General features: G+C 41.4%; 1 protein-coding gene and 1 long non-coding RNA gene across 2 annotated transcripts; both read right to left on the minus strand.

Moving 5' to 3' along the window:
- Positions 1-7074: 7074 nt before the first annotated feature.
- On the minus strand, positions 7075-17925 carry LOC126212963 (uncharacterized). The gene is made up of 2 exons (XR_007541015.1): positions 14355-17925; positions 7075-9234 (listed from the first exon to the last, which is right to left on the minus strand). It is a non-coding gene; the product is annotated as an uncharacterized LOC126212963 (long non-coding RNA).
- Positions 17926-21750: 3825 nt separating this feature from the next.
- LOC126212962 (ankyrin repeat domain-containing protein 17-like) lies at positions 21751-60544 on the minus strand. Its single transcript, XM_049940488.1, has 6 exons — positions 60467-60544; positions 52746-52915; positions 52584-52631; positions 45069-45645; positions 37477-37626; positions 21751-23308 (listed from the first exon to the last, which is right to left on the minus strand). Exons 2-6 carry the CDS (start codon positions 52831-52833, stop codon positions 22642-22644), a joined length of 1530 nt encoding a protein of 509 aa, XP_049796445.1. The 5' UTR covers positions 52834-52915; positions 60467-60544; the 3' UTR covers positions 21751-22641.
- Positions 60545-72089: the final 11545 nt, after the last annotated feature.

Here is a 72089-nt window from a genome sequence, read left to right on the forward strand (position 1 = left end):
GTGGTTCTGTCAGTGTGATCATGTGATGTATCTGACCCCAGGAATGTGTCAATAAAGTTTCCCCTTCCTGGGACAATGAATTCACGGTGTTCTTATTTCAATTTCCAGGAGTGTAGACACATGATAATTGTTGTTGTTGTGGTCTTCAGTCCTGAGACTGGTTTGATGCAGCTCTCCATGCTACTCTATCCTGTGCAAGCTTCTTCATCTCCCAGTACCTACTGCAACCTACATCCTTCTGAATCTGCTTAGTGTATGCATCTCTTGGTCTCCCCCTACGATTTTTACCCTCCACGCTGCCCTCCAATACTAAATTGGTGATCCCTTGATGCCTCAAAACATGTCCTACCAACCGATCCCTTCTTCTGGTCAAGTTGTGCCACAAACTCCTCTTCTCCCCAATCCGATTCAGTACCTCCTCATTAGTTATGTGATCTACCCATCTAATCTTCAGCATTCTTCTGTAGCACCACATTTCGAAAGCTTCTATTCTCTTCTTGTCCAAACTATTTATCGTCCATGTTTCACTTCCATGCATGGCTACACTCCATACAAATACTTTCAGAAAAGACTTCCTGACACTTAAATCTATACTCGATGTTAACAAATTTCTCTTCTTCAGAAACGCTTTCCTTGCCATTGCCAGTCTACATTTTATATCCTCTCTACTTCGACCATCATCGGTTATTTTGCTCCCCAAATAGCAAAACTCCTTTACTACTTGAAGTGTCTCATTTCCTAATCTAATACCCTCAACATCACCCGACTTACTTCGACTACATTCCATTATCCTCGTTTTGCTTTCGTTGATGTTCATCTTATATACTCCCTTCAAGACACCATCCATTCCGTTCAACTGCTCTTCCAAGTCCTTTGCTGTCTCTGACAGAATTACAATGTCATCGGCGAACCTCAAAGTTTTTATTTCTTCTCCATGGATTTTAATACCTACTCCGAATTTTTCTTTTGTTTCCTTCACTGCTTGCTCAATATACAGATTAAATAACATCGGGGAGAGGCTACAACCCTGTCTTACTCCCTTCCCTTTCGTGTCCCTCGACTTTTATAACTGCCATCTGGTTTCTGTACAAATTGTAAATAGCCTTTCGCTCCCTGTATTTTACCCCTGCCACCTTTAGAATTTGAAAGAGAGTATTCCAGTCAACATTGTCAAATGCTTTCTCTAAGTCTACAAATGCTAGAAACGTAGGTTTGCCTTTCCTTAATCTTTCTTCTAAGATAAGTCGTAAGGTCAGTATTGCCTCACATGTTCCAGTATTTCTACGGAATCCAAACTGATCTTCCCCGAGGTCGGCTTCTACCAGTTTTTCCATTCGTCAGTAAAGAATTCGTGTTAGTATTTTGCAGCTGTGGCTTATTAAACTGATTGTTCGGTAATTCTCACATCTGTCAACACCTGCTTTCTTTGGGATTGGAATTATTATATTCTTCTTGAAGTCTGAGGGTATTTCGCCTGTTTCATACATCTTGCTCACCAGATGGTAGAGTTTTGTCAGGACTGGCTCTCCCAAGGCCGTCAGTAGTTCCAATGGAATGTTGTCTACTCCGGGGGCCTTGTTTCGACTCAGGTCTTTCAGTGCTCTGTCAAACTCTTCATGCAGTATAGTATCTCCCATTTGATCTTCATCTACATCCTCTTCCCTTTCCATAATATTGTCCTCAAGTACATCGCCCTTGTATAGACCCTCTATATACTCCTTCCACCTTTCTGCTTTCCCTTCTTTGCTTAGAACTGGGTTTCCATCTGAGCTCTTGATGTTCATAGAAGTGGTTCTCTTATCTCCAAAGGTCTCTTTAATTTTCCTGTAGGCAGTATCTATCTTACCCCTAGTGAGATAAGCCTCTACATCCTTACATTTGTCCTCTAGCCATCCCTGCTTAGCCATTTTGCACTTCCTGTCAATCTCATTTTTGAGACGTTTGTATTCCTTTTTGCCTGCTTCATTTACTGCATTTTTATATTTTCTCCTTTCATCAATTAAACTCAATATTTCTTCTGTTACCCAAGGATTTCTACTAGCCCTCGTCTTTTTACCTACTTTATCCTCTGCTGCCTTCACTACTTCATCCCTCAAAGCTACCCATTCTTCTTCTACTGTATTTCTTTCCCCCATTCCTGTCAATTGTTCCCCTATGCTCTCCCTGAAACTCTGTACAACCTCTGGTTCTTTCAGTTTATCCAGGTCCCATCTCCTTAAATTCCCACCTTTTTGCAGTTTCTTCAGTTTTAATCTACAGGTCATAACCAATAGATTGTGGTCAGAGTCCACATCTGCCCCTGGAAATGTCTTACAATTTAAAACCTGGTTCCTAAATCTCTGTCTTACCATTATATAATCTATCTGATACCTTTTAGTATCTCCAGGGTTCTTCCATGTATACAGCCTTCTTTCATGATTCTTAAACCAAGTGTTAGCTATGATTAAGTTGTGCTCTGTGCAAAATTCTACCAGGCGGCTTCCTCTTTCATTTCTTAGCCCCAATCCATATTCACCTACTACGTTTCCTTCTCTCCCTTTTCCTACACTCGAATTCCAGTCACCCATGACTATTAAATTTTCGTCTCCCTTCACTATCTGAATAATTTCTTTTATTTCATCATACATATCTTCAATTTCTTCGTCATCTGCAGAGCTAGTTGGCATATAAACTTGTACTACTGTTGTAGGTGTGGGCTTCGTATCTATCTTGGCCACAATAACGCGTTCACTAAGCTGTTTGTAGTAGCTTACCCGCGTTGCTATTTTCCTATTCATTATTAAACCTACTCCTGCATTACCCCTATTTGACTTTGTGTTTATAACCCTGTAGTCACCTGACCAGAAGTCTTGTTCCTCCCGCCACCGAACTTCACTAATTCCCACTATATCTAACTTTAACCCATCCATTTCCCTTTTCAAATTTTCTAACCTACCTGCCCGATTAAGGGACCTGACATTCCACGCTCCGATCCGTAGAACGCCAGTTTTCTTGCTCCTGATAACGACATCCTCTTGAGTAGTCCCCGCCCGGAGATCCGAATGGGGGACTATTTTACCTCCGGAATATTTTACCCAAGAGGACGCCATCATCATTTAATCATACAGTAAAGCTGCATGCCCTCGGGAAAAATTACGGCCGTAGTTTCCCCTTGCTTTCAGCCGTTCGCAGTACCAGCACAGCAAGGCCGTTTTGGTTATTGTTACAAGGCCAGATCAGTCAATCATCCAGACTGTTGCCCTTGCAACTACTGAAAAGGCTGCTGCCCCTCTTCAGGAACCACACGTTTGTCTGGCCTCTCAACAGATACCCCTCCGTTGTGGTTGTACCTACGGTACGGCTATCTGTATCGCTGAGGCACGCAAGCCTCCCCACCAACGGCAAGGTCCATGGTTCATGGGGGGGACATGATAATAGTAGTTACAAATTTCACAGGGGCTATTGAAAAAATCATCTTTGTAAGTTTTATCAATGTATTTGTATTTCAGACTACTATTATTTAAGTACTCCTTATCTCACATCACTACACATACAGATAAACTTATTTTAATTGTAGTCATGACAATTTTTTTTGCTTTTACCACAGCTCCAGGTGTACCCATCCTCTGTGAAAGTTAAAGGAGAATTGCTGGAAAGTGCACATGGAGAGGCAATTCTTTGTAGAATTTATAACTATATAGAATTAATGGCTACTTGTCATTTGATCATTAGAAGAGAGTATTTTTTATGTTGAGCAGTAGTAGTGCTGGGTGCTTTGCTCCTACTTACTTACATCATTCTCTTCTAAAATACCTTGGGTGCTGCATACATATGTAGAGTGTCATGGATGCTAAATGTAAAAGAATTAATTTACAAACTGCAATATTATCCATAAACAATATAATAACATGTACTTCAGAGGCGCTTTCTGTGTAGTAAACCTTGATGTTCTAGTAATGCATATATTTAATGAAGATTTGGAATTGCAGCTCTATATTCCTGAACCAGCCTTTTGACTGTATAATGTTTGGCAATCCCCAATAACAGTCAGTTGAAAAAGCACAGAATATTCATCTGCAGTTTCAAAACATAATCAGATACTCAATATACAATGTTTTAAAGATCCACTTGTGAAATATTGATCATTTCAAAATGTGATAGTCAGATTCATCTTTGTTACATGTTTCATTCTTTATTCCTGGCTCATTCAACACGTAACCTCTCCTCTACTTGTAATTTAAGACTGATCAACATTCAGGAGGACAACAGTTCAAATCTGAATTTGGCCACCCAGATTTAGATTTTCTATGATTCTCCTGCATCACTCCAGGCAAGTGCTGGGATGCTGCCTTTAAAAGGATATGCCAATTTCCTTTCCCATCCTCAAAGCAATCCGAGCTTGTGTTCCTTCTCTAATGACCTCATTGTTTATGGGATGTTAAACCCTAATCTTTGTTGCTTCAAACTGATCAACCTCGGACTATTTACTGAGCTGTTAAAGTGACCATATATTTCAATCAATTTCTTTTAGAAATGTTTCAAGGGATGTAGGCCTTTGTATTTGTCATACTCTATGAAAAAAATTGTGATGCTGAAATAATGTGAGTTCTAGGAACAAAACAACTATTTGCTTTGGAATCACGACACAAGTAACTGTATCTGTGTTGCTTTTTCATTTCACGGACTACTGGTTTCCCACTGATCAACAGTACACACACAGTAAAAGGAGTAGCTATCCTCTTTAGAGTGGAGAGTATTGCTTAGTCATGTGGTCTGCAGCAGGATTGACTCACTCTAGTTCATCACTCTAGTTCAATCATCTTAGCTTTAATGTATGGCAAAGTAGCCATATGAGTGACTTGCAGAGAAAACAAAAAAAAATAAAGTTAGAGGAAATTCCTGCATAGCAGAAACTTTAAACTGATATTACATTTATGAAATCTTTGACACAGAGCTGACTCATAACACACAAAATGTAAGGTTTTTTCTTAATTGAAATATTGATCCATTTCTGGTCATTGATATTTTTGATGATGATTCCCAAACCAAAAATTCGAATACATAGCAAATAAGGATTTTTTTAGAGACAAGAGAAATACGATTGAAAAAATGAGTGCAGTGGTGTGCTAAATACTTATTTCAATTTATTTTCTCTCCACAAGCAAAAGTTGCTAAAATTTGCATTTTGTATTAGAAACACTGAACAGAAACTTGCTCACAACTATGGCAACATAGATGATACAAATGTACTGAGATGTACACTCTGCCAAACATTCATTCTTACTTTTGAAAGTTGAAGTGTTGGCTAAACCATTCTCAGTGCAAAAGCACTAATTGAAAAGTAGTTCTTTTGCATAATTAATATTTGACCCTACGTTTTAACTTCCAAATATAATATGCCCATGACCACTCATCCATCATTGATCTAATGTAAATTTATTCGTATGTTTTCTTTTTTGAAACACTTCAGTGTCTGTCACATAAATGATTCCATGAGTCTGCCTTTCAATAAAATATATGCTTCCCATTCGTACTACCATCTTAATCATCAAGATGTTATACAATACCCAGATGTATGATATTCTAATAATTTCCATGCAGGTATTATCTACCAGTAAAATTACAGGCCTTTGTTCTTTGCTTCCCATTCCATATTTTCATCCTTGCCTTATAACATCACATACTTCAGAGTATTTCATGAATCATGTTATAAAGATATCTGATTCCACTGCAAATTGGTTTTGTCTGCCTTCATTAAATGTGCACGCACCCTTTTGTCTTTTACCTATGATCTTTTTCATTACCTTTATTGGACACGCAAATCTGGGAAATCATGGATAGAATAGAAACTGGAATGAGTAAAGATGTCACTAAATGTGTAATTGAGAGGGGGGAGGGGGGGGTAAGTTGAGTGGTACACACAAATGTTAGTAAGAATTGGGAAGTGCTAACTCAGCTTAAAAACTTGCATTGTTCTTCAGAGCAGACACACATGCTGGCAGCTGTTTTCTCTTGACAGTAAGATGAAAGGGGGCACTATTAAGTGAGGTGAGTGAGATGAACAAGGGAGGTGCTTAAGGGAATGGTTAGATGGAGTGGAGTGAGGGTTAGGAGAGTGACAAACATCTGAAGAAAGAAATGTCAGCATTATGATCTGTATTGCTGCTCTCTCACTCCATTGGTTTAGTTTGTTTTGTGACCCTTTGAGTCTGTGAATTTTAATCCACAGTGTACACTTTGCAGCCTCTCTGTTCTGCTGTGCTACTTGATCGTTTGTCACTATCATCACTTTGTGTCAGTAATTTCTAACTGTACCTGCTTCCTCTGGTGCCATGTTCTTACCTCTGACTTATACTGAACTTTCCTCATCCACTCCTTGGTGATTCCTTTGACCTTCTTTTGTTTATCTTTCCTGCTCCATCCAAGTCAGCTAATCATCAGGGTTGTGCCACATTGCCAGTACAATGTAGCTATGTGTATATCTGTGTACTCTGAAAAAGTTCTTATTCTGAGGTACCATTTTGCGTTTTTCTTTATCAGTCATGCAATGTCTCAACTATGCTATGAGTGGTTCTGTTTATTCATGCCATTATTTCCAAGTGTAGATCTAATGGAGAGAGAACTTGTATTTTAATTTTTTGGTTTGTTATTTGGGGCTCCTCTTGACAATTTTTCATATTTGGGCCGTATGTTTCTTTCAAATTGTTATGTCAAAGGAAGAAAAGACACCCACTCACCAATAGTTGACTGATATGTGGTGCATAGAGACGCACAGCAGAATGAGTCTTATCATGGCCACTGACGTGTACATTTAGATGTCTGCATGGTTGTGTGTGGCAGTGTGTGCTAGAGAAAGAGCAAGAGCTCAAAAGCTACTGTAAATACTTTTTTCGGTGGAGTGTCTCTATGCACCACACACCAGTCAGCTTCAGATCTGTGTGTGTTTGCCTGTCCTTCATTTTACATATTATTCTATCTAGGAATTTCCATTCTCCCAAACTTTTTAATACTAAGTGAGAGTATTCTCCTCATGTGATTTCTAAGTGCACAAGTGTTTGTGTACATACAATGGCTGTAAATAAAGTATTGGCAACATTGATAGAATACAATATTTAATGAACTAACATGTACAATTGCATTACGTTTCGTCAGTGTAGTCACCCACAAAGTCTATTACCTTTTGCCACTGTCGGGAAGCTGTTGGGGACCACTGGCAACGAGTTCTCTGTGGATGATAGCAACAGAGGACTCTACTCTCTAGAGTACAGGTGCCACACCAGGAAATTGGTGGTCTTGAAGGGGTTCCTTCAACTTTGGAAACAGGTTGAAATAGCAATGACACATATCTGATGAGTACAAAAGGTGCTCCAAGACATCCCAATGCCACTGTTGCAATAAGACCTCGCTATTGTTTGCGATGCGGAAACATTGGTTATCATGGCACACAACAGTGTAATGATCTGATAATAAAAGTGGATGTTTGCACCACATAGCTGGATACAGAAAATGCTCTAGTAATTGGCAGTAATAGTCACAACACCCATAAGAATAACACCTTCGTAGTTGTATGCTAAAATCTGCATAAACTTCTCCCAACTTGGTCCCTGTCAAAATTTCTGTGGACATAGTGAATCAGGGTGATCCCTTTGCTCGATTGATGCTTTAATTCAGGCTTGTAGGCTCTTGTTCACATCACATCAGTGGTGAAAATACACTGTAGAAATGTAATATCTGTCCAGATGGTTGCCAGCCGGTTCATATCGGTGCAACTTCTGTAAGCTGGTGAGTCAATGTTGAACTCAACAGGATGCAATATTCCTCATTTTAATACATTTCTTCAGTAGGTGCCAGACTTACTGGTGACTGAAATCAACCTTATTGGAAATAATCTCTAACATTCCATCAAAACTGCATGGAAACAAGACTGTCTGTGATGTCAGTCTCATCTTGAGAAGCCAGACTGTGAGGTGAAAATCTGCAGTCTCATTCTGACCCACATGAAATTCCTTTACCCATCGTGTAGCCATCCTGTATGGTAATGCATTCTTGGCACAAAATTCATCTAATCATAGACAATATTCTGCTGCATTTCTGCCAAAAGCACATTTGATTTTAATACATGACTTTTGACCATCTTTTGAAAGTGTGCTTTAGAGTGGTGAAATGTCTGTGACAGCTGTTCTGCCTAATTAGGCAGTTTTCTTTCTGACATCTTTTATACATGTAGTATGACATATTTGATGGCAAGGTGTAAGTGTCTTTGCCTCAAGGTGAATTATTTGTTTTAAAGGCAGTTATATTTGATATAGTCTTGTATTAGATGATTGCACTTTGTTCAGCATACTTCCAGTGACATTAATCCTTCACTTGAAGTGAGATTCAGGAAGGTCTGTAAAATACTAATTTTTGGCTACCATGTACAGAACACATTTTCTGGCAACAAATGTCTTCTCATGTGGGAAAAATCGAAAATAACGGGATGCAATTCAAGTTAATTGCTGGATGTTTGTATAGTCTTTAATTCAGACCCTTCACTTTTCCTACTGCAACAGCAGCTTAATGGGTAAATGCATTGCTTGCATGGAAAATAAAGTATTTTCTTTCACAATCCATCTGCTGTGTAGTAAACTTGTTTCAGTGAATTCATGAAGAAAGCATGTGTGATGTTTTCCTGTTGTTGTTTTATCCCATGTAAGGTAATTAATAACCAGAATCCAGTTAGCTAGGAATTTACATATTGCCAAATGGAAGTCACACAGCACCAACATAATTACATTTACTGAAATTTTATAAAACTTCATGTTCAAAGTGCATAACTGGAATTGTTGTTTATCATAATGAAGCCATTAATGTATTGATAACATGTGAATATGGCAATAAGGTGCTAAAACTAATAATGTAAACACTGTAGTTTCAGGTGATCATGATGTAATAAATTATTATGTAACCCATTTTGCATCTTGGTAAACACTGTTTGATAACTTTTTTATCACTTGGTTTTGCTCAGCATTGACCAACTGTGACACCTGATAGAAAAATGCTTTCTAAAAACTAATTATTGATGTATAACATACTCATCTGTATTATGATATTCCTATCCCATCAGGCATTTAATTGCAGATCATCCAATACCACATGGCACACTGTTTGTGGTTGCTGTTACTTGACATTATTCATCTGGATTATCTTCAAGAATAGTCATATTTGAATTCTGACAATCTTTTCATAACCATAGAAAATGAAAGGAAAGGACACCTTGTAAGTAGGCTGTTTAGGTTTTTTTATTGGTAATGCCACCTCTGTATGAAAATCACTGGCTGTGCTGTGTGCAGTCTGTGGCTGCTTTGCATTGTTGTAATACTCGCCATTGTAGTGTTAGGCAGCTGGCTGTGAACAGCGCGTAGCGTTGCTCAGTTGGAGGTGAGCCGCCAGCAGTGGTGGATGTGGGGAGAGAGATGGCAGAGTTTTGTAATTTGTCATGAACTGCTATATATATAATGATATCAAGGTAAATACATTCTTTGTTCTCTATTAATATCTTTCATTTGCTAACTATCCCTATCAGTAGTTAGTGCCTTCCATAGTTTGAATCTTTTATTTAGCTGGCAGTAGTGGCGCTCGCTGTATTGCTGTAGCTTGAGCAGCGAAGATTATCGTGAGGTAAGTGATTTAGTGATTTGTGAAAGGTATAGTTTAATGTTAGTCAGGGCCATTCTTTTGTAGGGAATTTTGAAAGTCAGATTGCGTTGCGCTAAAAATACTGTGTGTCAGGTTAAGCACAGTCGTGTATAAATTGTTAAAAGGGGACGTTTCATACGGCGCATTCATTGTCACATAGGAAGAAACACTTGAGTCACAAATTCTTTCTAGTTTACAATGGACCTTACAGAATCCGACGTATACCACATGATAATTGCGTTGAAGTTGAAACTCTGCGTACTAGGAAGAGTAAAGGTTTACACCACATTTCACATGTAAAACCGTTTATTGAAAGATAATCTGCTTTTTTTTTAATGCAACATTTTGGTTTACTTGCAAATACATTATGGATTCAAGGTGCTTTCTGAGAGATACCAGGTGACACAGTGGTTAGTTTATTTGACAGCTACACGATTTTATCACGACGCTACTAATGAGTGACAATTTACAATGTTGCTTTTTCAGTGTTTCTGTTTTATATCTGCACAGTTTTTCTGAATTCTTCTGGAAAGTAAAACAGGTTTTAGTAGTAACTTTTGTTGTATAGCTACAATGAGACAGCCTTTTCCGTGGTACAACAATACGTCACAGCACAGTATTTTCTTCATCACAACAATAAGCGTAATAACTAAGATATCTATACGCAAAGCATTTTGCTTTTGTTTATCATGAGGTAAGTACATTGACTTTTGCAGAACTTAGCTTTCGGAGGACGATAACTACGAGACTTCCACAGAGACTATCTTACAACATGACGCACAGTTTAGCGCTACAGGACACGTATTTGACTGATTAATTTTGTACTTAAAACATTTATTTTTAAAGATTTTTATATTGCAAAGAAAGTTTTCCGTGATACATTTCATTCCATTGCTGTAATCTGTAACACCTGAGGGTATAATTACATTGATCCTCAGGGGGGTACACGCCTACTTTGTGTACCATGTGTTTGGCATGCACAAGGAGCCCTTGCTAATATGGTATTTGCTTATACAACTTTACACATCGGTACCATATTTCTCTAACACACAAATTACACAGCTATCTGATCATTTAACTGAGAGATAAACATTTTTTTTACTGCATTAGTGACAGATGTTTACGTAATTATACCGTTGGATAACTTCACACTTACGAAATTGTATTTTGTCTGTACTTTGTGAAATGCTCATATTTTTCTGGAACCATTGTGATACTATGAGAGCTTTGAATGATGTATTTGGTAAGGGAGCATGATTTTTAATGTACGTTTGAGGTAAATGACACTACTGACATGAGCAGAGAATTTTTTTTAGGTTTTGAAATTATTGGAGGAAGCTACGACGATTTTGCGAGTTGACTGAGGTGTTATGATGTTATTTTTACGACGACGATGTGTATTATGCTGCTGAGGTATGTTTATGGTCAAGAAGCTGATGATATATGAGGAATTTGATTATGCTACGTGTTTCATATGATGAAATATTAAAGAAGCGTCGACGAATATATACATGTGTAATAAGGTAAGGAGTAATGAGTAGCGGTTAGGAACTCTGCCTTGTGAAGACGTATGTTGGAAACCAAGAATTGTACTTTAAGAGTTATGAAATGAAATGTGTGTATATGCGTGAATGTATCACAATGCTGACGAATATTTTTTTTGGACACTTACATTTGTAGGATTTTGTTTCTACAGATTTGCAACGCTAATTCTTGACCTGTGAAATATTTTTATATGAGACTGCCACTGTAGCGCAAACTGCTGTCGTAAATATTTCCGTACGAAAGTTAAGTGACCACCTGTACGTAATGCGTCGCGGGCACCCACCAGGGCGACAGCCGCCCGAAAAAAAAGCCATTAGCCTTCCAGCGGCACAGGTAGAAAAAAAAGGGGAGGCCATTATCCTCGCTATTGACGTTCCTTTGTAGAAAGCATTGCAAAAACGACACGGTCGAACTTGAAAACGATGAGAAACATTTCACGGCTATTGTCATGCTAATTGAGAGAAATGCCATATGGCTAGTGAATGACGTTTCACGCCTTGCTTTGCCCATTTTGTTTAATATCTAGTTTCTAGCTGCACTGCAGCACTGGTTAAAATAAAATTTTATAGATGTACTAATATAAATATTTTCTGTCTCCAGATCCAGTAAATAATAGTTTTGTGATCTACTTCCAAGAAAACGAGGGCACATAAATAGACATTTCCCTTCACAGGAATTGCATAAATAATTTCTTTACGATTTGGTAACTTATCTGCTAGTGTAAGTTCTCGTGATGCATCACTCTAGTGTTAAGATGTGACGTAAGTTTTAAACATGGCCATTTTTACTGTAATATTTTTTCTGCTTGAGCTATGTCATGTTTAGGTATAAGTTGCTGCTGTTTGCCAGGCATAGTGTTATTGAATTTGACTTTGTATTATTCTGTTAAGCCAGTTTTACTAATGATTTATTTTTATTGTTTGCTGCACATTGCCTTAGATTAGTTGTAATATTACAATTGCTTTGCTAATTTCTTAATGCTGCTTGCTTCGCAAATCTGCGTTTTTTTTCATTGCTGTTTATATTAATTGTTTTATGTGATGCTGCATTGCCTCGTCCCTTGGTATATATATCTGAGCTCAGTAGATTTAAGTTAGCTTAAGTGGGGGTAGACTATATAAGAAACTAACTATGATGAATTGGAAGAAATGCATTGAGAAGATATAAGAAACAGATACGGCAAAAATGAGTATTGTACAATGAGCCATATTTATTTTTGAAGGAAATATGGTTAGAATACAGAAAAGAGGTACAGATAGGACTTTTTGGGAATAATGATGAACGAAGGGAGATCTCCAAGAACAAAAAAGGTTTTGTTCGCAAAATACTGCAGTACCAAAAGTTACACTGAAAACAAACCCTGTCCTTTCCATTGTGTTATCCCCCTATGTGTTTGTGTACCCTTGTGTATTTGTTTTCTTCCTGTCTCTGTGTAGTTTCATAGAATTTTTTTTTCTAATACTACTCACTATGATGAGGAATACTGTTATCCTCAAATATAATTGGTATTAATAATATCTTATTTAACTTGTAAATATGCTTAGATATTATTTATTCTGTTCTGTTTCAATGCTCAAGTGTGAAGTTGATGTTTCGAAAGTTATTCTGAACTTTTATGTATCTACTTATCTCATAATTCCTGTAACACTGATGTATATGTTTATTTCTATTCTTTTGTAAAGCCCCTATTACTACAAATGTTATCTGTATTGTTATGTTTTAATGATGTATTTTGTACCGTTGTTATTGTATTCTTATGCTATAAAATTGTAATTGATACCAGTTCATCAAATTAAGTAACTTGTAAGTTACATTTCATTTCACACGTTTCTGTTGGTCATAGTATATGGACAATATGTGAGAAGTAGGGACTGTTAGTGTTTGCACATGTGTTAATAATTCAGCAAGGGACTAGATAACAGCATTGCTGGTTCTAAGGACAATTCCAAAAACTTTGTGAGTGCACAAGTGGTGGTTTATGGACTTGCTATATTGTCCGCAAGACTCTTCGATGGTGATTGTGCACCTGCACAATTGCAACAGATGGCTGCTGGCCGTCTCTACAAGGACTACAGTGGGTCTGCGTCTTTGCTGACTCACCAGTACCATTATTTCTACAAGGACTACAGTGGGTCTGCACCTATGGTGGCCCACCAATACCATACTCTCTACCAGGACTACAGTGGGTCTGCTCTGTGATGACCTACCTACCAATATTCTTCAAAACGTCGAATGACTCTGCTGTGGGTTTGCTCTGTTGTGGCCCATTACCTGTCAGCATGTCAAGAGTCAGCACTGTCTTTCCGTTGGAAGGACAACACTACTTCGTCAAGACTGCATGGAAATCCACTACTTCCGTGTGCATTTTCTTTTACTGCTCAGACTTTGAGAAAAACACTGCAATGTGATGAATGATCAGGACTGTCTTTATGGACTGTGAGAAAATTTTAGCTTTTGACCAACATTGTATCAATAAGTGTGTGCATTTGATTTCTTTGTTATTGTAATTACGATTATGAAAACTTTTAACAAATATGTATTGGCCAGTGCCCAAAAAAATTTGTAAAATTTTTTGTGGGGAGCATGGGGGCTATGTAAGTAGGCTGTTTAGGTTTTTTTATTGGTAACGCCACCTCTGTATGAAAATCACTGGCTGTGCTGTGTGCAGTCTGTGGCTGCTTTGCATTGATGTAATACTCGCCATTGTAGTGTTAGGCAGCTGGCTGTGAACAGCGCGTAGCGTTGCTCAGTTGGAGGTGAGCCGCCAGCAGTGGTGGATGTGGGGAGAGAGATGGCAGAGTTTTGTAATTTGTCATGAACTGCTATATATATAATGATATCAAGGTAAATACATTCTTTGTTCTCTATTAATATCTTTCATTTGCTAACTATCCCTATCAGTAGTTAGTGCCTTCCATAGTTTGAATCTTTTATTTAGTTGGCAGTAGTGGCGCTCGCTGTATTGCAGTAGCTTGAGCAGCGAAGATTATCGTGAGGTAAGTGATTTAGTGATTTGTGAAAGGTATAGTTTAATGTTAATCAGGGCCATTCTTTTGTAGGGAATTTTGAAAGTCAGATTGCGTTGCGCTAAAAATACTGTGTGTCAGGGTAAGCACAGTCGTGTATAAATTGTGAAAAGGGGACGTTTCAACCTATAACTGTTCATGAATTTTGAGCAAATTTAGATTGATGATAAATCATGCAAGATAATGTTTTTGTTGGTACATCATTCCAGTTTGTTTGTTTCAGTGCTGCTATCCTAAGACTGTTTTGATGCAGTTCATACTAGTTTATCCTGTGATAGCCTCTTAATCTGTGTAACTACCGCAACTGACATCCACATGAACTTACGTCTCTGTCTACCTACACAGTTTTTTGCCCCCTGCCCCTTCACGCATGTAAGCATGTGTACGGGGCATGTGTGCCCACACAAATAACTCAGAGAGAGAGAGAGAGAGTGCAGCTAGGTATTTAGTTTCAGAGTAACTGCTTAGTTTTTCAAGGTCACAGATTCTTTAAAATTCTGAAATTAAATTTATTTAAGAAGGCTCTAACTGTTGCAGAGGGTCCATCTTCATCCCCTTCTCTACACTGTGTAAGGTAACGGAGGTTGCTTTTTTTTATATGTCCAGTTGGATAGCTAGTTTACACTATATGGGTGACAAAACTGAATTTATTTGCATGTTTTAAATGTAGTGAGTCAGTGTGCTCTTTTGTATCAAATCTTAAATTTTCATGCTATTTGTTCTGTGTACTAGCAGGAGAAGTTGTCACATGTTAGTTTATATATTCCAGAGCAGCAAAAAGTTGTTGTGAATCTATTGTTTTTTGAATTTTAATGTTTGACTGAAAGCTTATTTTGATATTGTATTGTTCATACAACTTTGTGAATCGTTATGTTACTGAGAAAAGGTGAGAAACACGTTTGATTTCTTCTGCTAATGGGGACTGGTGTATTGATGGTGTTTAGTTTGAATTTTTGTATCATATGTCCTGTACAAAATTTTCCTTTGCCTCTTTCACTGCTTGATGAATGTCCACATTGAACAACATGGGGGATGGTCTGCAGCCTTGTCTCAATCCCTTCTCAACAACTGCTTCCCCTTCACTTCCTTTGACTCTTATAACTACAGTCTGTTGTAAATAGCCTTTTGCTCCCTTTCTTTTATCTCTGCTACCTTCAGAATTTCTAAGAGTGTGTTCTAGTCAACATTGTCAAAAGCTTTTTCTAAATCTAAAAGTGCTATGCATGTGGTTTTGTCATTCTTCAAACTATGTTTTAAACTAAATTGTAGTCAGTATTGCTTGCTGGGTCCCTGTAGTTATCTAGATCACAAAGTAGCCTTCTCCCAGATTGGCTTTTAGTGGGTTAGTGACACTTTCTAGACAATTTGGATTAGTATTTTACAACCCTGATTTGTTAAAATAATGATTGTGTTGTATTCTCGTGTCACTACTGCCTTCTTTGGTACTTTTATTTTGTTGTTCTTGAAGGCTGGTGGTATTTCAACAGCATCACATATCTTGAGCACCTGATGGAAAAATTTTGTCCTGACCGTTTTTCGCAAAGAGCTTAATAATTCTAAAGAACGTATTTCAGCTTACATCTTTGAGTGTTCCATCAAGTTTTTCATGCAGTATTACTTCCTTTGTTTCATTTTATCCATCTCATCTACCCCTTTCTTTTCCATTATAATATTTTAAGTTTGTTTCCTTTATACGACTGTTCCATGTGTTCCTCCCACCTTTAACCTTCCTTTCTTTGCTAAGTACTAGCATAAATAAAAATTGCAGTTGGCTATGTTAGGAAGTCAGTTAAATTTAAACTACATAAAGAAAGTTGACTCTTCTCTCATATTATTGCAAAACATGTAATAAGACAACATGGGGATACACTAACCATCACCTTTGCCTGAATTGGAGGATAATCAGCAAGTTAGATGGGTTTCTACAGGAAAATGCCAGGAGGCCACTGGCCAGGAAGATTAAGTTACTATGGTTATTAGTATCAGTAATTTTGTTGCATTAGTCAATGTGGCCTTTCTATCTTGGTACTGGAAACATCACATGTAGCTCTACTGTTGTCTTAATGATAATGGCATCCTTTCAGGTAAAGTATTCCAGAGGTAAGAGAATCCCCCATTCGGATCCCTGGGTGGGAGTTAACTCGGGAGGAGGTCATCATCAGGAAAAGCAAATCTGGTGTTCTATGGTTCCAAGTGTGAAATGTTAGATCCCTTAGGTAGGTTAGGGATTGTGCAAAGGGAAACACGGACTAAAATTACATATTGAGAATTAGTGAAGTGCAATGGCAGAAAAAAAGACTTCTGGACAGGTAGGTTTATGATTGTAAATATATAATGAAATAGTGGTAGTGCAGGAGGGGTCTAATAATAAATAACAAAATTAGAATGTGTATAAGCTATTATGAACAAGATAGTGAATGCATTATTACAATGAAGAGGTTGAAGCAATCTATAATGATACAAAAGAAATTCTTAAGAGAGTTGAGCCAAATGAAAATCTGATTGTGTAGGGCAAGGGATTGCATTTCAATAGTAGGAGAAGGAAGAGAATATGGTGAATATGGACTGGGCGAAAAGAAAGAAAGAGAAACCACCTGGCAGAATTATGCATACAGCGTAATTCCATCATTTCAGGTACTTGGTTTAAGATTCATGAGAGAGAGTTGTGTGTGTGGTGGACACCAGGAGACACTGGTATGTCCCAGATTGCTTATAAAATAATCAGAGAGATATTTACAAACCAGAATTTAAACTGTAAGAAATTCCCAGTTGCTGATGTGGTCTCTGACCATTATTTATTCGTTATAAACTTCAGATTAAACTGAAGGATAAAATGCTGAAAGGTGGGAAATTAAGGAGAGGGTACCTACATCATTTGAAAGAACCAGAGGTTATTAAGAGATCATAGGCAGCCCTTCTGTACCCCCAACTACTCACTATAGATGTGAGTGCTACTCATCACAGTTTTGTGTGTGTGTGTGTGTGTGTGTGTGTGTGTGTGTGTGTGTGTGTGTGTGTGTTTGGGCACGCGCGCATGTCCTCACTCACTTTCCTTCATGACTCATGAAGGACTTTAATAGTACAATAATATCCAGTTCATACTATTGTTATTCCTTTCAGATTTTTAACTGTTTTACACTACCTGATGAATTTGACAGAGCACAGAGAGATCAAAGTTAAAATGAGTCCCCTACAGTGGACTACATTCCTTCAGAATTATTGAGAGCCTCGGTGGAGCCAGCTTTGACAAAACTAGGCCACCTGGTTTGCAAGAAATAGGAGACAAGCAAAAATACCTTCATGGTTGCAAAATATTGACTCTGTTTGTGGAAGAACGGAAAAAGTGGTACTGAGTGACCTTGGAGAAGATCTGTGTTTGCACTCTGGAGAATTGTTGGAATACACAAGGTAATACTAACCCTACTGCGTATCTTAAACACACCTTAAGAGCAAACCTATGTTTATAATCTTTGTAGATTTAGAAAAAGGTTTTGACAGTTTTGACTAGAGTACACTCTCTGAAATTCTGAAGAAAGCAGGAATGAAATGCAGAGAGCTAAAATTATTCACATATTGTACAGTATCCAGGTTGCAGTTGTAAGAGTTGAAGGATATGCAAGAAAAGCAGTAATTGAAAAGGGAGTGGAACAGATTGTAGCCTATCCCCAATGTTATTCAGTGTGTAGAGGAAACCAAAGAGAAATCTGTAACAAAAAAAAATGTTCAAATGTGTATGAAATCTTATGGGACTAAACTGCTAAGGTCATCAGTCCCTAAGCTTACACTCTACTTAACCTAAATTATCCTAAGGACAAACACACACACCCATGCCCGAGGGAGGACTCGAACCTCCGCCGGGACCAGCCGCACAGTCCATGACTGCAGCGCCTTAGACCGCTCAGCTAATCCCTCGCGGCAATCTGTAACAGGAGATGAAGTTCATGGAGAATAAATAAAAACTGTAAAGTCTGTCGAGGATGTAGTAATTCTGTCAGAGACAGCAATAGGCTTGGATGAACAGTTGAATGCCATGGATAGTGTCTTGAAAAGAGGCTAGAAGATGAACACTAGCAAAAGAAAGAAGAGGGTAATGGATCGTAGGTGGTTGGAATTAAATAAGAAGGTGCTGAGGGAATGACATTAAGAACTAAGATACTAAAATTAGTATCTGGTTTTGCTATTTGAGCAGCAAAGTAACTGTCAATGGTTGAAATGGAGAGGGTGTAAAATGTAGACTGCTAATAACAAGGATAGTGTTCTGAAAAAGAGAAATAATAAATGTAAATATAAATTTTAGGAATTTTTTTCATCTGGGATTTGTCTGTAGTGAAACCTCGCACAGAAAAGAAATATGGATGATAAGCAGTTCAGACATGAAAGGAACAGGAGTTTTTGAAGAGTTGTGCTATAAGAGAATGCCGAAGATTAAGTGCATACGTCAGATGAGAGTGAATTAAATTGAGCAGAAAAGAAATCTATAGCATGACTTGACTAAAAGAGGGGATCAGATGACAGTACATGTTCTGAGGCATCAAGGAATTGTCAATTTGGTAACTGAGGGAAGATGCAAATTGTAGAGGAAGACCAAGGTTCAAAATGGATGTAAGTTGCAGTAGTTAAGCAATGATGATGGGTCTTTCACAGTATAGACTGTTGTGGAGAGCTACTTCAAACCAGTCTTTGCACCAACAATTGTGTGTTATAAGGTATTTGAACCTATTCAAGGTAAATGTAATATAACAACACTTACAAGAATGCCACTGAATTGGAGAAGAAAAAACACTGGGTATTCAGCTACATTCACAGCTGCTCATGATCACATTTTTATCTGTCGTGCACAAACAGCTACTGATACATCGTAAGAATGTAGGCCTATTCATAGTGGATATCACCCACTGAGTGAGATGCTTCATTGGTTAGTTCACTATGCTTACATTAGGGATTATGGTGATTTTTAAGTTCCCATGCAGCAGCACAGGTTTAGGAGTTCCATGCTTTTACCAAATTTATTGCTGAAATTAAAGTGTAATAGACACAGATGCTACCTAAAGCGACATATGAAAATTTGTGCCAGATCACGACTTTAGCATGGATTTTCCACTTATTGTCTGTCTGGCACAAATTTTCATGTGTAGTTTTAGATAGTACGTTTATATCTATTACGTCTAAGTTGATTTACAAGTATAAATTTCAGCATGGGAAACTGTAGTTCACTATTTATATATCAGGCTGAGGTTGCTGTGTGTCAAAAATGACGACGATAGTCTATGACTTCACGTTGTCTGTTGTCTTGATTCTGAAACCTGACATTTCGATCTGTCTGGGGAATGTGCTCAGATAGCCTAAGTTGAAATTTAACTGCTCATGATACATGGGTAATCCGTGTTAGAGTCCCGGTTTGGCAACAAATTTTCATATGGTGTGTGAGGTAGTACAGCTATAGCTACTAAAGTTAAGTGCAATTCCTGGAGTAAATTTCAATATTTGCAACTTAAGTTCACCATAAAATATAAATGCTTTACTAATTTGCTGAAGGCAAATGACATGTTCATTCATTTGAAAACAACGTGGCTGATGTCCTTCACTGTCATTTTGCATATGTGAGGATGTGCTCCGTCTGTAATGACCTCGTCGCTCACATGTGCCCCCAGAAATATGTTAGAATTTAAATATGGTTCTGTGATCTACATTACCATTGTATAATCCCTCTGAAATCTTTCAGTGACCCCAGATCTCTTCCACATATACAATCTTCATGATTCGTAAACTAAATATTATGAGTTGTCCCATCGTGACGATCCAAATGAGGGACTATATTACCTCTGGAATATTTTACCCAAGAGGATGCATCATCATTTAACCATACAGAATAGCTCACTGGAGCCATACTGGCTAATGTTACAAAGCTCAGTCAATCACCCATACTGTTGCCCCTGCAGCTGCTGAAAATGCTGCCTCCCATTTTCATGAACAACATGTTATTTTGGTCTCTCCACAGATACCCCTCCATTGTGGGTGCAACTACCATATAGCTATCTACATCTTTAAGGCATTCAAGCCATTTCAACATGGCAAATTCCGGAGTTTCTGTGGTGATGTAGTATCCTGTGACTTCCATACAATGAGACACAATAGGAATTAGTTACTCGTATAAGTACCTGGTTATAACAGTTTTTAGAAATATGAAATGAAGTGATCACGTATGCTCTGTTGTAGATAAAATGGGGCTCAGGCTTCGGTCCATTGATAGATATTTACAGAAATGTGTGTGTTTTTATAAATCTTGTGAATGATTTTGTCTGTGAGCCGTGCTTACTTTGAAATGTACTGTGAAGTGTTCTGTTCAGCAACGCAGTGCCTCCTCTGTGCAGTGAGTAGCAGTCTATCGTCTCATATTGTTATTAAGACTATTACACCCTGTCACTCTAGATTCAACTTGAACTATTTATAATACACTGGGGCATCAGACTGACAACAATTACAGATTCCTTCATGGAATGCAAAAATAATTCACAATTAGCTTTAAATTCTGTGAAGTAAGTGAATAAAAACTGTCTACATTACCTGGAAATTGTGCCTTTGCTGTGTACAAGTTAGTGTTTCAGAGGAGGGGTTCATGTGCTGCATATCAAAAAGCTATAATCTAACTTCATTCAATATTAAGAGAAGGATAACTTATTTTGTGTACTTTTTATGTATTTTTTGTTTTTTCTTCATTATAAATGTAAACCACTAAATTCAAATTGTGAACGGCCAGGCTAGTGGCCCCACGTTCGTCTCTCTGTCAATAGATGGCAGCACTTTTGCCACTCTGATGTACCAATTTTCCTCCTCGTTCACATCCACTACTCCCTGTTCTGCGCTCACAGGTAGCACACCGTGCATAGTACATGTCCACCTCGGCACTTGGGGCCACAGCACAGCGTAAGTGTCATGATATTATTTGTATATTTGCCTACCTAGACAGTCGTCCGTAGTTCTGTCTGGTGTCACTTTCGCATTGACATAGGTTTCACAGCACCTAGCCTGACTGACAGTTTCTAAATGTTTTTTAGAAGTTTTTAGAATTTTTTTTTTCATGCGTGTTGCAGCGTGTGAAAATTGTCTCCCATCTTGTGATATTTCCAGTACAACACCAGAATATGGGCTTATAACAGTCTGAAACCAGTCGTATGAAAATAAAGAAATTTACAACTGAAGTGGTATTTTCAACATATAATTCTTAGTTGCGAATGTTCTTCCAGCAGGATTGTTTGTAGTAAAATGCCACATAGGGCAATTGGAACGTATTACTGATTTCTGAATTAATGCAAGAGACTCTGTCTGACATCAGCCACCATTAATTTTAATAAAATGTGTCTAGCATATAACGTGATCCCCAATTCTATCAGAAGACTGTTCCATAGAATTACTGGTAGCTCACTATGTTACATTCAGCAGCTCATGAAAACTGCTATAATTAAAGAAATTAGACATTTATATTTAAAAAATGTCCTAAATAGGAAAACCTATGTAATGCACCTTAAATTTTCTAATGAACTGACCCATTTTATTTTCGGCGATGCATATGCACATATTATGTATCTCATTGATTGTCTGAAGGATAATATTATTAGTTCTAATATCAGGAAGCTGGAGAGATTAGGTGTCAGGTTTGACTCTTCTTCAGAAGTAGCTCCTGAATGTAATTTTAACTTTTACCATACGGTTTACAACCAAACTAGAATCATTTTTAATCACGAGCAAATGTGTTTTCTAAATAAAGGGCTAGCCCTTAGTCTCAGATCCCCATGTAATCAAAATATGGCATCCTCTTTGGTGGCCCACACTATCGTTGCCCTGGAACAGGCTAAATCAGATAACACTGCATAGTAGATCATTAAATACTGGTACTGTAAATACTGTTTTCATGTCTAGTCAAATGTCATGACTATAATAATGAGTCTTCTTCTGTGCAGCAATCACAGCGACTGTGAATGCAGAAGATGAATACGGGGTGAGAAATGGAGGTCACAGCTGTAGTCTCGTCATATTTCCAATTGAGAACACATTTCTTGCAAATTCACAGGAGTTTCTCAATGCACCAGACATGTTCCTATCAAGTATCTTTCAGTACTCAGATATAGAGAACTGGTCTTTATCAGTAGCTGGGGCATGTTTCGATTTTTCCGAATTTTCACGAAAGGAAGCGTGCTTCCTGGTGTGTACATTAGTTAGTAGGTATCTCTCATTATTGTTTTTGTTGTGGTGCTAGTAGATTAGATGTAAGCACTATATTAATTTGTGTACAAAGAACAACTGTCAGATTATCTTTTTGTATTCTTTGTTTTAAAAAGAACCAAAATTCACTTGATGAAACTCATCTGGTTTTGGTCTAGACACATCTGACGGACTTCTAGCTTCATCTTAGCACTTATATCAACTTCTGGAGTTTTTTCAGCCTTGCGAGGTCTCTTGATGTGTTCCCATCATTATCTCTGGCCTTCCTGTTAGCCCCTGCCTCGAGCAGCAGTGTCGCTACCTCACTGTGGCCCTCCTGGGCCGCATAGTGCAGCGGCGTCTTCCCAGATTTATTCACGACATTGGGGTTGGCTTTAGACGCCAACAGCAGCCGCACCACAGCTGTGTGGCCTTTCCATGCAGAAATGTGCAGAGCTGTGCTCTGCTTCTCATTCCTGGCATCCACTTCTGCCCTTGCCTCCAGCAACGTATTCACAATTTCTGCATGGCCGTGCAGTGCCGCATAGTGCATTGCTGTACGCTCATACTGACTCTTGGCATTGACGTCGGCATTAGACGCTATGAGTAACTGCACCATAGCTGCGTGGCCTCTCTCTGCAGCCATTTGCAGCGGCGTTCTCTTCCTATCGTTCCTGGCTTCCACTTCTGCCCCGGCCTCCAACAGACGCCTCGCTACCTCCACGTGGCCCAGCTTCGCTGCCCAGTGCAAGGCGGTCTCCATGTTCCCATCCATCGCCTCCACATCTGCTCCAGCCTTAAGCAGGGCCTGCAGCTCCTCCACTGCCCCTTCCTTAGCTGCGTGTATCAGCCTCCGGCCCTTCTCCTCTCCACAAATACTCCTGCACAAAAGAAAGAAATTCTTAAACTCTTCAAGAAACACACAACTTGATGAAGAACACTATCACAGAAGCAACACTAAGGGCAGTTCTAAACACACATCTGTGTATTGACAACTGATTAGTCTATAATCCACAGTTCTCTCCAATAAAAAACAATGCGAAAGTCTCTGTATGAGAAGGTATAAATTTTCAATGGTACCATCCTCTCAATGTGTTCATCCACTGTCCAATTTGAATTGCTACATTCTATCTTTCACGATGTTCACTTGTTACACTGTCACACTGAATCCTGACAGTGAGCCGCTTTGACCTCAGGATGTTTTTGTTAAGCCTTAATTGCTCTGCAATGAAAGAGTTGCTTCATGCAGCTGATACTGATCTTTCGAATGCAGCAATCCCTTCCCACACTTATACATAGGACACACAGAACAAATCACATCTCCAGATATTTAAAGAAACTTTACTGTCATGGCATAAGAACATCAGTCAACATACTTGAAACTTTACTGACAGCCTAATCAAACAGGGAATTAGTATGTCTAACAGGAAACAATTTACTGGAAACATTTCAGAAGCAGCAATGATGGTAACTAGATTTCCTGGGCTACACACACAAATATGCTGATTACTACATGCACACTGGCAGCGATAAACATCCTTGCATGTATAACCAATACACACTCACACATATGAGAGTAAATTAATGTGTCATGCAACTGTCTCGATTGCCATAGGAAATACTGCTCCAACTAAATCTTGGTTCCCTGAATATCCTGTAGTCAACACACGACGTTATTTGCAAGTGACAGACTCCCTACAAAGAGCTTAACGGATAGTACCTCGATACTGATAGAAGAAGATTCATGTTGCAAATGCCCGGCAGCTAGAAATAACGAATTCTTTGTGGAGTAATTATAATTAAGAACAATTTCATTCTGTTTTTCTGCCAAGTGGCATATTACAGCTGATAATTCCAATATTCATCCATCGATCAGGTACTTACTATCTTCTTCTGTAAACGTTATGTGGATATGGAGGTACTAATGTGGCTGTTTCAACTGAAAATTGTACAGTGCATATACAAAAATGAATCTTAGTGTTCTGAAAACTGTGTCAAATGTGTCTTGATCTTTCCTATCTAATGGTGAGACATTAAACGTGATTACTGCACTACTGTCCAGTGGTTAACAGTCTGGAAGTGGTTTCCACCCCCACAGTTCTTTCCTGGGAGTGACCTTGGTGGAGACAGTGGGTCTTTGCCGGCGTCTAGAGAGTGTTCCCCACTTTGGAAACCTGGAGTCCTTTTAATGTATTGTTCAACTGCGTTTAATCTTACTGACAACGCACATCCATGGGGAATCATGCATGTTATCGATAATGGTGTTGTAATATAGCTGTACAACTAATTCTGGATGCCTTATCTATTGTAATGTTGTAGAGTGTGATTTAAGAATTGAGGTGAGATATGAAATATGTCTGTATATTCTGCCAATAAATCTGTCTTGCTGCTAACTATGGTGATACTGAGTTTTTATGGTATTAATTCGTTTTCAGAAGCAGTTTTAATCTCACATTTACTAGTCATGCCAGAAGTTGTAATCAGCAAATATTATCAATCTACAGTCGTAGAGTGATGATCTGGTTTAGTATTTTGTCATGAACACTGCAAGATTGTCAATAAGATCTCTAGGAAATACTAGTTTGGCCAAAAGTTAATTATGTGTGCAGGTAAACTCTGTGCTAACTGCCATCAATAGCTATTCAATAAATGCAAAGGTATACTATCAATGCTGGCCGCTGTGTCTTTGAAGATGATTTATCTCGCCAATTTCTTGTTTGGTATAAGTATTCACATATAGGGTGGTAGATCGCCTAAAGCGTGTTCACTAATTTCATCCTTGGTCTGGCGTTGCATTCTGTCCTTGCTCATTAACTGTTCTTTTGTGGGTCCTGATTTCCTTTTTATTCTCTGTGTAATATGCGTACCCTATGGTTTATATTGAGTGTAATTCTATCCAACACACTCTAACTTGTAAATATTAGATGTGCTATATTTATATAATTCTATGCCAGACACAATAACTTGTAAACATTAGAAGTGTTATATTTGTGTAATTCTATCCCACACACACTAACTTGTAAATATTAGATGTGTTAAAAATATTATTACAAACTCTTTCCAGTTAATCATCTCAAAGTTGCTTTTTGTGCTACATCACTTTTGGCACATGCCATGAAGACCCATGTAATGACATTCTGTAGTTTTCTTAATCTACCCTTTGTTTGCTGTGTCACACGTGTGTCACCATTTAACCCTCAAAACACTCGTGTAGGAGGGGTGAAACACACTCCTGCCTTGATTTCTTTTTTGTAGCAGTGGGTAGTTCGTAATTTGATTATCACATTTATGTCTATGCGCACGTTACGCAGTTCCCATAAATTACGGGATGATGGTCTAGAGGAGTGGAGATGCCACGTGGTAATGTCCTGGGAGTGTTATATTGTGCTCAGATCAGCCGAATTTCGTGGCCAAGTCATCGACACGAGTTTCCCATCATGCTCATCAAATCTGTATACCATGATTCTGGCCCTATGACTGGCAGTTACCAGAATTCAGTGGACAAGGAATCAATGTGAGTTCACTATCATGCTCAATAAATCTGTATACCTTGATTATGTCCATGTGAAACTAACAGTTATCCGAAACTGGTGGACAGAATATCACTCCCATTTTCATGAAATCACTGCAGCATGCATCAGTCGTAGTGACAGGGACAATTATCCTCCTGGAAGATGCGATCACTATCAAGAGACACACCAAGAATTCAAGCACGCAGCTGGTGTGCGGTAATGTTCACATAGTTCACAGCTGCCTTGATACCTCTGATTAGGGTTTACAGGACCCAAGCAAACCCACAAGAATGCCACTCACAGTATAATACTTCTCCCAGAGTCCTGCATCTGTGGCACAAGTGTGCAGCCACTCACCTGGATGATGGTGTATCCAGACATGGCCATGGACACGAAGCAACAAGAAACGTCGTTCATCTATGAAGGCAGTACCTTCACATTGATACACATCTGTGTTTCTATCTCGATTTTCTGTGTAAAGCATAGATAAAAAATGTAATGTATTAAGTTATTTAAGGAATAATGCAATGAAGTAGCTATGAGCTACATTCTATTTCTATTAACAAATTTACAAACATAAGTGTATTTATCATGTAAAGCTAAAATTCATGTGTTCCACGTATCAAATACCTAGACAGTATTTAATGTGTATAATACCATGTGTATGTATCTAAGGTATCACATATAATATACCGTAACTTCCAACAATGGGGCAAACAAACAGCTGCTCATTGTTATGTAGTGTCCTGACTTGGAACACTTCCAGTAATATACCCACACACACAAACACAGTAAACACACATATGCACAAACCATTTCAGATGAGAATAGCTCGAGGTTCTCCCGAGACCTTTTCACCAGAAATAGGTAGAAACAGGGAATTACCAACCAACATGCTACATAGGCTTTATTACACATCTAGATAGAGTACATCACTTCCCTCTACATATTGCAAATTATTTTCACCACACTCATTGTATAACATTTTTTACATTTGCATTGTACGAATTATATTCTCATCAACTAGGCAGAGACAAATTATATAGAACCATTTTAACAATTGTTAAGCACTCAATTCCCTGTAGCCTTAGAGAGATTTTTATATATTATGTTCTTTCTATTATTTAAAAAAGCATTAACAACTGTATACCAATAACATTGTAATAATAAGAAGTGTTTGCTGTTCCATTTATAAGCATCTGACCTACCTTACATTTCAAGGCAGTGGGTTAATCTGTACTGTTAATGAAATAAATAAATAAATATCTCGATCTTGTGCTCACTCAAGTTGTAGCTGACAACGTCATTGGGTCAATGGGGAACTCTCAGGGGTGGTGTGTTACAGAGTCCTGTGTTCGATCAAAGAGTACTCGAAAATGTGCTTCAAATCGCTGTGCCTACACCAGCACTGAGCTCCAACATGTTGCATTTCATATTAAGGTCTCATCAGAATTTATTCTTGTCGTGGACTGTTGTGTAAGTATAATGAGGTGCAGTATTGTGCATGTCCGAAGCATTTACCTCTTTCATAAAATTAAAATTTGGCTTCTGCACAACTTTATGAACACACAGTTAAAATGTTCCCCTAATGAGAGCGCAGGGGCAAAAAAATATGCACTAACAACAGGTCCTTTGGCCATGCCACTGCATCTTTTCGATTTTTAAGTAATGCTGATGTTTTACAGTTTACTCCATCACCAAATGGAATTGTTTTCCCATTCTTGTCACTTACATTATGTACTGTGTCATCACCAAGTATTTAGTCTTTGTTGGTTTCTACTTCCTGTAAAAAAATTGTGTATTATTCTATGTTCTAAAAGACAGTTTTTCAGAGTTCGTAATTTTACTGATGACCATGTACAGTTTATGTTTAAAGTACAGTGTGTTTGAAAAAGAATTTCCTAGTTTAAATGTGTCCTAGAATCTGTACAAAGACATACACTAGTTTGTGCTGTTTGATTCATCAACTCTCCAAGTTTGGCTCCCCTACAGTTGGCAGGTCTGTTTGATCTTAAGATGGCACCACTGCTATTTTCCCCTCTGTTCCCTCAGTTCAGTCCAGGCGCTCACTGTGACATGTTGACAGAGCACGTATTTCCCAAATGGATTATACTGAGGCGGAAAAGGGGCTTGTTTTTTTCCAAGAAGATGGCGCCCCACCTCATTACAGTAACCGTGTGTGTGTGTGGCTCTTGGTGCTTGCTATACAGGAATGCCTTGGGTACGACGAAGCCCGGACTTAACCCCACTGGACCGTTTCTTTTGGAGCAACATAACAAATGTTGTGTACAGTGAAAAGATCAGGGACATCAATCACTTACGGGAAAGAATCGTCAAGGCGGATGGGAGTTACACCTGAAATGTTGGTCAATACGTGGCGATAAGTGGAATATCGTCTTGACGTGGGTAGGACCACAAATGGATACCATGTTGAAGCCTGCTAACATTAAATAAAACTTGAAGGAATTCTCTTTCATGATATGTACTTATTGATGTAATTTTTCATTGATTTCTCCATTAAATTTATATTTAAAACTAGGGAGTTCTTTTTCCAACACCATTAATTCTATTTGGCTTTGTTAGGCACTGTTTTTTTTTCATGTAAGTTCTTTTATACGTCCCCACATCAGGCAACTGCATATCAAAGAAGGAAATCTTCATTTTCTTTACCTTGTACGTCGTTTTTCGTATTTACATGCCTATGTGCTATTTCTAAACAGACGTCTTGTTGTCTTTACTGACAAATTTTTAGCTTTGTATTTCACATCTTGTCCTGCTTTGTTTTATTTTCTGCTCTAACACTTTTACATCTTCCTCTGCTTGTACATTTATCACGTTTTTCAGTTGTTGATAAACTGCTGTGGTTGTCTGCGGCAACATTTTTTCACACTCTACATTGATGTACCTTAAAAAGTTCTTTCCTTTCCATGTCATATTTCTGATTCTATTCCTCTACTGGTTTTTATTTTATGTAATGTTCCTTTCTCTGTAGAGGTTCTACTACTTTATATTTTAGTATGTGATACACAATTTAAGCCATTTCCTGATCACACTCCATTGAAAATTACTCACTGCATTTATGGATATACATGTTGTTGTGTCATCTAACATTGACAGGTTGCCATCTTTTTTAGAAAGTGATCTCCACTTTGATCTGTCTGCTTATTCTTCAGTGGCACCGTCTTGTGGCTGGTTCTTAATATGCACATCTTCGTGCGTCACATGATTCACATTACTTTTATGCATCAAATGTGGCAAATACTTCTGAGGCTCCTATTTTTGACATAATTTCAGAATAAGTGTTGTGTCTTCCATGATTATCTGTCACAGTGAGTAAACTTTTTGTCAGCCTATACCATATGAGGATTTTATATGTACATTCGACCCAGGGTCATGTCTGACTGTAACTATGTTGGAACACATATTGTGGATTATGTGCTCAAGTTGTGATTATGTCCAAGGTGATAGAGAATTCCACTGAGAATGCTAAGTGTTCCTGATATCGGAGATTGGCACTGGTCGCGATGTTATAGTAAACCATTTATAATGCTTACTGTGCTTCCAAGGAACTGGCCTTGTGGATTTTTGTGGAATTGACTACCTTTCAACATTCTCCCTGCAAGTTCTTAACTCAAAACTGTTACAGGTGGCATTTTATTGCACTGTGTTGTGCTGCAAGCACAAAAGCTGATGTGTAACAGTGTTATTATTGGCGGGACAAGCAAGAACCAAGAGGAAAGTCTGAAGTCATAAGGAAGTATTTGACTCGGCAACAAAACACTGATGGAAGGGAAGAGATTGCTTTACTTCATTAATGTTGGTTGTATACTGTTTTTCTTTCTACATGCCTAATTGCAAGATTTCTTTTGTTCATACTGTTTCTCTAGAAGAACTGATTTTAATGTACCATAATTAAATGCTATTCTGTCTTTTATGTATTGCTGTTAATGGTCTGATTGAACAGACATACAAAGTGGGTGACACTAGCAAAGAGGAGTTTTTCTTCTGTCACATTTTGTATTGTTAGCAAGTTTCGTTATTCAGAAGTCGCCAAGGAGGGCTTTGAGTAAATTTTCTTATTGCCAGCTGGTGATTTTTCATGAAATTCCAGTTTATACTTAATAATTGGAATATTTTCTTAATTTACATTTGCGTATTGTTTTAGAGCCTGATGTCTGCAAGTCTGTTGTTTAGTGCAGATGAGTTTACTGGTGTTTCTTCTAAAATTATGGGTAACTTTTGTTAATTGATTTCAGAGACTATTGTGAGTTGAATTTGACTAATTTTTGGATTGTCTCTGTTTTTCTTAACTACATGTATATGAAAGGTAAAGATCCGCTAACGCTAAATGAGTCGTCCCACTCTTGACTTCCAGCCTCCTATTACATTTTTGGTAAGTAGTGCATTCTTAAAGTTAAGTAGTGGATTTTAGTTAATTTGTATTTTCCACAATGTCTGGTGTTGTCAAGGGTCCGGTTTGTCAGAGGCGAGGTGAGCTTGTTTACAAATTGGAGAGACATGGGCTGGAGTCATGGGGTATGATCCAGGAGTTGATTCAACAAGTATGTCAGCACAGCTATAGGCAGGTGGTACATAAAGTTATCACACCTAATGAGATAAATTTGCCCCTGCTGCCATTTGTGACACATTGGTAAAAATCATAGAAATGATTCAGGATAGTAGCAGAGTGTCAGTATAGGTCCACTTGGATCATTATATTGATAGCCTGAACTACTTGGTCAGTGTTGACGCACAACAGGTGAAGGAAATACAGGATTACATTGTGGCGATTAAAGAATGGTTATAAGGAAAATGATGAAGACGTGGGTGTGAATTTGGAAAGTAATTTAGCCGTCCATGATGGGGGACAAGAGCGAAAGATTTAGGTGTCTTTGTTGTTCAAATATTTTCACGAATTCCCGGTAGGAGGGCATTTAGGTGTCTACAAGAAGCAGGAAAAAATCTGACAGTCCTTGTGACCGAAAGTGGATGGGAGGGTAGCCAGCTGCCAGGTATGTGCTATGACCAAGCCAGCTCAGGATAGCAGGGTTGGCAAATTCGCATCTAAACCCACAAAGAAAGCTTCCCACCAAACGTATATCAATTTTGCTGGCCCATTACCAAGGTCTAAGAAGGGGAATAGATACACTTTCGTGTGTACTGATGCGTGTACTAGATTTATGTGATTGCTGTCAATCAGAGGTGCGACGACCTGAGCAGTTACCCAGAATTTAGTCCAGAATTTTTAGGACTTTCGGGCCGCAACAGTCAGTGGTCACCGATAATGCAAGGCTGAGGCGCTTTGATTGGATTTTGACAGGGAAGCCAAAATAACTGGTCTAACCCGTCACTACCTGCATCAAAACAGAGTTTCTTGTGTGGTATCGGTCTCTGTACACTAGTAAAGCCAACTAGTGCCCTTAAATAGTGCAAGGAGTCCCTTTACGTTTTTTGTTAGACATAATTTCTTCAGGTCTAGTTTTCCCGAAGATTTTGTATCTTTTACTCTCCAATGCCATGTATTCGAAAATTCGATGTGATGCAATTTCTTCACCCTCATCAAAAATCCTACACTTAGGATCTTCTTCCATTATACGCATTGTGTGGAGGGTTTTTTTGAAATTCACATGGGCGGTCATAAGTCCAGTCATGAGTTTGATCTCTTTCCTGTTCAATCCCAGGACTACAGAGCTTCTTTTAAAACATGGCTTGGGCGTCATTACCTTACCATATTTTCTTTTATGGATCTTGGTCCAATATTCTACGTGCTGCTTCCTAAGCCAGTTACATAGTTCTTGTTTGACCGTATCCTTAGTGATTGTCAGGACAGGTTCCAATCCAATAAATGAAGTCATTGCCCTCATCCTGGCCAGTCTATCGGTTGAGGCATTTGTGTAGTTCTCTGTAGGGATGGGGTAAAAACATATTTCCACAACTTCACATTACCCCAAACCCTTCTTTTGCTGAATGCCTCAATCATAATATTAGATCTACATTGATTGTGTGTCATCACAAGGGCCAGAGCAACTGGGATCGTTCACTGTGATAATTGGGGCTATGGCACTCAATACAGCATTCTGTGAAACACATAAGTCAACACTGGCCTAGGTGCCTGTTGGGTATGAGGTGGCAACTCCACAGTGCAATTTGTGGGCATTAGAGGACCTGTTGCCTAAAGGAAAGAATCAGTAGAGGACAACCAGGAAGAACATCCAGGCAATACACTTAAACAAGGAACGCACTTCTTAACAAGTTGGAGATGAGGTCCACGTTAAGAATTTTCAAGGGAATATTAAGTCAGCTGATAGTATTACTAAGAATTTGTTGGCCTGGTATAGGGGACCATTCTTACTCTAGGATTATCTTACCCTTATAACATTGCTGCCAACGGCCTTGCTGGTGTGGTACCACCAGTTCCAGCCAGATCACCAAAGTTATGCACTGTCAGGCTGGGCTAGCACTTGGATGGGTAACCATTTGGTCTGTCGAGCACTGTTAGCAAGCAAGGTGCACTCAGTCCTTGTGAGGCAAACTGAGGAGCTACTCGATTGAGAAGTATCGGCTCCGGTCTCATAAACTGATATACAGCCACAAGAGCAGTGTGCTGACCACATGCCCCTCCATATCCACATCCAGTGACACCTGTAGGCTGAGGATGACACGACGGCCGGTCTGTACCATTGGGCCTTCCAACGCCTGTTTGGACGAAGTTATGACTGCTGCTACAAGAACTGCACACTGGTCAGGAGCTAAGGGTCCATCTCTCTCCGATTAAGACAGATACCAAGAGTTAAGGAAGGAGAAGTTTCAGACCCAGCTGAATTTTACTGGGAGGGGAGGGGGAGTCTGTGACACGTCGGCACTCATGCCACTCATGGCTCACCACTTCATCTATGGTGGGCATTGGGTAGTGTCCCACACTGACAGAGGACATGGCATTTTGCTGGCAGGAGTCTCATTGGCGCACGTGAGGTGGCACGTGAGGTGTTCATTGAGGCAACAAGGGTTGTGAGATGGTGCGTTCGAGGTCAGTTACCATGGGGCCATGGATGAACTTAGACTGTCCACGTTTGACAGCACTGGGTTGGAACATGCACTGCAGGTTATGTACCTAAGCTGTGAATATGTCCAAGGGGATTTTCAATACCACAGAGCGTGCTAAGTGTTTCTGATGTTGGAGACTGGTATTAGTCGTTGTGTCATAGTAAACCACTCACAGTGATTCCAACGAAGTACCCTTGTGGATTACTGTGGAACTGTCTACCTTTTAACATTGTCCCTGTAAGTCATTAACGTGAGTTTGTTACAAGTGGCATTTTATTGCACTGTGTTGGTCTGCAAGCACTAAAGCAAATATGTATCAGAGTGTTATTATTGGCAGGAGAAGCAAGAACCAATAAGAAAGACTGATGTTGTATGTAAGAATTTGACTCAGTGGAAACACACCGATACTAGGGAAAAGATGATGCTTTATTTCAATTATTTATTGCACATTAACTAAACATTGTACACATGTCATACATATTGTATTTTGAAGACAAACTCTCAAAATTTTGCACAAACATTCGATATGTGAACCATGAGTGACCTGGCATATGTCAATACGGTAATCGAATTCTTGCCATACCTGTCCCAGCATGGCAATCACTTCCTGTATTCCTCCTGTAGCTCTGCTACATCACGTAGTAGAGGCGGTACATACACCAGATCTTTAATGTGTCCCCACAGAAAAAAGTCACAGGGAGTGAGATCTGGTGATCAGGGAGGCCATTTCATGAAACAGCAGTCACCTTATGTGGCACACCGATCCATTGATGCAGCTGCTCCGTGTTCAGGTACCCACAAACTCATGATAAAAATGGGGTGGAGCCCCATCCTACTGAAACATGAACGGAGAGTACGATTGCATTTGAGGCATCAGCCATTGCTGCAACAGGTCCAAGTAGGAATATCCAGTGATAGCGCTCTTGGCGAAGAAGAATGGCCTGTACAATTTTTGACATGGCAAGGCATAAAAACATTTACCTTTGGGGAATCAGGCTCAAATCCAATGCATTGCGTGGATGCTTTGTACCCCCAGATTCGACAATTATGCCTGTTCAGTTTCCCATTAGTGTGAAAAGTGGCTTCGTAACTAAAGATTAAGCGATCAACAATGCCATCCCCATCCTCATTCAATTGTAGCAACTGTGAACAAAACTCAAACTGCTTGTCTTTGTCGTCGTCATTGAGCTTCTACACTAGTTACAATTTGAATAGTTTCATAGACAGCTTCTGTCGTAGGACTTCCCACACTTTCACTGGTGCCATTTCGAGTTCATGCAATGCATGACGCACTGATTTCTTTGGACCCCTTATGAATGTCTCTCTTAAGTGCTCCACATCCACTTCACCCACACTGTGATGTCCGCTTCTCTTTGCTGGGCACAAGCAACCCATGGTAATGAAGTTGTTGTGCCAGTGGTAATGGCCTTCCTTGTTCGTGGCTTCTTACCGTACTTGGTTCTAAACATCCATTGAACAGCTGTAGCACACTTGGTTTTGTTAAACTCCGACACACAGAAAGCTCGCTCTGCACCTGAGCTCGCCATGGTTGTGAGTAGCGCTGACTATCGGCAAATTACCAAACAACGCTGTGGCGGTAGACATGAAAAAAAACTTTCACGGTTTCTCTTCAAAATGACATGTATGTGATTTCTGTACGATGTTTGGTTCTTATGCTATAAATAATTGAAAGTGTTCCTGGACTTTATGTACACCCTGTATATGCCTATTTGGAAGATTTCTTTTGTTCAATGCTGTTATCTTGAAGAACTGATTTTAATGCACCATAATTAAATGCTCTTATATCTTTTATGTAGTGTTGCTAATGGTCTCATTGAATGGACATACAGAGTGGGTGACACTGGTACAGGAAAACTGTTCCTCTGTCATGTGATTACACAGAAGTCACCAAGTCATTTCAGGGAGGAATTTGTGTGAATTTTCTTTTTGTCAGCTAGCAGCTTTTCATGAAAAACAAGTTCATACTTAATAGTCACAATATTTTCTTACTTAACATTTGCGTGTATTGAGGAGTGTGACGGCTGCAATTCTATTGTTTAATATAGATGTGTTTAATGTAGTTTTTTTCTAAATTTATGGGTAACTTTTGTTAACAAATGATTTCAGAGTCTATTGTGTGTTGAATTATATTAATTTTTGGAGTGTCTTCGATTTTTAAATGCATTTATAAGAAAAGGAAAGGTTCCTAACATGAATCAATCGTTCTGTCCCTCTACTTCCAGTTATCTGTTATTAATCAAACCAGAAATGGTGTCCAACAAACAAATGAAGTCAATATTTTAGTATAAGAATTTATATTTGTAGCACGCGCACACACAAAAGCACACACACACACACACACACATACAGAATGCTGTGAGATCAAGACGTTGCTGTGTTTGATTATATTGTTTATTAATATGGTCTTAAATGGTCTTCTTTTGGTGTGAGTGCCATCTTCAGGTTATCTGTGGCAAGTATGTCATTTGGAGTTTGATTAAAAATTTCAAATTTTGGAATGGATAATACAACATATTATAGAATTATGATTTGCTATGTACATCAGGTGGTCTTGATATCTATAAGAGGTTGATGTCGCAGTTTCTGTCATGCAACTGTATAAGCTTGCTTCTTTCATGTTGATGGAGCTACTGTAGCTGTTAAACTTTTGCTGGAACAGTTATATACTGCTCCAGTTTTAACTGCTCCAGGAAAAGTTAAACGCACACTACAGCTCCATCAATATCGAAGGAGCAAACTTCCATAGTTGTGGAACAGCGAGTGATACATTGATGTCATGCAGATATCAAGGCCACCTGAAGTACATAGCAAATCAAAATTCAATTATAAGATGTATTGTATACTGCAAAATTTGAAATATGCTACCAAATTATGTACTTTCCACACATGACTTGAAGATGGTAGCCACATCAAAACTGGCCTATTTTAGTAAACTATATAATCGAACACAGCAACATCTTGGTCTCATAGCATAACATTCAACGTCCTTATATGAGACATACGATGCAGCGGACCCACATGAGTACGGATTATAGCATATTTCCTATGAATCAGTGTTTATTAAATCATACCCATTCTGATCTGAATGTAATTCATACACCTATTTGAATGTCAAATTTTGTGAAGGGAATAAATTTTCCTGGTAACTACACTGAAGCGCCAAAGAAACTGGTGCGGGTCTGTGTATTCACATACAGAATTATGTAAGCAGGCAGAGTATGGCGCTGCAGTCGCCAATGCCTATGTAGGGCAACAAGTGTCTGGCGCACTTGTTACATCTGCTACTGCTACTGCAATAGCAGGTTATCAAGATTTAAGAGGGTTTGAAGGTGGTATTACAGTCGGCGCACAAGCGATGGGACATAGCATCCCTGAGGTAGCGATGAAGTGGGGATTGTCCTGTACGACCATTTCACGAGTGTAATGTGAATATCAGGAATCTGGTAAAACGTCAAATCTCCGACATCTCTGGGCTAGATAAAGATCCTGCAAGAATGGGACCAACAACGACTGAAGAGAATCGTTCAACTTGACAGATGTGCAACCGTTCCGCATATTTCTGCAGATTTAAATGGTGGGCCATCAACAAATGTCAATGTGCGAACCATTCAATGAAATATCATTGATATGGGCTTTTGGAGCCTAAGACCCACTCCTGTAACCTTGATGACTGGACGACAAAGCTTTACGCATCGCCTGGGCCCGTCAACACTGACATTGGACTTATGATGTCTGTAAATGTGTTACCTCATCAGATGAGTCTCGTTTCAAATTGTATCAGGTGGATGGACTTGTGAGGGTATGGAGACAACCTTATGACTCCATGGACCCTGCATGTCAGCAGGGGATTGTTCAAGCTGGTGGAGGCTCTGTAATGGTGTGGGGCATGTCCTGTTGGATTGACGTGGGACCGCTGATACATCTAGATACAGCTCTGACAGGTGACATGTACTTCTGATCATCTGCATCCATTCACACCCACTGTGCATCCGATGGACTTGGGAAATTACAGGAGGACAATGTGACACCCGACATGTCCAGAATTGCGACAGAGTGGCTCCAGGAACACTCAGTATAATTTAAACACTTCCACTGGCCACCAAAATCCCCAGGCATGAATATAATTGAGCATATTTGGGATGCCTGGCAACATGCTGTTCAGAAGAGATCTCCACCCCCTCATACTCTTATAGATTTATGGAGAGCCCTGCGCGATTCATGATGCCAGTTCCTTCCAGCACTACTTCAGACATAGTCAAGTCCAGGCCACATCGTGTTGTGGCACTTATGCGTGCTCGCGGGTACTCCACATAATATTGGGCAGGTGTACCAGTTTCTTTGTTTCTTCAGCGTATATATCATTAAAAAAATACAATAAGACATCTGTCTTTCTGGGCATAACACTTGGTTCAAAACCCACATGAGTTGTTCTATGAATGTGAAGAAAGGGCACATGTCATGACAAAACTCACCTCAGCAGAGTGATGGCGGCGCTATCGGTTGAGGGAGTCGGGCTGGCAGCTGTGGGCGTGATAGCTGAGGCGGAAGTCCGGCTGTTGTCACCATGGTTGCTCTGCAGCTGAGTGGTGGGGGCGACTGAGCTGTCTGTAGTGGCTGGTGTGCTGTGTGGGAGAAGCTACGTGAAAAAGTGCATTCACATGCGGGCCAGAGGACAGCTTTTTGCAGGCAGTAACTGCTGGGGGACTGTCTACACACAGATAATAGAACACACAGGGTCAACAACAGTAATGTGCATGCTTAGACAAATGACTTACTGTTGACCACATCATTTTACAATTTCGGTCTCCTGAGCCCCTCATACAAGTAGCTTAGCAGACCAAACAACAGTTTGTACATAATAAAGCACAGCTGGAAGGTACATACAAGTTTCAATAGTTATGCTGGAGGGATTGGACAGTTTAGTTTGAATACATAACAACGAAAATCACACAGAAATTGAAAAGGCAATATTCTTTTAACGTACGAGGTGCGACAATAAAGTAATGAGATTGATTTTACTTGCAAGATGTGGCAACTCTGCAGTCTTGCGTAGGCCCAATATCTTTGACCTTGGTCTATAAGCTGCTTCTAGTCCAAGTGGCACATCGATGCAGCTGCTCAGTCGTGAGTTGTTGTAAAAAGTTAACACGTGTTTGAGTTTCTCGTCACGGAAATGGAACCGTATATTACGCAACGGTATGCCATTTCTTTTTGTGTTAAACTGGGTGAAAACGCGACGACAACTTACAGTAGGCTTCAGAAGGCTTTTGGAGAGGAGGTTATGTCAAGAGCTCAAGTTTTTCGTTGGTATAAAATGTTTGGTGGAGGCAGAACGAATGTTGAAGATGAAGACCGCAGTGGACGACCATCAACCGCACGGACGGATGTCAACTTGGCCAGGGTGCGTGAACTCGTACGATGTGATCGAAGATTATCCATGAAAATGAAATTATTGCAGAAGAACTGAACATCAATCGAGAAACGGTTCGTCGAATAATAACAGAAGATCTTGGTATGAGAAAGATTTGTGCAAAAATGGTCCCAAAAAATCTCACAACGCCGGCCGGCCGGCCTGAGTGGCCGAGCGGTTCTAGGCGCTACACTTTGGAACCGCGCGACCGCTCCGGTCGCAGGTTCGAATCCTGTCTCGGGCATGGATGTGTGTGATGTCCTTAGGTTAGTTAGGTTTAAGTAGTTCTAAGTTCTAGGGGACTGCTGGCCTCAGAAGTTAAGTCCCATAGTGCTCAGAGCCATGTGACCCAATCACATCACAACAGCAAGAAACACGGAAAAATGTGGCAGTCGATCTGTTAGAGGAAACGGAAATCAGTCCAGATTTGTTATCGTGACGAAACTTGGTTTTTTCAGTACGATACAGTGACAAAACGCCAAAGTTCGCAATGGTGCTCAGAGATCACCCAGACCTAAAAAAGCTCGCATGTCAAAGTCAAAAGCAAAATGCATGCTTGTGTGCTTCTTTGATTCGAAGGGAATTGATCATAAAGAGTGGGTGCCTCCTGGACAAACAGTGAAACGATATTACTACAAAGAAATTTTAGAAAGACTTTATAAAAGAGTTCTTCATGTCTGTGCCAATATTGCAGATAATTGGTTCCTGCATCAGAATAATGTGCCATCCGAGACCGCTCTGTCAGTACAGAAATTTTTAGCCTCAAAACAAATTTCAGTACTACCACAGCCACCTTATTCACCAGATATCGCTCCATGCGACTTTTCTCTATTTCCAAGAGTCAAAACAGCAGTCAAGGGACACCATTTTCGAACAGCACAAGATGTCCAAAAGGGTGTGGCGAGGTTTTTGGAGGATATTACAGAAGATGAGTTCAAGAAATGTTACCATCAGTGGCAGAAACGCTGGAAGAAGTGTGTGCAATCAGATAGGAACTGCTTTGAAGGAGACGACACTAAAATTGACTGAAACGGTAAGCAACTTTTTTTTCACATCAGCCTCATTGCTTTACTGTCGCACATGGCGTGGGGCTGCAATTATCAGTGTTTGTAGCTCACATTTCTGGAGTCAGGTTGAAAGAGGAACAGATGGGACACAAAGGTGCTAAAAATCTCTTTGTGTTACTCTGTGTATACATCTACATCATACTCCGCAAGCCACCTAATGGTGCGTGGCGGAGGGTACTTTCGGTACCACTCTCTGATCCCTCCAACCCTGTTCCACTTGCGAATAGTGCGTGGGAAGAATGATTATCTGTAAGCCTCTGTATTGGCTATAATTTATCGAATTTTCTCGTCATGGTCAATACGCGAGATGTATGTGGGAGGAAGTAATATGTTGTCAGACTCCTCCTGAAATGTGCTGTCCCTAAATTTCAATAGCAATTCTCTCCATGATGCACGAAGCCTCTCTTGTAACGTCTGCCAGTGGAGATTGTTTAGCATCTCTGTAACGCTCTGTAGTCAGCTAAACTACCCCGTGACGAAATGCGCCGCTCTTCGTTGGATCTTCTGTCTCTATTAGTCCTATCAGATAGGGATCCCATATAGATGAACAATACTCAAGAATCAGGCTAACAAGCGCCTTGTAAGCCATTTCTTTCGCGGATGACTTTCATTTCCCTAAGATTCTTCCGATGAATCTGAGTCTGGTGTCTGATTTTTCCACTATCTTCTCTATATGATCATTCAACTTAAGGTCGCTCTGGATATTTACGCCTAGATGTTTTACGGCAGACACTGTCTCCAGCTGTTTGAAATCGATAGTGTAGCTGTACAGTAGTGGATTTCTCTTCCTATGTATGAGCAATATGTTACACATATTTACGTTCAGGGTCAACTCCCAGAACCTGCACCATTCATCAATTCTCTACAGGTCGTTCTGCAACTTCTTAGTATCTTCTGGCGTTGCTACTTTGATATAAACAACTGTTTCATCTGTGAATAGCCTTAAAGAGCATCAGACGCTTTCTACTAGATCATTTACATATACTGTAAACAGCATTGGTCCTATCACTCTTCCCTGTGGCACTCCAGATATTAGCTTTACATTTGTCGATTTAGTTCCGTTAAGAGGGACGTGTTGAGTTCTATCTGCAAGAAAGTCTTGAATCCAATCACAGGTCTGCTCCGATACTCCGTAAGCTTGTATTTTTTTCATTAAATGGCAATGTGTGACGGTGTCAAATGCCTTACTGAAGTCAAACAACACGGCATCTGGTGCCTAGCACAAAATACATTTCACCTAGAAAGGAATAGGAAGTAAACATAGGAAAGAATAATGTACACTGAGATAAGTCTTGGCATAACGATATGTGTAGGCACGGATGGCGGCAGTATCACGCACACAAGGTACAGAAGGATAGTTCACTTCCAGAGCTGTCGCTTGTACTCGGGTAGGACATGTGGAAAGGTTTCTGATGTGATTATGAGTGCGCGACTGGAAATAACAGACTTCGAACACGGAGAGGTAGTTGGAGCTAGATGCGTGGGGCACTCCGTTATGGATACCACAATTCGGACATTACCACTCATCGCAGACAATGCAGTGGTCGACGTGTTTCACTTAACGAATGAGAGCGATAGTGTTTGCGTAGAGTTGTCAGTGCTAATGGACAAGAAATACTGTGTCAAATAATGGGGTACACACGAGGAATGTATTCGTTTGTAGAGTGATGAAATTTTGCGGTAATGGGCTATGGCAGCAGATGTCCAACTCAATTGCCTTTAATAACAACACGACATTGCCTACAGTATCTCTCGTGGGCTTGTGACCGTATCAGTTGGACTCTAGAAACATGGAAAACTGTGGCCTGTTCAGATGAGTCCTGATTTCAGTTAGTGAGTTCAGATGGTAGGGTTCGAGTGTGGCGCGGTCCCCACGAAACTATGGACCCAGATTGTCTGCAAGACACTGTGCAAGCTGGTGGTGGCTCCAAAATGCTGTGGGATGTGCCTACATGGAATGGACTGGGTCGTCTGGTCCAACCTGAACCTACAATTGACTGGCAGTAGTTATGTTCAGCTACTTGCGACCATTTGTAACCATTCAAGCATTTCATGTTCCCAGACAACAAGGTCATGTCACCAGTTCACAATTGGTTTGAAGACCATTCTGGACAGTTCGAGCATTTTATTTGGTGAACCCAATCAGCTGACATGAATCCTATCGAAAATTTACTGGACATAATCGAGATGTCGCTTTGTGCACAATATCCTGAATCCTCAACACTTTTGTAATTATGGACAGCTATAGGCAGCATGACTCAATGTTTCAGCAGGGGACTTCTAACGACTTGTTGAGTTGATGCCACGCCGAGTTGGTACACTACGCTAGGCAAAAAGATCTCTGACATGGTATTAGGAAATATCCCAAGACTTTCATCACCTCAGTGTGGTACCACCGATTCGATGTTTAGAGAGGTTGCCAGAATGTGTGACCTCACCTTCTACCGCTACTGATGGCCCAAAAAATGTTCATTGACATCTGTATTCAGTGAGAAAACATGTGTAATGGTGCCAGTTCTGTCTTCGAATTGGATGGGGAAAACATGAAACGGCACATGTGCCAGGAATAACGTGCTACAGTGGCTGTACAACAAGGAGGCTGGTGCTTATGTAAGTGGTGCTGCTGGGTGGGACAGATCTCACAACAGAAAAAAGAAGTGACCTCTTTGTCTGTGTGCAACAGAAGCTGCTTGAAAATGCGCCATCACTCCTATGTCGACCAGACTGATGTCAGCCAAGACGTCATTTCCATCTCACCGCTAGCTACTCGGTTTTCAAACCGAGACCCAGTATATACACTATGTGATCTAAAGTATCCGGACACCCGCAAAATCATACTTTTTTTCATATTAGCTGTATTCTGCTGCCACCTACTGCCAGGTACTGCATATCAGCGACCTCAGCCGTCATTAGACATCGTGAGAGAGCTGAATACGGTGCTCTGCGGAACTCACGGACTTCGTACGTGGTCAGGTGATTGGGTGTCACTTGTATCATACATCTGTACTTGTATCATACATCTGTACTTGTATCATACATCCACACTCCTAAGCATCCCTAGGTCCACTGTTTCCCATGTGGTAGTGATGTGGAAACGTGAAGAGATACATACACCCCAAAAACATAGAGGCCGACCTCGTCTGTTGACTGATAGAGACTGCTGACTCTTGAAGAGGATCTTAATGTGTAGTAGGCAGACATCTATCCAGACCATCACACATAAATTCCAAACTGCATCAGGGTCCACTGCAAGTACTATGACAGTTAGGTGGGTGGTGAGGAAACTTGGATTTCATGGTCGAGCGGCTGCTCATCACATCACGCCAGTAAATGCCAAACGACGCCTCGCTTGGTGTAAGGAGCGTAAACACTGGCCGATTGAACAGTGGAAAAACGTTGTGTGGAGTGAATAATCATGGTACACAATGTGGTGATCCGATGGAAGGGTGTTGGTATGGCAAATACCAGGTGAACGTAATCTGCCTGCGTGTGTAGTGCCAACAGTAAAATTTGGAGATGGTTGTGTTGGTGTGGTCGTGTTTTTCATGGAGGGGACTTTCACCCATTGTTGTTTTGCATGGCACTATCACAGCACAGGCCTACATTGATGCTTTAAGCACCTTCTTGCTTCCCACTGTTAAAGAGCAATTTGGTGTTGGCGATAGCATCTTCCAACATGATCGAGCAACTGTTCATAGTGCACAGCCTGTGGCGGAGTGGTTACTCGACAATAACATCATTGTAATGGACTGGCCTGCACATGGTCCTGACCTAAATCCTATAGCACACCTTTGGGATGTTTTGGAACGCCGACTTCATGCCAGGCCTCACCGACCGATGTTGATACCTCTCCTCAGTGCAGCACTCCGTGAAGAATGGGCTGCCATTCCCCAAGAAACATTCCAGCACCTGATTGAAGGTGTGCATGCGAGAGTGGAAGCTGTCATCAAGGCTAAGGGTGGGCCAACACCATACAGAATTCCAGCATTGCCGATGGAGGACGCCACGAAATTGTAAGCCATTTTCAGCCATGTGTCTGGATACTTTCGATCACATAGTGTATATCCTACAATATTAGAAACAATTTTTGTGTAATTGAAGTAGATATGTAACATCTAATGCTTAATTTTAATGAGCTGTTATCTGTCTGAGCTGGCCGGAGTGGCCGTGCGGTTGTAGGTGCTACAGTCTGGAGCCAAGCGACCGCTACGGTCACAGGTTCAAATCCTGCCTCGGGCATGGATGTGTGTGATGTCCTTAGGTTAGTTAGGTTTAATTAGTTCTAAGTTCTAGGCGACTGATGACCTCAGAAGTTAAGTCGCATAGTGCTCAGAGCCATTGTTATCTGTCTGAAGTAGTTCAGCTCCCACGTGTTCCTGAGTGAGTGCTATTCGGCTGTTGTCAAGAAATAGGTGCCCGCTGTAAGTATTTTTCAAATATTCAAATGTTTCTGAATTCCTAAGGGACCAAACTGCTAATTCATCTGTCCCTAGACTTACAAACAACTTAAGCTAACTTATGCTAAGAACAATACACACATCCATGCCCGGGGAAGGACTCGAACCTCTGGAGGGAGAGACCATGCATTCCGTGACTTAGCGCCTCAAACTGCGCAGCCGCTACGTGCGGCAAGTATTTTTCTCCACGAGAAACTGGACATGTAGTGGATAAACATGATCTCTTCAAATCTTGACTTGGATTACAAGTGGTGCTGAACGTATAAGAAATTAATGGATAGTATACTTTTAAAAGTAAAAGTCGCACTAGAATATGGCGGCAGATGTAGCTGTGCATTTGCATAGAGTTGTTTAATGCGCATAAACATACTGTAATATCAAGAAGCTGTGGGATGTAGAGTTTCTACGAACTGCATTTAGTCATTTTCTTCCTCGTGTTCTAAAGTCCTTCACGTCGCGCCATATTCGTCATGTACACCATGTGATCAATAGCATTCGGACAACAGGCTGAGTATGACTTACAAGCTCGAGGCACCCTCCATCGGTAATGCTGGAATTCAATACGGTGATGGTCCACCCTTAACCTTGATGACAGCTTCCACTCTCGCAGGCATACGTTCAATCCAGTGCTGGAAGGTTTCTTGGGGAATGACAGCCAATTCTTCACGGAGTGCTGCACTGAGAAGAGGTTCCAAAACATGCCAAAGGTGTTTTATAGGATTCAGGTCAGGACTCTGCAGGCCATTCCACTATAGGGATGTTATTGTCGTGTAACCACCCCGCCACAGGCCGTGCGTTATTAACAGGTGCTCGATCGTGTTGATAGATGCAGTTGCCATCACCGAATTGCTCTTCAATAGAGGGAAGCAAAAATTTGCTTAAAACATCAATGTAGGCCTGTGGTGGGATAGTGCCACGCAAAACAACAAGGCTACTTGCATGAACTAGTTAACACTAGCCTATGGGACACAAAATAGATGGCCATTGATGATACACGACAGACACGTCTAAGGAAACTCAGTGGCAAACAATGCTGGTAAATTTACACACACACACACACACACACACACACACACACACACACACACACATATGGAAGTGGACAGCACAGAAGAGTGGCCTATGCTTACCTGGTTTCCATTGGCGTCTCCAAGAGCAGGCGATACACATCAGCCATGTCTTGAGGCTGGGAGCGCACTGCATCAGCCCAGCCCCGTGTGACAATCACCTGCGCCAAGTGAGCCCTTATGAATTTAATGGCCGCCTGCTTGAGGCTGTCAGAAGAGTGCCTGACCGCGAGAGCAGCCGTGGCAGCCGCTGTCTCGACGGACAGCTGTGCGGCCAGCTGCAGCTCGCACTCCGCCTTCAGGGCCGACACGCCGTACTTATCAGCGGCGGCCAGCAGCTGTGCAGACATGCCGGGCAGCCGGGGGGCCTGGAGTGTATACAGGTAGGCCAGCAGCTGGCGCAGCACTGGGCCCTCCACGTCCTGTACTGCGACCTGACCGCTGCTGGCCTCCAGCGGATCCTGCCGGAACATGGCTTCGAACACAGGGCTCCTGGAAGCCAGGACGGCCCTGTGCGCTGCAAGACGCGTGTCGCCGGCCACCAGGGTCACCACGGCGCCCTCCCCGGCGTCCAACAGGGCGCTCAGATCCACAGCTGGGGTCTCCTTAGCCTCCGTTTCTGGTTCCACTGTGGACTGTCCTGAAACACACAGTGTCACTAAGAACCTTGTGCCCCCATAGAACACTCTGCTTACTTACTTGAGCCCTATCCAGATTTGCATCAAGTAACTATTGCGAATATTTTACATTTCATGTGGGTCGCAACAATATGCTTTCGAAATAATGAAATAGGTAAACAGCTGCAAATCTCAATGTACATTGAAGAGCGAAAGAAGCAGGTATAGGCACGTATATTCAAATACAGAGATACGTAAACAGGCAGAATACAACAGTGTGGTCGGCAACGCCCGCCTAAGACAAGTGTCCGCCACAGTTGTTAGACCGTTTACCAAGTGAGTTTGAAAGTGGTGCTATAGTCGGCGCACGAGCCATGGGACACAGCATATCCGAGGTAGCGATGAAGTGGGGATTTTCCGGTACGGCTATTTCGCGAGTGTACCATGAGTATCAGAAATCCGGTATAAACACCAAATCTCTGACAACACTGCGGCTGGAAGAAGATCCTGCAATAACAGAACCAATGACAACTCATGAGATCATTCAACGTGACAGAAGTCCAACCCTTCAGTAAATTGCTACAGATTTCGATGCTGGGCCATGAAGAAGTGTCTCCGTATGAACGATTCAACGAAACATCATCGATGTGGGCTTTTGGAGCCAAAAGCCCACACGTGTACCCTCGATGACTGCACGAAACACAGCTTCATACCTCGCCTGGGCCCGCCAATCTTAACATTCTACTGTTGATGACTGGAAACATGTTGCGTGGTCGGACGAATCTCGTTTCAAACTGTATCGAGCCGATGGATGTGTGCGGGTATGGAGACAACCTCATCAATCTGTGTACCCTGCATGTCAGCAGCGGCTGTTCAAGCTGGTGGAGGCTCTCTAGTCGTGTGGGTGTGTGCACTTGGAGTGATATCTGACCCCTGATATGTCTAGGTATGACTCTGACAGGTGACATGTATGTAAGTATCCTGTCTGATCACCTGCATCCATTAATGTCCATTGTGCATTCTGACGGACTAGCGAAATTCCAGCAGGACAATGCGACACCCACATGTCCACAATTGCTACAGAGTGGCTCGAGGAACACTCTTCTGTGTTTGAACACTTCCGCTGGTGACCAAACTCCCCATACATGAACATTATTGAGCATATCTCGAATGCCTTGCAACGTGCTGTTGAGAAGAGATGGCCACTCCTTCGTACTGTTACGGATTTATGCACAGCCCTGCAGGACTCATGGTGTCAGTTCCCTTCAGCACTACTTCAGCCATTAGTCGAGTCCATTCCACTTCGTGCTGCGGCACTTCTGCGTGCTTGCTTGGGCCCTACACGATGTTAGGCTTTCTGTGGCTCTTCAGTGTATGAAGTCCAATAACTGAATCACTCACTGGCCCATCACCGCCCAGCCCAATCCGCTAAGGATAGAAAGTTGAAATTTGGAGAGCATGTTGATCTTAAATTGTAGGTGTCACTTAAGAAGGCATTTTTCGAAATTTCCCCCCTAAGGCGGTGAAATGGGGGATAAAGCGTTTTTTGAAAATAGGTCACTGGCAACTCCTTAATGCCTGAATAAATTTCTAAATGAAATGTAATACACAAAAACTTTGGTGCTTTAGATGTACCCGAAACACTCAGGTTCATGAAGAATAAGCATCTAGCGGCAGTGATATTAAATAACAGTTAATCTTCCATTTATTAGTAGAGCACTGTTATGACGCGGATTCGCGATACTCGGCATTAAAGGGTTGTTGCAATTTTGAAGCTAGAAATACGAAAATTGGTATCTGGTTTTACAGTCAGAAATAAATAACACTTTGAGAATTTTTGGAAATTGAGCCACTAAGGGGCTAAAACAGTGGGTGAAAGTTTATTTGAAAATAAATCATGTTGAAGAACTAATGAAACATTTAAAAAAAATACATCTGTAGAAACTGGTATCTGACTTAAGAAAAAAAGGTGTTTCTGGAAGTTCAAGGTCTAGGGGAGTGAGACAGGATGAAAAGTTTAATGGAATTTATTCATCACGAAAGCATACTAAAAGCTAAATCTACAGAAATTTGTATTTGCCTTCTATGTTACAAATACATACATTACGTGTTTCACTATGTTTGGAAACTGAACCCCCCAGTGGGTGAAATGGGGGATGGAAAATTTCAAGAAAATATTATATTAAAAACTGTAAAGTCAAGTCTATGAAAATGGTATTTCAATTCTCGATTAGATATAAATAAATGTGTATTAGAGAAAGAAAGTTCCTATGCCAATATCACCACAAGAACGTAAAACGCATGATTTTCAAAAAAAACTTGAACTTCAGCTACCAGAATAATCCTTTTGGCAGAAGTATGTTCAGAAAAGGACCAAGCTTCGGTGGCCTTAATTTGTGTGGAATGCTTAGAACGTGTAGAAATTTGTGAACAATATAAAAATTCGATTAAAGAAAGAAATATCTGTGCACACCATACAGTCTGCGTGGGAGAAGCAGCGAGTGGTAATCTAGTCTTTAATTAAACCACTTAAACAATTTTCTATTGGTTTCAGCACATTTCGTCTGCAAAACAAGCCACAGATGTTGTGCAAATCTCATATCCTTAACTTCCTTCTACAGTTGTTTGCCAGGAGATCATTCACAAAGTGGCAGTTCTTTATTCAACGAGTTATCATCCTGATATTTCCATTTATTCAAAAAACAATATTGTACTGCAGGAAACTGTATTGCTCTGCTCCTGATACTCCTCTTTGTTGCCAGTTACACAGGATCAACAACGGGCTAATAGTGTGTCGGGTGCGTTTCTAGGAACCATTAACTTGGGGTAGCAGCATAATCAGACATCAACCAGTTTTCAGCTCTTCTTACACATTCCAATACTATAAAATGTGATCAAAAGTATACGGACACCCCCAAAAACATACGTTTTCATATTAGGTGCATTGAGCCACCACCTACTGCCACGTACTCCATATCAGCGACCTCAGTAGTCATTAGACATCGTGAGAGAGCAGAATGGGGCGCTTCGCAGAACTCACGGACTTTGAACGTGGTTAGGTTATTGAATATATTGGGTGTCACTTGTGTCTTGCGTCTGTACGCGAGATTTCCACACTCCTAAACATCCCTAGGTCCACTGTTTCTGATGTGATAGTGAAGTGGAAATGTGAAAGGACACGTACAGAACGATTGCGTACAGGCCGATCTCGTCTGTTGACTGACAGAGACCGCTGACAGTTGAAGAGGGTTGTAATGTGTAATAGGCAGACATCTATCCAGCCCATAACACAGGAATTCCAAACGAAATCAGGATCCACTGCAAGTACTACGACAGTTCGGCAGGAGGTGAGAAAACTGGGATTTCGTGGTCGAGCGGCTGCTCATGAGCCACACATCACGCCAGTAAATACCAAACGACGCCTCGCTTGGTGTAAGGAGCGTAAACATTGTGTATAGTGACGAATCACGATACACAATGTGGCGATCCGATGGCGGGGTGTGTGTATGGCGAATCCCCAGTGGACATTGTCTGCCAGCGTGTGTAGTGCCAACAGTAAAATTCGGAGTCGGTGGTGTTGTGGTGGGGTCGTGTTTTTCATGGAAGGGACTTACACCCATTGTTGTTTTGCGTGGCACTATCACACCACAGGTGTACACTGATGTTTTAAGCAACTTCTTGCTTCCCACTGTTGAAGAGCAATTCGGGGATTGCAATTGCATCTTTCAACACGATCAAGCACCTGTTCATAATGCACTGCCTATGGCGAAAGGTTACACGACAATAACATCCTTGTAATGGACTGGCTTGCACAGAGTCTTGACCTGAACCCTATAGAACACTTTCGGAATGTTTTGGAACGCCGTCTTTGTGCAAGGCCTTACCAGACATTATAGATACCTCTGCACAGTGTAACACTTCGTGAAGAATGGGCTGCCATTCCTGAAGAAATCTTCCAGCACCTGACTGAACGTATGCCTGCGAGAGAAGCAGCTGTCATCACGGCAAAGGGTGGGCCAACACCATACTGAATTCCAACATTACCGGTGGAGGGCGGTACGAACTTGTAAGTCATTTTCAGCCAGGTGTCGGGATACATTTGATCACATAGTGCACCTTTCCTTCCTGATATTATTTTGCGCTGATGTACGCTAAAAGAGCGTTTCAGATGACATTAATAATTTGAAAGGTTAAGTTCTCAATTGCAAGTTCTAATTTTAGTTCAAAAAATTACCAGTTCCTGTTCATAACCTGTGTCTAGAAAATCCTGTTTAGATGATAAGGGGATAGTTCAAATGAGAGGTTAAATTACGTTCTACATATATGCAATGTCCTTCTGTCTACCAGCCCAAGACTTCGTTATATTCATTTTAAAATCAGAATTTGTAGTAGCTCCAAAAAAAACATGAGCAACTGGGTACCCTAGGAATCTACAATATTCTGTCCTAACTTCTCTATGTGGCTGGAATGGATATCAAAGTCCTGTTATATGCTCTTGACTGTAGCGTACATGAACATGGAAAACTGCCAGCTGATTTTGAGAGAAGCCTTATAATGCCCATATGCAAAATTAAGAATGTCTTAAAAAGCGAAAATTACCGAAAAACTTCACCATCCAACTCCTTCGTCCTCGAACAGTTGGCGCCACATTCTCAGAAAATCAATTTGGTGCCAAAATAAAATTTAAAATCACTTTAGAGAGCTGTACGAAAGAAATTTAAGAATGTACATAGCTTTTGCAGATATATAGTAGGTGTGTGATAATATGACAGTAGGAATAAACTTGATAGCTTTGAAAGCATTATAAAAACGAGATAACACTTACTGGTCGGCATTGTACGCAGGTAAAAACTTACATTCGCTAAGGAATCGAAGAAGAAAGTGGCGTGTCAGCAGCTACTTTTACTCCATACAAAGAGAAGACACCTAAACATGTGAGAGAACAGCTAGATATAGGCGTATTGAAAGTGAACAACATCTCGAACCCATGATAAATAAAACAGGTAAAGTTACAGGGAGATACTATATCATTAAAGTATATAAGGACCAGAATCATAGGTGAAGGCTTTTTGATAAAGCACGAGAAACCAGTGTTCCAGAGTATCTATGAGACAAGCTACTCATATCTCGAAACGAGTCACCTTTTTCGAATCTATCTGCTAAGGATCCCATACAGCAAAAACTCCAGCACTGTTTTTAAACAGTCCCTTTGCATCTTGTAGCTGCTCCTCAATCTCTGCCCTGCCATCCCTGCAGATTCGTCTATGTTATGGTCCCAGTCTAAGTCGGACCTGAACGGGCTATATCTGTGACCTTCTGCATCTCGCGGAGGAACAGGACGAGCTGAGTTAATGCGGCAGGAGTGCGTTTTGACCACTCAGCGGAAATGGGAGAATGTCAAACGTGTACAATGTGTAATGTCAGCGCCAAGTGAAGCTTTCCCCTGAAACACGAGGTAGTATAAAAGATAGTACGAGCAGTTACGGTGGGGTTTCTTATCGAGAAAATCAGAAAGACTTAACATCTTACAGGTACTCCACTCCACACATAGTCAGCTACCTGGGTAGCAGCTTCTAATGTACACCTGACCATTTTAGTGGGACCTTACAGTTCTCAAGCCAATGGTGCAAGTCCTGGAAACTGCAGCCAAGCGTTTCATAGAACTGGCTTCCTCTAGAGTCAGAACCAGGAGGCACCATAAGTTCTTCAGGCACTGCTGCAGATTGTGAGCTTCGTCAGAACTCCATGAACAAGGCTTGCGTTCTCTATCTTCTCTGCCAGATGCTGGAATGATCCAAGCACGATCTCGGAGCTGCAACAACAGGCATTTTCGTTCCAATGTGTGCCACAATCTGCAGCAGGTGCATCCTGTTCCCTCAGCAGCTGCCGGAATAGTCTCTACAACATGTCAAATGAGGACATCGGGTGTGCAAAATGAGTGAAACTCGTGTTGCTCCCCAACCCTTGTTGCAATTTCTCTAAGGGTTACCATCATTCGCCATTCATTGGAATTGCCGACGATTTATAGACCTCTAGCATTTTTGCGTTTGGCTAGTCCTCACACGCGACGCAGCATGTTTCCAAACATGTGAAGTGAGTCACTTGTTGGTTAGAGGTATGGGTAAAATACCATGAGCTCTCTCTGATCACTCTCTCTCCTTTTCATGGCGTCTACTCACTCAGTGTCAAGTGCATCAGTAATGATGAAAGCTGTACATCCTGTAGAGGAGTCAGAATACACAGGAGAGGACGATACTCGAGGCGTATGCTTGCTGTCTCTGGTGCACGACTGTGGAGAGCCCTCCAAACGCACCTATTCGCACAGTTTCTAATTGTTTGACCACAGTCAGGGTGAATTCCAGCCATGAACGAATGTCAGCTAACTCATCAGCATTCACTGTGGAGCTGCGTTGTGGTCGCTGCAACTTTTTATAGAATAACAAACAAATGTCACTAAAATGAGCTAGCGGATTGTCTTTTAAGTTTTGGATCACTTAAGCTAAAGGTATGACTAATTACAGTTGAGAACTAGTATCTATTAAAACAGCAGAAAAATCAGGGATAAAAATATATTAATTTTTGTTAAACGTTTTTTGTAGTTACAGTAGCTAACAGACTCAAAAACAGCTATAATTTGCGATGACATGTGCTTCACTAAGCGATCAACCAAAGTCCATTTACTAAAACTTTTTTTTAGATGTAGCATTCGTAAATACCGAAAAATCTCCAAAATTTCCGTTTCTTAACGTTGATATACGCTGAAATTTGGGATGAAGAGGATACAAGTAATAAAATCGTATAAAGTACACGTGTTGATTACAACTGACATTACAGCAGGTAACAGATTTTGCGAGGCAGTTATTAAATCACGGAAGTAGAGAACCACAACGAGATAGGTCAGCACCAAATGAACCTATTAGACCTTGAAATGTCCTTAGAAATTATGCAAAAGAGTATTTACCTGGGTTTCCAGATCTTAAGCGTAAAACATTGACTTCCAAAGCGGGTCCTGTAAAAGAAATTCATACAAATCGCAATGGAAAAACTGAAAACATATTTTATTACTGCTTATGAAATTGTTATTCGTTATCTACACTTATAACAACAGAAAAAGAGAATTTACCTTTAATAGAATCTGAGTCACTGCAATTTGCAGCTATGACTTCGGCCACCAAAATGCAGATGAACCAACTAATGCTTCTGCAGAACATGACGCAAGGACTAAGATGTCGGACCAAGTGAAGAACTTTTCTCACGAAATATTTTCATCAGATTTGCGCACTGTTGCACGACCTGTAATTTTATGAACAAATAGAGTTACAAAATTGATTTTCCTTTGCAAGCTGTATGGTATATTAATTACTGTAAATTAATGTTTTAATGTAACTTGGATTACGTCGTTCTAAGAGACAGATGTCACTTCGGTCAGCGCATTATATTTCTGTTTACATCTGATTAACTGTCGGAAAGTGCTCTCTAAATGACTTATAGTCTTTTGGCACACCTACACTCCTGGAAATTGAAATAAGAACACCGTGAATTCATTGTTCCAGGAAGGGGAAACTTTATTGACACATTCCTGGGGTCAGATACATCACATGATCACACTGACAGAACCACAGGCACATAGACACAGGCAACAGAGCATGCACAATGTCGGCACTAGTACAGTGTATATCCACCTTTCGCAGCAATGCAGGCTGCTATTCTCCCATGGAGACGATCGTAGAGATGCTGGATGTAGTCCTGTGGAACGGCTTGCCATGCCATTTCCACCTGGCGCCTCAGTTGGACCAGCGTTCGTGCTGGACGTGCAGACCGCGTGAGACGACGCTTCATCCAGTCCCAAACATGCTCAATGGGGGACAGATCCGGAGATCTTGCTGGCCAGGGTAGTTGACGTACACCTTCTAGAGCACGTTGGGTGGCACGGGATACATGCGGACGTGCATTGTCCTGTTGGAACAGCAAGTTCCCTTGCCGGTCTAGGAATGGTAGAACGATGGGTTCGATGACGGTTTGGATGTACCGTGCACTATTCAGTGTCCCCTCGACGATCACCAGTGGTGTACGGCCAGTGTAGGAGATCGCTCCCCACACCATGATGCCGGGTGTTGGCCCTGTGTGCCTCGGTCGTATGCAGTCCTGATTGTGGCGCTCACCTGCACGGCGCCAAACACGCATACGACCATCATTGGCACCAAGGCAGGAGCGACTCTCATCGCTGAAGACGACACGTCTCCATTCGTCCCTCCATTCACGCCTGTCGCGACACCACTGGAGGCGGGCTGCACGATGTTGGGGCGTGAGCGGAAGACGGCCTAACGGTGTGCGGGACCGTAGCCCAGCTTCATGGAGACGGTTGCGAATGGTCCTCGCCGATACCCCAGGAGCAACAGTGTCCCTAATTTGCTGGGAAGTGGCGGTGCGGTCCCCTACGGCACTGCGTAGGATCCTACGGTCTTGGCGTGCATCCGTGCGTCGCTGCGGTCCGGTCCCAGGTCGACGGGCACGTGCACCTTCCGCCGACCACTGGCGACAACATCGATGTACTGTGGAGACCTCACGCCCCACGTGTTGAGCAATTCGGCGGTACGTCCACCCGGCCTCCCGCATGCCCACTATACGCCCTCGCTCAAAGTCCGTCAACTGCACATACGGTTCACGTCCACGCTGTCGCGGCATGCTACCAGTGTTAAAGACTGCGATGGAGCTCCGTATGCCACGGCAAACTGGCTGACACTGACGGCGGCGGTGCACAAATGCTGCGCAGCTAGCGCCATTCGACGGCCAACACCGCGGTTCCTGGTGTGTCCGCTGTGCCGTGCGTGTGATCATTGCTTGTACAGCCCTCTCGCAGTGTCCAGAGCATGTATGGTGGGTCTGACACACCGGTGTCAATGTGTTCTTTTTTCCATTTCCAGGAGTGTATATCAGTTGCAGAGGTATCGGTATCAACTTCAGTTTCTTTAATGAAGCTGCAGTATAGTACATGGTGTGCCAATGTTTCACACAGGTGGTGAGAGGGATGGGGGTGTGTGTTGCCTGTAGCAAAGGCATCAGGTGGCTAAATGAGCCTCAGGCGGGTAAAGACAGGCCAGGGGGAGCTTCCCAGCGAGGTCGTGGAGAAAACTATTGTATTGGGAATATAACGGCGGCTACAGAGCTCTGTGTCGAATATGGCTGTTGCAAGCTCCTAGTCACGCGCTATGATGAACCTAAGACTGTTAAAAGCTGATTGTGGTGAGACGAGTTCAAACTAACATAGGTCATGATTTTGAGATAGTTATTGTAAAAGCTACGAATTTTTATGATTGTGAAAGTTATAATAGTTAGTAGAAAGTAATGACTAAGAACTGCTTTGAGCTATTGTGGAAAACCAGATATTAAATGAAAGCTAAGGAAGTCAGTAAATACTACAGAAGTCACATTTCGGTCATTTTACGTGTTCTAAATACTGCAACAGATTTTAGAACAGTATGATGGTGTAAATGTGCCATTACTCTGAATTTGTCAAGGTTACACGTAATGTTAAAATAGCATGAGTTACGCGCTTCTGTTCCTAATAATACATCATGAATATTTGAAGTTTGATGATATTTAATCATCGGTGTATTCATTATGTAAATGCGCATTCATAATATTTCCGAATAAAAATTATGTGGTCAACATTGTGACTTTCTTCAGCGTCATATACACTGAAGAGCCAAAGAAACTATTACACCTGCCTAAAATCGTGTAGTTCCCCAGCGAGCACGCAGATGTGCCGCAACACGACGTGGCAAGATCTCGACTAATGACTGAAGCAGTGCTGGAGAGAAGTGACACCGTGAGTCCTGCAGGGCTGTCCATAAATCCGTAAGAGTGTGAGGGGATAGAAATCGCGTCTGAACAGCACGTTGCAAGCCATCCCAGATATGCTGAATAATGTTTATGTCTGGGGAGTTTGGTGCCTAGCGAAACTGTTTAAACTGAGAAGAGTGTTCCTGGAGACACTCTCTAGCAATTCTGGACGTTTGGGGTGTAACATTGACCTCCTGGAATTGCCCAAGTCGGTCGTAATCCACAATGGACATCAATGGATGCAGGTGATCAGACAGGATGCTTACGTATATGTCACCTGTCAGAGTCTTATCTGGACATATCAGGGGCCCCATATCACTCCAACTGCACATGCCCCACACCATTACAGAGCCTCCACCACCTTGGACAGTCCCCTGCTGAGATGCAGGGTCCATGGATTCATGAGGTTGTCTGCATACCCGTAGACGTCCATCCTCTCGATATAATATGAAACGAGACTCGTCCGACCAGGCAACATGTTTCCAGCCATCAACAGTCCAATGTCATTGTTGGTGGGCCCAGGCAAGGTGTAAAGCTTTGTGTCGTGCAGTCATCAAGGGTACACGAGTGGGTCTTCGGCTCTGAAAGTCCCTAACGATGATGTTTCGTTGAATGGTTCGCATGATCACACTTGTTGATGGCCCAGCATAGAAATCTGCAGCAGTTTGCGGAAGGGTTGCACTCCTGTCACACTGAACGACTCTCTTCAGTCGTCGTTGGTCCCGTTCTTGCAGGATCTTTTTCCGGCAGCAGCGATGTCGTAGATTCTTGTTTTACCAGATTCCTGCTACTCGCGGTACAGTCTTGAAATGGTCGCACAAGAAAATCCCAACTTCATCACCACATCGGAGCTGCTGTGTCCCATCGCTCGTGCGCCGACTATAACACCACGTTCAAACTCACTTAAATCTTGATAACCTGCCATTATAGCAGCAGTAACCGATCTACAAATGCACCAGACACTTGTTGTCTTACGTAGGCGTTGCCGACTGCAGCGCAGTATTCTGCCTTTTTATGTATCTCTGTATTTGATCACGTATAAGTATACCAGTTACTTTGGCGCTTCAGTGTATAATAAACAGTGTACTCAATAATATCGTTGAGATGATGTGCAAAATGGCAACTACTAGATTCATTACACGCGTAATACCGACGTACAAATGTCTTGGACACTTCGCCAAGTACACCAGACGTCACACAGATTTCATTAGATCCAACAAACTGCCAACAAAAGTAACATTCATAGAGGAACTTGATGCACGGGCATGCACTATATAAGAGTAATAGGAACTGCTAGTAGCGCCTTTAGTTGGTTAGGAGTCGTCCGCTAATGCACGTAACTGACGCGAACCGATACAGGAAGACACACAAGAGCTGTCGCGATACAAGTCGTGGAAAATAGATGAGTAAAAAAGAAAATGACTTGGTGCTTTCTTTAGTTTTCCTCGTTTTGATAACAAACTCTTTTAAGAATGAGTAACACTGAGAAGTTTACACCCGCGGTTACACCATGGGTAACAGAAGAAATACTTGAATTCATCGATGAAAGGAGGAAGTCCAAACACGTTGAGGGAATTTCGGCAATACAGAAATACAAGTCGCTGAGGAATGAGACAAATAGGAAATTTAAGGAAGCTAAGACGAAGTGGCAGCATGAAAAATGTGCAGAAATCGAAAATAAATGATGGTTGGAAGGACTGACTCAGCATATAGGAAGTCAAACCAATGTTTCGTGAAATTAAAGGCAATGGTGGTAACATTAAGATTGCAACGGGAATTCCCTGTTAAATTCAGAGGAGACAGCGAATGTGTAGAAAGAGTACACAAAAGGCCTTTATGAGGGGGAAAATTTAACTGATGTGATAGAAGAAGAAACAGTAGTCGATTTAGGAGAGATAGGGAATCCAATATTAGAATCACAATTTAAGAGAGCTTTGGAGGACTTAAAATCAAATAAGACAGAAGACATGGACCACATTCTCTCAGAATTTCTAAAATCATAGCGGGAAATGCCAACAGAACGTCTATTCACGTTGCTATGTAGAATGTATGAGTCTGACGACATACCATCTGACTTTCGGAAACTGCAGGAGCTGACAAGTGCGACAATTATAGCACAAGAAGCTTAATAGTTCTTGTATCCACGTTGCTGGCAGGAATAGAAGAGAAAATCGAGGATATGTTAGATGACGATCAGTTTGGATTTCACGAAATTTAAAGGCACCAGCGAGGCAATTCTGACGTTCCTGTTGATAATGGAAGCAAGACTAAAGAAAAACCAAGAAACGTTCACAGGATTTGTCGACCTGGAAAAAGCGTTCGACAATGTGAAATGGTACAAGACGTTCGAAATCATGAAAGAAATAGTGGTAAGCTATAGGGAGAGACGGGTAATACACGAGGTGTGGCTAGAAAAAAACCGGACTAGTACTGGTGAAACAATAAAACGAATGCAATAAGGCTGAAAGTCGCGTGGCCTGTCACGTGACTCTCGCTCCGCCTACTGCTCGAGTTTCATCTGCCTCCTGCACTCAGTCTGCCCGTGGCGTCTGTTTTAAGTAGTTGACGTTTTGTCTGTGAGTCGGAAAATGTTGAGTGTACAGAAAGAACAGCGTGTTAACATCAAATTTTGTTTCAAACTAGGAAAATCTGCAAGCGAAACGTTTGTAATGTTATAACAAGTGTACGGCGATGATTGTTTATCGCGAACACAAGTGTTTGAGTGGTTTAAACGATTTAAAGATGGCCGCGAAGACAGCAGTGATGACACTCGCACTGGCAGACCATTGTCAGCAAAAACTGATGCAAACATTGAAAAAATCGGTAAACTTGTTCGACAAGATCGCCGTTTAACAATCAGAGCAGTGTCTGAGTTAACAGGAGTTGACAAGGAAAGTGTTAGGTACATTTTTCATGAAAGTTTCAACATGAACAAAGTGTGTTCAAAAATGGTTCCAAAGTGTCTCACAATTGAACAGAAGGAACGCCGAAGAATGATTTGTACTGACATCCTGGAAAACATTGAAAGTGATCCCACCTTCTTACAAAATGTTATTACTTGCGATGAATCGTGGTTTTTTACTTACAATCCCGAAACTAAACGCCAATCGATGCATTGGAAAACTCCTGGTTCTCCACGACAAAAAAAAGCACGAATGTCAAAATCGAAATTCAAGGCAATGATGATTGTTTTTTTTTTTTTTGACATCAAAGGGATTGTGCACATTGATTGGGTACCAGAGGGACAAACAGTGAATCAGCATTACTACATTAGCGTCCTGGCTACCCTACGTGAGCGAGTACGGAGAAAACGGAACGATTTGTGGAGAAAAAAGTCATGGATCCTTCACCAAGACAATGCCCCAGCTCACAGTGCGTTGTCAGTGAAGACGTTTTTGGCAAAACACAACATTCCCATCTTAGATCATCCACCCTACTCACCTGATTTGGCCCCCTGTGACTTTTTTCTTTTCCCTAAAGTAAAGTCAGCTTTGAAAGAAACTAGATTTGAGACTGTTGAAGCAGTAAAAGAAAAAGCGACGGAAGTAATGTATGGACTTACCGAAAATGATCTGCAGCATTGCTATGAACAGTGGAAAATTCGTATGGAGCGGTGTAGAGACCGAGGAGGAGAGTACATTGAAGGAGATAACATGAAATTGTAAGTAATTGTAAATAAATGTTTTTTCCAGCATCAGTCCGGTTTTTTTCTAGCCGCACCTCGTACAATATGTACAAGAGCCAAGAAGAAATAATAAGAGAGGACGACCAAGAACGAAGTGCTCGGATTAAAAAGAGTGTAAGACAGGACTGTACTCTTTCGCCCATACTGTTCAATCCGTACATCGAAGAAGAAAAGAAAAGAAAAAATCAGGCGTGGAATTAAAATTCAAGGTGAAACGATATCAATGATACGATTTGCTGATGACATTGCTATCCTGATTGAAAGTGTAGAAGAATTACATAATTTGCTGAATCGTATGAACAGTCTAATGAGTGCAGAATATGGATTGTGAGTAAATAGAAGAAAGAGGAAATTAATGAGAAGTAATAGAAATGAGAATAGTGAGGGGCCTAACATCAGGATTGATGTTCACGAAGTAGATGTAGTTAAGGGGTTGTACTAGCTAGGGGGCAAATTAACCAATGTTGGGTGGAGCAAAGAGGACATCAAAAGCAGACTAGCACCGGCAAAAAGGAGATTCCTAGTCAGGAGAAGCCTAGTAGTATAAAAATAGGCCTTAATTTGGTAAAGAAATTTCTGAGACTGTACGTTTGGAGCGCAGCATTGTGTGGTAGTGAAACGTGGACGGTGGGAAAACTGGAACAGAAGGGAATCGAAGAATTTGAGAGGTGGTGCTGCAGACAAATGTTGAAAAAAAATGGCTCTGAGCACTATGGGACTTAACATCTATGGTCATCAGTCCCCTAGAACATAGAACTACTTAAACCTAACTAACCTAAGGACATCACACAACACCCAGTCATCAAGAGGCAGAAAAAATCCCTGACCCCGCCGGGAATCGAACCCCGGAATCCGGGCGCGGGAAGCGAGTACGCTACCGCACGACCACGAGCTGCGGACACAAATGTTGAAAATTAGATGGGCTGATAAGGCAGGGAATTAGGAGTGTCTGCCCACAATCGGACAGGAAAGGAATATGTGGAAAACACTGACAAGGAGAAGGTACCGGATGATAGGACATCTGTTAGAACATCTGGGAATGACTTCCATGGCACTAGAGGGAGTTGTAGAGGGCAAACACTGTAGAGAAAGAGATTGGGGTACACCCAAAAAATAATGGAGGACGTAGATATGCATGTGCTGCTCTGAGATGAAATTGGCACAGGAGGGGAATTGGTGACGGGTCGCATCGAACCAGTCAGAAAGCAGAAAAAACAAAAAAACAAAAAAGGACAGAGAACTGGATAGTGTCAAATTCCAGAAAGGGATACGTTCAGCACACGTCACAGTAATGGAGAAAACACGTAGATACTTACCCGACACGTGTTACTCCGGTCCGCGCCGTAGCAGCCTGCTCTGTTGCGGTCGGCGATCGCGAGTCGCTCCTTTTATACTTGGGCTGTGCACGGCTGGGCAGGGCTGCCACCTCCCACCCACTCTGTTCTCCGATTTCCCTCTACTCCATACCCCACTCCACATTCCCCTGTCCCTCTCCTGCAGTGATAACGCGTGAGCGCGTCTGACGTCCGAAGTCTTGCTACGCGATGTCTGACAGCAACAAACGCCAAAGACACGTGACTTTTGTGGCGTTCACAAACTTTCAAGGTAAAGTTTGTCCAAACGATCTGACCAAAAGTCCTAAGAATATTTTGTTCTTACATATAATAAGCAAGTGTCTCGAAATTTTGTATGAAACCACTCAGTGACCATACCACGTCTATAGTGGGAAATGACAGAACAGGCCGAAATACTGAATTCGTTTTTCGCATGAGTTTCACGGCGGAAGATAGTGGCATGGTCCCTCTTTTCTAGCATCGTACGAACGCCGAAATGCTAGATACTGGGATAAGCGATCGAGGAACCGAATAGGTACAAACGCTTAGTAGTAGGAGGGCGTGCGGACGAAATCAGACATTACGCAAAAGAACTTGCTCCCCTACTACAGCAGTTTATCATTGGTCGCTACAGAAACGAACAGTGCGTAGTGAAAAGAAAAAAGCGTAGGTCATTCCCATTTCCGCCGGCCGGTGTGGTCGAGCGGTTCTAGGCGCTTCAGTCTGATGACCTCAGATGTTAAGTCCCATAGTGCTCCGAGCCGTTTGAACCATTCGCATTTCCACGAAGTGCCGTAGGACAGATGCACAAAATTACATCCCCACATTACCGACGTCTGTCTGTTGTGGAATTATGGCACGTGTTCTATGCTCACCTATTAGGTCTGTTCTTGAGAGCAAATAATCTCCTGTATAAAAATGAGCATGGATTCCAGAAATTGGGGGTCTGATCGAATTTTCTCGTTTTGAGAAGACAGAAGGAGGGATGTGTTATACTTGCTAAAAACAAAGATCGCACAAATATTTCTCTATTTAAAACAATGGGTTTCGACAGACTTTGCTGTCATCTTCATGTGTTAAAAAACCTTTTTCTTATGAATCGCGTTCATTTTAAGTTGGACCTGTCGCCAAGTTGTCATATGTGACATTATGAAAGTTTATATACAGGGTGCTACAAAAAGGTACGGCCAAACTTTCAGGAAACATTCCTCACACACAAATAAAGAAAAGATGTTATGTGGACATGTGCCCGGAAACGTTTAATTTCCATGTTAGAGCTCATTTTAGTTTCGTCAGTATGTACTGAACTTCCTCGATTCACCGCCATGATTTCATACTGGATACACTACCTGTGCTGCTAGAACATGTGCCTTTACAAGTACGACACAACACGTGGTTCATGCACGATGGAGCTCCTGCACATTTCAGTCCAAGTGTTCGTACGCTTCTCAACAACAGATTCGGTGACCGACGGATTGGTAGAGGCGGACCAATTCCGTGGCCTCCACGCTCTCCTGACCGCAACCCTCTTGACTTTCATTTATGGGGGCATTTGAAAGCTCTTGTCCACGCAACCCCGGTACCAAATGTAGGGACTCTTCGTGCTCGTATTGTGGACGGCTGTGATTCAATACGCCATTCTCCAGGGCTGCATCAGCGCATCAGGGATTCCGTGCGACGGAGGGTGGATGCATGTATCCCTGCTAACGGAGGACATTTTGAACATTTCCTGTAACAAAGTGTTTGAAGTCACGCTGGTACGTTCTGTTGCTGTGTGTTTCCATTCCACGATTAATGTGATTTGAAGAGAAGTAATAAAATGAGCTGTAACATGGAAAGTAAGCGTTTCCGGACACATGTCCACATAACATATTTTCTTTCTTTGTGTGTGAGGAATGTTTCCTGAAAGTTTGGCCGTACCTTTTTGTAACACCCTGTATATACCGCTCACAGACGGTTCTAACGTCACAAAAACGCAGCACTCGAAGTACATCTGTTTACATAAGTCGGACATTTTCTGAGATTAACTGGTCACTACTATAAGGTCCACAGCCCCGTAGATACCGCCGCTGCTGCGATGGCCCGGTAATCGACTGCAGAGATGCTCTTCACACAGTACCCCACTGCCGTTTAGCGACAAGAAAAATAAGAGCCTAGCGCGTCACGGACCAGATTTGTGACTGGATTCGCGACCTCCTTGCAGACAGAAGACAAAACGTCGTTTCTAATGGAACAGAACCGAAAGATCTGAAGGTAATTTCAGGAGTACCCCGATGGAGTGTGATAGGACCGTTACTGTTTACAACATGTACAAAAATGATGTTGTATATAACATGATTATGCGGATTATGCGGTTCTCTATAAGAAGGTAATAACTCCGAAAGACTGTCAAATTCTGATGAATGTAACGCATTATGGAAGCTTAGGAGAAGAAATCTACTGCTGTGCAATTGAACTGTTGTTGACAAACTGCTGGAAACTGTAATTACCGTAAAATAGCTGGCAGTAACCATCTAGGCACTTGCTCCACGTACACCATAATTACTCTGCCACACTACTCTGTTTCCGGTAATTACTCAACCACACAAACAATAGGGTTGCACACGTCTGGTATGAGACGTTCCCGGGAGGGGGGCGGGGGGGGGGCGGGTCCAGAACCGCAAAATAACCCTGTGTTCCGTGCGGGGCGGCGGTGGGGTGGGTGGACTGCTGTAGCCTGTTGTGGGTTTGTGAACCACTGAGGGCTATGGCGGGGGCGAAGCGTATCCGTCGTTTCTAGGTCCGCAGTTACGTACATACATACATGCATACATACAGTCACCTGGAACGACCTTAAGTGGAGTGACAACATATAGAAAAAAAACAGTAGGCAAATCAGATATCTGACTCATATTCACACGAGTCTTGAAAAAACGCAATTCATCCACGAAATTAGTGCCTTACTGGATACTTCTTGGAGTTATTTTTCAGTATTGTTTATTAGTGTGGGATCCTTACCAAGTCGGATTAACAGAAGAAGTTGACAGGACCCAAACAAGAGCGGCGCGTGACGTCACCCGATCATACTGTTGGAGAGCGCTCGTTGCAGAGGTACCCAGCAACCCCAGTGGCCGACGCTACAACAGGGGTGTTGTGGTTTCCTGTTGACATTCTGAGAGAGTAGGTTCCAGGAGGAGTCAGATAACATATCAGATACGTCTAACGAAATGGCAACAGCGAGAAAATTAGAGAAATTAGAGCAAATATAAAAGTTTATTGTCAACCATTCTTTCCACGCGCTTTTCGCGAATGGAAGGGGGAAGAGGCATGAGACAACTGTAGCTGAAGCACCCTCTGGCGCACACCGTAGATGTAGATGACGTCACCGGTTAATGGGGTAGAAATGCGGGTACTGCAGCCACACTACGCGAAACATTCAGCTGCCAAGTGTGAGTTGCGTAAAACGCAGCCCAGAGTTTTCGCTGCAGAAGAAGGAGGTGACCGTGAACGTATCTGGGACCGTTCAACCCGAGATAACCTCTCGACAGTACGACTTCTTCCTCGACGCGATTCAGCCTCGTATTGGCTGCACATCTGCTTCCTGGTCTGTATCCTGCTCCGTAGTTTGCTAAATGTAATTTTCAGAAGAAGGTTCAAAAATGGGTCTGAGCACTGTGGGACTGAACAGCTATGGTCACCAGTCCCCTAGAACTTATAACTACTTAAACCTAACTAACCTAAGGACATCACACAACACCCAGGCATCACGAGCAGAGAAAATCCCTGACCCCGCCGAGAATCGCAATCTGACTTTGAACAATCTCTACAAAAGAATAGCCCTGACTAACAATAATCTATACCCTTCATGAATCTCTTACCTCACAAAAATCTTCGTTAGCCGAACTACTGCAATACAGCGAGCGCCAATACTGCCTGCTAAATAAAAGATTCTAACTACTGAAGGCACTAACTACTGATACACATATACTTAGCAAATGAAAGATTCAGATAGAGAACAAACAATGTATTTACCTTAATAGTGTTCAAAAGTCATAATACAGTATAACCTCGTTAGCGCGAACTCGCATAAGACGAACTCGCGGTTAACGCAAAAAAAAAAAAAAAAAAAAAAAAAAAAAAAAAAAAAAATTGGTCCCGCCAGGAATACATTAGTTTTTATGGTATGTTTTATCGGTTAACACGAATTTCGGTTAAGGCGAATTACGAACTCTGTTTCAGTTCTTAGCGTAATTAAATTTCACTGTAACACGAACTTCCGACCTTAGAGTATTCTAAAGCGTATTTTTTTTTTCCGAAATGAATGTAGGAAATGTAGCTACAAAGCTAATTATACTTATTGTTGACTCGTTTTTAACGTATTGTGGGTCGGTAGCTGCGATTATCACATCAATAATCAGCCTATGCTGTACATTGTAAGACATTCAATAATGTGTGCAGCAGCATTTAAGAATGTACTCAGTGCCAGATTTGACAGGTGTTCTGTTAGTCTTCGCCGTATCGAGTTGGAATACTGAATAAAAACTACAGTTAGAAAATGGCAAAGAGGAAACAGACAGCTCTAAATGTACAAGTTTAAGATTCTAGATGAAGTGGACCGTGGTACCAAGAAAACAGCAATTGCAGAGCAGTTTGGAATACCTAAATCTACTTTATCTACGATTATTAAGAATCGAGAAAATATTATTAAAGCTGCAGCATCAGGTTCTGGAAACAAAACTAAACGACTTCGTACCGCCAAGTATGAAGACACCGAGACGTTACTGCTAGAATGGTTCTCCCTTTTGCTAAGTACAGATGACTTCCAGGTACAGGTAATTACAAAATCATTCCTGTGTTGCAACAGGAAATGCTCTGGATGGAGGAATTATTTCCTGGATGATTGGACGCTACACGCAAGACCTCCTATCTAATGTGAACATTTTGCTCGTTCTTTACCTAAGAACGGTACAATGGTTGAGATACTAACAGTCACCTTCGTCATGAATTACAGGCGTAGTCATGTGTAGTTCATAAGGAACAGTCTAATTCGGTTGCGTGTAAAATGAAATGTGGCAAGGATGATAACTTTAGTGACTTTGTCTGTGGAGGACGTGGCTGTGGGTGTCAGTTTGTGTTATCATCGCATCAAACTACCGAAAACGTCAAGTTTCACTGCTAGCTGCCACGTTCGTTAGTTCTTTCTGTTTTTATTCATTTCGTAGAATCCCTCATACCCCGGAGAAACTCTGAATTTAACTGCCATCTTTTCGTGGCGCCAACAGCAACAATCGACCGTTGACGCACCGACAGAGCTCTGTGGTCTGCAGGAGACGGAGAATTAACGGAAAGATAAACTCGGCTTCTTCTACATCACTACGATCTGCATGTCTGAATGTGCTCACAATCAGAACAGCGTCACTATGCGGATCTGACGCTGCTTTCGTGATTTTGTGGATCGCGTGCTGGCTTTCCAGTGACGTGGCGGAATATGGGCGGACGACCGGGCTGGAAGTCATTCAGTCAGATGTGTGTAACGTACGAAAAGGTGAATAATGTAAAAACAATGCTGGCTGGGCGAGGGTCGCCATCCAGCGCCGTTATTCAGGGCGTGGAGAAACAATGTGACGAAAAGTGCAGGGCGGAAAGAAAGCGTGACGTAGGTTTTTGTGGCAATTAAGGGTCGAAAATGCGTATTTTCAGCGCTAGAGGAACATAACTTAAATCTGACATATATATATCTTTACTCAGAATGGTGGGTAATTTACAGAATAAATACGTATAAAGAACCAATCGTCACCATGAGAACAAGATAAATTTAAAATATCACTTACATGTATATCGGACTTGAGCTGTACTTTTGAGAAATGAAGGGAATAACATGTTCGTGTTTCATTTTTAAATATTTCCTAAAAGGGCGAAAGTGAATGGAAAATGAGCCACCACTTAATTAATAAAATTATGTGTAGCAAATTTTCGAAATGACCAATGTTTTCATGCTGGCATAGCGCCTTAGGTATTCAATTGCGACCTCTAGCTTCTACACACAGATTCCTTCATTGGATGCTGTCTTTGTGCCCTACACTTTTGCTCAGATTGTGTTTCCGCACCCTGTATATGGTAGACGAGGCGTGACAAAATGTTGGTCGAATTCTCAGGCGTCCAGGAGGAGGAGGAAATTGCACATAAAAGGATGTTCTAAAGTATCCACGTCCGTTAAAGCGTTCGAAGGTGTTTTATTGAGCCACCAAAGTTACGCCTGCTGGTGTACGGTTATGAATTATAAGTGTAGGTATAGGTTGCGCACCTATTTCTCTTTCATTTTTGTGGCATCGACTATTCAAACACTATGGAGAATGGACGGCACACTTGACAAAGAGGTTACAAAAATGATAACTTTACGTATTTCCACATTGTCAACAAGACGAGTATGGGGCTGTTTTTATACACGACCGGAATGTGGAGCAGACCACTGCACCATTTCGGGAAGGAAGACGTTACAGATGTGTGCACATGTCGTCTACACGGCTCACGCGATTAATAATTATATAGTTGGCAACTGTAACCGGGAGAGTTGAAACCAGTCGGAAATATGTCCGCCGTTTGCGTTTTCAAGGTGAATTATGTGTATACTAGAGCAAAAATGAGACACATGAAAATGGGAAAAAATTGTTTCTTCAGCGCTTTAGTAATAAGAATGTGAGGTCAGGGTCACTCGATTACAGGGGTGGCGTGTTTGGCAGTGCAGGTTCGTTCGTAGTGAATGAGCCGCGAGTGTCGATGTTCCGACGTCTCCGTAGTGAATCAGCAAGAGACGCCCTCCCCAGACCTGAATATGTGTAACACACCTGAAGCGAAGGGAACAGTTAATTCTGCGAAGCGCGCCATATTTATAACATTTTCCGTAGTATTCTACTTGCCTCATCTAAGTGTAATACTTCGCCAAACGTTTAACGCAAAAAACTTTAGAGTACTGTTATCAACGAAAGATCGAGGAATACAGATATTCTTTTACATAACAAAAGCGCTTTACATTTATGTGTCATCGGAGAGGCCGCAAAGATCAGATTTCACAGAAATAATCTCAACCTGTACGGTGGCTGTTGTACAGAGCAGTTTGTCCAATCATTTGCGTCCCGACGTGGGGAAACAGCGTCGCAGATGTCGACAGCTTCTCTGGCAGCACGATGACAATGATACGGTCACCAAAAGAAGAGCGATGGACATTTTCAAAATAATCTTGACCTGTTAAATAAAGCTTAACTCGAAAGAACACGGGCAGCATCTGACGCAACAACGCCGTCCCGAGCGACTCCGTTCCCAGTTGTAACGGAATTTTCGGTCCAAAGCTGTTTTCGCGGCAATTTATAAACATATCGTCATCGTAATTGTCCATGTGTATAATACTGACGTATTACAGAGCGGTGAACTGGAAAGAATTGCTATTACAATGATGAGGTGAAGGCTTTTCTTAGCTGCAGTTTCATCGTAAAAAAGTAACATTTGCTATCGTGTTTGCTGTGCATGTTGTTTCAGTCTATTCCTCTAAGCAATGGAACTATGAAAAAAAAACAGAAGATTTACCTCGAGTTGGCAAATCACTTCATCGTCTCACCAGTAGGGAGACCTCCCTGTTGAAAACGGAGATTTATCCGTTGAGAAAAGTTTGTTACCATTACTAACTAGAGATGCTTCCTTAGTTCTGAGATAAAGAAGTACACATTGCGAGAGGTGAATGACATACACAGAGACGAATGACGTCGTTAAATATAATGATACGAAGCGTCTCGTTTGGTTCGTGGGTGTTGTGGATCCAGGAACGGTTATAATCTGTCGGAACAAAGAGGTGCTATAGTTTCTTCTGACCAGAAGACAACCCATCTTCAAATATTACCAATTCTGACTAAACTGGAAGCACCTAAATACTGCCTCCATAACCACATCAACACTGGCTCCAAATCTTTAATAATAGCTGGAACTTTCGATGTTTACATCGAAGCATCGGCCTGAACGAAACAAAAGTCATAGTATGCATCATTCATAGAAATGGTCTGAGTACGGGAAACGCTTTACTACGTAAAAGTCAGTGTATCACTGACAAATTTAAAATTCTAACAGAACAGAATAACTCTTGTACAGCAACTGTTTCCCGTAATCGGGCCACAGTTTTCAAAGATTACGTACATGTACGATTCGCACCAATTTCTAGTACAGTTTTCTAGTATGGGCTATTTAACCGCACCAGAGAGTGCACAACACATTTGGTAAAAACAGATATTAATTATAAATTTCTTCCGTGTCGTCATGAAGGCAACTTTGATACTGATACGCGGCCGGAATGTGTAAGATATTGCAGCACTACTTCGCGGATGAAGGTGTAACTACAACGTCAACACTTTGGCTACAGAAGTTGCGCGATTCGATTGTCGTGGTAGAAAACGAAGCGATGGAAATTTGTGCCTTTGGCACTTGTAACCCGCCGTGTTCCAAACGACCGGCTAGTTATACGCCATTTATTTGTTATAAAAGTTTATTAAAACTGTAACAGAACAAAAAGTACGCCTTATAAACACCTAAACTTGATAATAGGAGGAATCTTTCAAAACACTAAACGTATCATGTTAGTGAGAAAAGTATAAGGGCAAGCTGTGTCGATGGTATGGGCTGAACACGTGGGGTTTGAGAGTTGGTCGTAATAAACACGACGCGAGTGCCTATATTGTAACGTCCCGGTTGTCTATTATGGAACGCGATGTGTATAGAAAACAAGTAAATTTTCGTAATTATGTGTCTACAGCTTTATACGCGTTTTCAGGGCTGGGTTGACAGTGGTGAGTTGTCGGTACTGCTTAAGATGCAACTGCCTGCCGACCAAGACAGACACACGTGAAGCAAAACTCGTTACAGTTTGCCCTCTGACGGAGCGCTGAGGAATGTTTGGACAGTCTCTTTCCAAAGAGAGAATTTCAAGCAAATGACCGCACATGCTATGCAGCCAAGGTATTCGAAAACCCTTGGGTTGGATTATAGTAGGGATGTAGGCTATGTCCGTCGTCAGATCTAAAACTCTACGAATGGCGAAAATATTTGACACAACGGAAAGTTAATCTCTAACCCACTATCATCAACTTACTCTACGAGTAACGTTTTCTGGCACATCTCGCTTCCCATCTCGATATTGTGTCGGTATCTGTACTGGAAGAGGCAGAAGTCATAGCTCTTTATTCCGTGTAAAAATCGGAGATTCGGATGCTACTTTTTGAAGCATAACGCCAAGCATGACACGCACTCCTGAGGAAATGGCCAGAAGGCTATGTGCTTCCCGCAAAACCGATATTCAGTCTTCCGCGGAAGCGGTCAGCTAAATGAGGCGCAGTGCAGCAAGAACAGGAATTCCTCGAATTGTTGCAGTTTTGTCGTTTGTTAAAATAAAGAATTGTCAGGACAGTGTTTGAAAAGTTTGCTGTCGTTCCACCTGGCCTAACGTAGCAAAGATAGTTATCGCATTAACATTGCGAATCTTGGGACAATTGGGTTACTTGAAATACTCCATATGTAACACTAACACAACAAGATGCGGTGTTGAAATCAGTGTTTGATTCCAGGCACGTAACTGTCTAATCCACTGGGTTTCGAACATCAACCCAGCAGGGATAGAGGGGTGCATATGTGTATCTGTATGGTCGGACGTACGAACCGTGGTGTGTGTCCACAGCTTCACACGCGCCAACGACGAGTGGATGACGGAGTCAAGCACCGAAAAATGAAGCTTTGACTGTCTTCGATGTCGCGATCGGCGCTGATCAGCGGCAAGACACAATAATATCGCTGACACAAGCTTTTTGCTGTTTACCGGCCATTCAGTGAATTAATTGTTGAATGCGCTCTGTCTCCTCTCATGTGCAGTGTGTAAAGGCCCTCAGCGGATCGTTTTCCATCTGTTACCATTTAACGACTGCAGTTTGTGGGAACAGAAGGTGAACAGCTGGACAGGGTTGAAATTTCCCATTGATAAAAAACAAACTATGCTGTCAATTGTTTTATTACATGTTTTCAAGCGACTGGCTGGTAACATGTCCGTTAATTCTAGGTACATGATTAAAACTTCGCCTTGACTCTAGAGGAATTCTTCTAGGCATTATACGTCTTCAAAACCATGGAGTGTAGATACGTTCCACCACTTACCGCTACGCCTATTCCGCAAAACGCGTGTCATCCAGGCGAGCATAATAAAACGGCATCACACGAGTTACCTGGCTTGGATAAAAACGTTTCGACGGTATTTTTTGACGATTTCTATACGTATTTTCCGGAAGATTTTCCCACACAATCACCTCCTTCTCAAGAGTGTAGGGTAACATCAGCTGGAGGCAGCTGTGACAGAAGGCCATCCACGAATGTGCGGAGTGCGAGACAACACAGTCCGGCTGCTTACAATGGCACAACTGGCCAGCGACCAGGAGAGTGAGTCACACGTGGGAAAGGACACGTGTCTCTCGCAACTGGAGGGATAGGCGAAGTTCTGCTGTGGGTAGACATTAAAAATTAAATCGCTGCATCAAGTAGGGATTCACTCTCATTTCGATGGTCAACACTTGTATGTAAACTTTTTCCCATTTTCATTTACTTCAGAAACCAGCCATATCTCGCGGGAAAGCTGAAACCGCCAACATTCCCCGTTCCCGTTTTCCCATGCAACTTTTGTCCCATAAACTTTTCAGCTCCAAACATATTTTCGGAGTTATTCTCTGTGGAAATAGTCAGTGACTCATCCTGTAGAACATGAACATCGAGGATTATAATGCACTTTGCTGAAGAAAAGCTCAAGTTACTTCTATTTATGCCGATTACTCTACATGCAAGGGAAAAAAACCCTTCTAAGAAACCATTCATCGGATGCAAATTTCAGTTGGGGCTCCATAAAGTCGTACTTTACCTGACAAGCGTTTTTAAGGCACCGACTCAGATACTTTGCGGAACTCAAGATATGCTGGACACACGTATCTCACTTGATTAAATGCTTTCAGGCTGTAATTCGAAGAAAATGGAGATGCATTACAAGTGATCAGCGTTTGCGAAATCGGTGCCGGTTGGCATTTACGAGGTTATTCTTTTGTAGATACTCGTTCAGTGAATATATTACGCCATTGCAAAGTCATGTTTGCTGTCCTAGCGACACAGTAGCTATACGTTGAACGCACAAAATGTTGGTAACCTGCGTCAGAACGACTTTGAACCATCTTTCAACCTCCTCATTTCCTCTGCATCATGTATGCCTCTTTATGTTTTATATTTTTTTTCTGCATCAGGAAGTAAACTAAACTGGTTACAGCACATGTTTGCACCACGTGTGACAGTGTTTGCTTGAACGAAGGTGTTTACCACTGTGTCAGTATGACGGAGAAATGGCGGAAATTTCTGTTTCTTCTTAGTAGTAACTCTGAACTGAAATATGTTTATAATAACCTGTAATATGCTAATGTACTTCGCACTATCAAGTAAGTGATTTTTTCTTTCAACTCAGCAATAAAATGTATTTTTTTTTTCATGTGGCACTGGGTCTACATTCAGCGGTGCCCTGTGGTTTCCTACTCCACTGCCATTGTTTTCATGGTTTTCAGATGTTTAA

The sequence above is a fragment of the Schistocerca nitens genome, chromosome 11 (genome assembly GCF_023898315.1).
Source record: "Schistocerca nitens isolate TAMUIC-IGC-003100 chromosome 11, iqSchNite1.1, whole genome shotgun sequence".
NCBI lineage: Eukaryota > Metazoa > Arthropoda > Insecta > Orthoptera > Acrididae > Schistocerca > Schistocerca nitens.

Excerpts from the sequence above, each read along its gene's own strand:
- LOC126212962 (XM_049940488.1), bottom strand. The coding sequence starts at position 52,833 with ATGTTCTGCAGAAGCATTAGTTGGTTCATCTGCATTTTGGTGGCCGAA. Across the intron at positions 45,646-52,583 it reads CTTAAGATCTGGAAACCCAG|GACAGTCCACAGTGGAACCA; the intron begins GTAAATACTCTT and ends TGTGTGTTTCAG. Across the intron at positions 37,627-45,068 it reads GAGACGCCAATGGAAACCAG|CACACCAGCCACTACAGACA; the intron begins GTAAGCATAGGC and ends TCTCCCACACAG.